Here is a 72,089-nt window from a genome sequence, read left to right on the forward strand (position 1 = left end):
CCTATAAGGGACCTTTTGGCTAAGGTTGGTTCTGGCTAGGCTAGGGTACTTAAGTCGATGGAAACGTCACACTCCTATCTAGGAACTTACCTGGAAAGGTGAATTAAATAGATTTTTTTTACATGCATGCAAATTTGATGAAAGTCTATTAAAGAGTTTAATAAGACTTAAATCAAAGTTGTTTAATCATCAAAAGCAAGTGTTGTTTTTTAAAAAATTAAACAAATCACTTAGATAAAATCAGTAATCGGATTTTCTAAGTTAATGAACCCTAGGTAGAACATTCATTAGGAGGAAAATGGGGTATATGATACTTCACTTTTACCTCCACACATTTCTCCCTAAAAGTTCACACCGTGAGATCTATCCTCGGCCTCAAGGCACCATGGATGTCCCCCAACGGGTGACATTTAGGTAGGTCAATATCAAGGTGAATGGAGAGAATGTTTATAGTAAGTGGGAGCGAGATGTGTGACAACATATCCCTCGGTCTCTCACATCAGGTTGAATAAAGTTTTATGTATCGCCTCATGGCATCGTGGGTGTCCCCTTAAAGGATGGCAATTTTGCATAACTCTTTATTCGATCTTCGAAAATGGATAGGGTTGCTTTAGTCTCTTGTCTTAATCGGCTTTTTTCTAAAGTTGGCTCATTAGGATGAGACTCTAGGACCTAAAATGAGAGGTTACACTTACACAAAATTGTTAAGGATGTTAACAAATTTTGGACCAGACAATGATGACCATTAGATTCATTTACAATGAGTTGTTTCTATTTAATGGTTGAGAATGTCTCGTTTCAATGAAGGGGCACTTGATCACCCTATGGTGACTTTTGTCTTGCCTCACTGAAGCATCATTGCAAAATAGATGTCACTTATGGTACACTAGACTATTTTGCTAAAACTTGATTGGTTTTCTAAAACTGGTTTAATGCAAGTAGACTTAATTAAGTTTGTTCATTTTTCAACAATTTAAATATGGCTACCGCAACATTAAGCTTGCTTGCTGCTGATAAACTAACTAGCGAAAATTACACTAGTTGGAAAAACACCATTAATACGATTTTGATCATTGATGATCTTCAGTTCGTTCTTACGGGGGAGTTTCCTCTTATTCCACCTCTTACTGCTGCTCGAAATATTCGAGAAGCATATGAGCGATGGACACGAACGAACGAAAAGGCCCGAGTATACATCTTGGCCAGCCTTGACGAAGTTTTGGCTAAGAAGCATGAACCTATGGTCACTACACGACTACACGCGAGATCATGGAGTCCCTATGGAGAATGTTCGGACAACCGTCTACACAGCTCAGGCACAACACTCTTAAGTACATCTTCAACTCATGGATGAAAGAGGGGTCATCTCTTCGGGAACATGTTCTCAATATGATGATCCACTTCAACGTGGTTGAGATGAATGGGTCGAGCATCGATGAGGCTAGCTAGGTTAGCATTATTCTGAAATCCTTACCAGATAGCTTCCTTCACTTTTTTAGCAATGTTGTTCTAAACAAGAATGACTACAACCTTACAACTATACTCAATGAGTTGGAAACTTTCCAGTCTTTGTTGAAAAGCAAGGAGAATAAGGGTGAAGCAAATGTTGCTTCATCATCTAAAAAGTTCCACAAAGATTCTACCTCTGGAACTAAGTTTGCACCTTCTTCTTCCAGCACCAAAAAGTTGAAGAAGAAGAAGAGTGCCAAGGGGAAGGCGCTTGCTAACCCACAACCTACTGCTCCAAGGGGTAGACAACTAATGAGGGTTGACAAGGGAAAATGTTTCCATTGCAACCAGGACAGGCACTGGAAGAGGAACTATCCCAGATATTTGGCAGAAAAGAATAAGGCTAAACAAGGTAAATATGATTTGATTGTTTTCGGAACTTGTTTAGTAGAGAATGATGATTCTGCCTGGATTATTGACTATGGGACCACTAACTATGTTTGTTCTTCATTTTAGGGAATTAGTTCCTAGCGGCAGCTTGGTGTTGGTGAGATGATGATGTCAGTTGGAACCAATCACGTCATCTCAGCTGTGGCAATGGTAGGTCTTTAGTTAACTTTATAGAACAAATTTCTCATTTTGAATGATGTATTTGTAGTTTCCAATTTAAGGAGGAACTTAGTTTCTGTAAAGTGTTTGCTAGAATGTAAATATCAACTACATTTTTCTTTTAATAAAGTGTTTATTACTAAGAATGGTGTTGATATATGTTCTGCTCAATTGGAAAGTAATTTGTATGTGCTAAGGCCGTTAGCAACAAATGCCCTCCATAACATAGAGATGTTTAAAACTATCATAACTCAAAATAAACGACTTAGAATTTCTCCTAAAGAACATGCCCAACTTTGGTACCTAAGATTAGGGCACATTAATCTCAATAGAATTGAGAGGTTGGTGAAGAATAGACATCTAAGCGAGCTAGAAGAAAATTCTTTACGTGTGTGTGTGTCATGCCTTGAAGGCAAAATGACTAAAAGGCCTTTTACTGGAAAAGGTCATATGGCCAAAGAGCCTCTAAAGCTAGTGCATTCAGACCTTTGTGGTCCGATGAATGTAAGAGCTAGGGGAGGTTATGAAGATTTCATCACTTTCACTAATGGTTATTCTAGATATGGGTACATTTATTTAATGTAAAAAAAAGTTTGAGTCTTTTGAAAAGTTCAAAGAATTCAAGGCTGAAGTTGAAAATGCATTAAATAGAACGATTAAAACACTTCGATCTGATCGAGGTGGAGATTTTTTGGATTCATCTTTTCATAACTATTTGACATGGAATAGTTTCCCAACTCTCAGCACCTGGTACACCTCAATAGAATGGTGTATCAGATAGGAGAAATTTAACCCTGTTGGATATAGTTCAATCTATGATGAGTTACACTTCCTTACTTGACTCGTTTTGCGGTTATGCATTAGAGACTACAGCTTATATCCTGAACTGTGTTCTTTCCAAGAGTGTTGCCAGAACACCTTTGGAGTTATGGAATGGTCGTAAAGCTTGTTTACATCATTTCAGAATCTGAGGTTGCCCAACACATGTGCTTGAGGCTAATCCTAAGAAACTGAAACCACGTTCAAGGTTATGCCTATTTGTAGGCTACCCCAAGGGAACGAGAGGTGGTTATTTCTATGATCCTAAAGAAAACAAAATGTTTATATCGAAAAATTCTACTTTTCTTGAGGAGGATCATATAAGGGAGCATGGACCTAGAAGTAAAATCGTGTTGAATGAACTTTCCGAAGAAACTACTGAATCTTCAACAAGAATTGTTGAAAAGCCTAGTACCTCAATAAGAGTTGTTGACGTAAGTTCATCTAGTAAGTCAAATCCACCTCAAGTGTTGAGGGAACCTCGACGTAGTAGGAGGGTTGCGAACCCACCTATTAACTGAAATCCTAGATATGATAGCTGAAGGCAAAATTGAGCATCCATTGTCTTACAAGAAGGCAATGGGGATATTGACAGAGATAAATGGATCAAAGTCATGGATCTTGAAATGGAGTCTACGTATTTTAATTCAGTTTGGGATCTTGTAGATCAACCTAATGGGGTTAAATCAATAGGTTGTAAATGGATCTACAAGAGGAAATGGGGTGCTGATGGAAAGGTGCAAACCTTCAAGGCTAGACTGGTGGCAAAGGGTTATACCCAGGTAGAGAGAGTCGACTATGAGGAGACTTTCTCGCCTATTGCCATGCTGAAGTCTATCCAGATCCTCTTATCTATTGCTTCATATTATGACTATGAGATATGGCAAATGGATGTCAAGACTGCTTTTCTGAATGGAAATCTTGAGGAGACCATTTATATGGTGTAACCCGAGGGATTCATAGTCCACGATCAAGAGCAAAAGGTTTGTAAGTTTAATCGGTCCATTTATGGAATGAAACAAAACTGTACACATTATTATGAATAAAATAAGAGTTATTTTATTTTGTATTTACTCATATCTAATAAAAAAAAACTCCATGGTTATTGTATGTAAACTTAAGCATGTGATAACCTAAAAAGGTCTATGGTATAAGGATTAAAGAGGGATACTTGATCTTAGTGACACTACGGATACGGCCCGCTTTGTAGAGGTTTACAAGTGTTGTGAACTGCTATAAATGGTTGATCCTGACCATTCATGTGGAGACATGCGAGTGTAGGTGTCCTATACAAAGAGTTTGTATAAGACCGGACCACGAGATAATTCGTCTCTTTATATAACACCATTGATACTTGAGACTTACATCTCACCTAAACGACCATAAATGACATGACCTTAATCCTGAGTGTTTTGGGAACTCCTGCCTTTGAGGCCAGTCTTTTGATTAGTATGGGTAAGAGTTGCCTGATTTCCAACTCAACAAGCCTACCTTTTTGGGGATTTGTCTGATTTAGGAGCCGGAAACTCAGATACACAAAATGGAATTCACTTCTTCCCTGAAGCAGGTGTAAGTAGATAGATTGCTCCTTTAAGGGCTAATTCCGGGTCTTAAACATAGTGGCCACAACTTCTCTTTGGAAGAGATGACTTAGTCATAGTAGAACTATGACTTATGTTCATTAGAGGGATCAGTGGTTCTTAAGAAGTTAGATGTAACTACAGGGGAAAAATGGTTAATTGGCCCAGTTGTACTTACGAGCGATCTGTGAAGTGTTATCACACTATTGATTGGTTGATATGAACATAAAATACATCTATAGTAAGGAGAGTGTAGCTGTCGGTCTTTAGTGGAGTGTCTGGTAGTTAACGGATGGTGGATCTCGTGGCTAAAGAGTTTAGTCAGCTATTCACATATCGTTGGAGCTCCAAGTTACAAGTCCATAAGGTCCCCTTGGTAGCTCAATGGATTCAAGTTGAGAATCAGTTCCTAGAGTTGATTTGAAATGTTCAAATTGACAAGAGGAAATTCGATTATATATGATATAATCGATGTAATGTATGAAATACATCAAGTGGGGATTTAATGTAAATATGATTTACATTAAGTACCATGAAATAGAAAAAGAGTTATGGTTTATATGTTCATGAGATGAAATATTAAAACTATAGGTTATAAATATAATATGATAAGTTGGTTATCATATATATTTATAATAATATTAATTAATTATTAGATAATTATCTCTTTTCTCTAATAACCAGTTGAGTGGGAGGTTATTGGTGGTTTTATGGTAATCGTGAGATAAAAGAAAATATATTTTTCTAAATTTAGAAGAGTTGCTTGATTCGGAAAGAAACTCACGGATTGCTATCAACTGGAATCGTTTCACTAAACGATAGCTCATAGAGAGACTAAACGATCGTGGAGTGTTACTATATGATAGTTCACTCAGCTGGTCGTAGCTAAACGATCACAGGGCAATATCTATAAGATAGGATGTTTTCTTTTACACGATTGAGCACTTGTCTATATGATAGACTCTTCTCATCTCCCACTTGCTCAATTGTCTACACGATTGTTGTTCTTTCGGTCTCTTCCTCTAACCAAGTCCATACAGAACCCACACTTCTGGATTCTCACACCGAGAATACCAAGGTAACCATTGTGGTAGTGTCCTCACTCAACTCGATTGAGTTCGAGGTTTTAGAGGTCGTTTGTTGTATGTTCGTGTTGCTCGTGTGGTGTTCACTGTTGATCGTGTTGTGTTGCGGTTGTTGTGTTCGAGCGTTCATGTATTGCTGTCTTAGATGCTTGGAGTTCGTGATTGAGGGAATTTGAAGAATGAGTCTTCAAAGGTATGTATACTTTATCACATGATCTCATTGTAAAGCATGCTGTAAGTTCGTATTGTGCATGACCTGTTAGTTTTTGTTTTGTGACTATAATTGTTTATGTTCAATTTTGAATGAAATTTGGAACGATCATTCCGCTACTCATGAAAATCCTCATGCCAGATTTCCTTCACCTTTTGTCTACAAGAAGATCATCAACAGTTCAGTAATTTTCCTAGTGTTGTATGTAGATGATATTCTACTCATTGGAAATGATGTAGGCTTACTGATTACATTTAAGAACTGACTAGCGACCCAGTTCCAAATGAAAGATTTGGGAGAGGCTCAGTTCGCTCTTGGTATTCAAATCTTTCGAGATCGAATGAACAACATGCTAGCACTGTCTCAGGCATCGTATATTGACAAGATGTTGATCAAATATTCGATGCAGAACTCCAAAAGGAGCTTATTGCCTATAAGAAACGGAGTTACTTTGTCTAAGAAACGGTGTCCTAAGACACCTCAAGAGGTTGAGGAAATGAGACGGGGCCTCTATGCATCTGCCGTGGGCATTTGATGTATGCGATGTTATGTACTAGACCTGACATCTGTTATCCAATGGGGATAGTCAGTAGATATTTTAATCCAGGATATGATCACTGGATAACCGTTAAGAACATCCTCAAGTATCTGCGGAGAACGAGGGACTGCATGCTCGTGTATGGTTCTAAGGATTTGATCTGTAACACCCCGAATTTTGTTCTTAATGTAATTTCAATATTTTCTAGCATTAGAGGGAATTTTTTTGAATTTTGAAAATTCAAAATGTAATTATTGTGATTTAATTGCTAAGAAAGGGGTGTTTCAATTTAATGGTTTATTCGGAGGGAAGTTATGGAAATTAGACTTTTAATGTCACACAAATTAAATTTGAAATTAATGTCAAGAATTAGTTTCATTTTAGAAGGAAGGGGTTTTTCAATTTAATGGTTTAATCGGAGGGGAGTCATGGAAATTGGACTTTTAATGTCACACAAATTTAATTTGAAATTAATGTTAAGAATTAATTTCATTTTGGAAGGGGGTTATGTCACAAAAATTTAATTTAAAATTAATGTCAAGAATTAATTTCATTTTAAAAGGGGGTTATGTCACACAAATTTAATTTAAAATTAATGTCAAGAATTAATTTCATTGTGGAAGGGAGTTAGTAAAATTCTTTGTGAATTGAAAATTTTAAGTGAGAAAGGGACTAAAAGTTGGAAGTAGGGTCTGATTGAAGGAAGATTTTGGAGATTGGAATCTTGAGGATGGTTGTTGCTCAGGCTTCATTGGGGAATTGAATTCAAAGATTGATTATTGAAGACTGTCGCTTAGATCGATATCTGGATCTAGTATCGAGGTAAGTAATCTTACTACTGGAACTGCCCACGTGGCAGGCAATGTAGTTATGATTTACTAAGGATTTCATGATGGTTTAATGTTTATATATGCCTTATTGATATGAGGGTTTAAAAGACTAGATGCGTATAGAGATATTCGAATGCTAGCATGATTTGAGTATATTATTATTCTATGAGTTTCTATTTGATCTAAGGATGATGAGATGTATATGCATATTATGGTACTAGGATGACGAGATGTAAATGTATGTTATAGAACCATGATGATGAGATGTATATGTATGTTATAGAACCATGTTGTGATACTTGTGATGTTGAGATTGTGATAGTGTCCTCACTAATTAGTTAGATGCTCACTAGAGGTGATGGTTTCCTTCAGGATCCACCAGAGGTGTGTTTCCTTTAGGATTCACTAGAGGTGGCGTTATCCTTCGAGATTCACCAGAGGTTGTGTTTCCTTCGGGATTCACCAGAGGTTGTGTTTCCTTTGGGATTCACTATAGATGGAGGTTTCCTTCGGGATCCACCAAAGGTTATGTTTCTTTCGGGATTCACTAGAGGTGGTGTTTTCCTTTGGTATTCACCAGAGGTTGTGGGTCCTACAGGGCTTACTAGAGGTATTGGGTATACTTAACTATAGTTGGATAAAAATCAGTTTTTTATGTATGTATGTGTCCCATGAGGACTAGAGAAGTTTATATGTTTCCACCAAAGGTAGGCATCTAGAGGACATAGATGTCTAGCCTGACCCCAGTAGTAGGGTTACTTACTGAGTATTTTATACTCATCCTTTCTCATGTTGTTGTTTCAAGTACAGGTAGAGATGCGCCAGTGATTGATAAGCGGAATCCGTGATCGAGCCACTGTGACTAGTTTTATGCTTCTACTCATGATATTTAGATTTCTTTTCATATTTTTCAACTTTCAATTTTGATGTTTGAAACTTACTATTGAGATTTTTTTTTCAGACCTATTTATTATCATTTATGATTTATGGGTACCCTATCGTCTGTTTTTAATATTTGAATTTAATGAAGGTCTTTTGAATTTACCTTATTTATTCAACATTTATTTCACTATAAAAGGGTGTTGTTTTAAGTTCCATGCATGCATGTGTTTAGTAACGGCCTAGCTTTAGTCCTAGGAAGTCGGGTCATTACATGATCCTTACAGGATACGCGGACTCTGATTTTCAGACTGATATAGATTCTCAGAAATCCACTTTAGGATCAGTGTTCACTCTTAACGGATGGGCTGTAGTGTGGCGAAGCACCAAGCAAGGGTGCATTGTGGACTCCATCATGGAGGCTAAGTATGTAACGGTTTGTGAAGTTGCTAAGGAGGCCATTTGGCTCAGGAAATTCCTGACCCAGACATGTCATAGACCATCACACTTTATTATGATAATAATGGTGTTGTGGCTAATTCTCGTGAGCCTAGAAGTCATAAGTGTGGCAAGCACATAGAGCGGAAGTATCATCTCATCCGAGAGATTGTGAATCGAGGGGACGTGATTGTCACGAAGATAGCTTATAAGCACAACGTTGTTGATGTTTATGAAGGCCCTCAGGACTATAGTATTTTAGGGTCACTTGCAAAATATAGGTCTATGGGACAAATCACGGCTGGACTAGGACAAGTGGGAGATCTTGTATTGGGCATATTATGCCCTAGTTTATTGATTTTCTTATCTTGTACCCACTAGCTTTAAAACAAGTGGAAGATTGTTGGGGTTGATGCCCTAAATCTTGTAAGGTCCTATAGTTTGTAAACCTTGTATGGACAAACTTGTATGTGATTAATAATATTTGATATTTTATTCACTTTGTCTATGAAATATATGATATTTTAGTTGTATTAACCACAAACCAATAAACTAATATCCAAGGTTATCGTTATAACTTAAACATGTATGTGGAGACATATAAGTGGATCATGTTTAAATGATAACCTAAATAGTTTATAGTATATGGATAAGGTTGGAGGGCGATTCTTTGATTTGTATGGGTGAAAGTGGCTAGATCGCTGACTCAACAAGCCTACCATTTTGGGGATTCGTCTGATTGAGAAGCTGGAAACTCAGCTACACAAGATGGAATTCACTCCTTCCCCAAAGCAGTGGTACGTAGATAAATTGCTCCCTTAAGGACTGACTCCGGATCTTGAACAATGTGGCACCACATCCTCTCCTGGCTCGAGAGGGGTTTAGTCATAGTGGGATTATGATCTATTTTTCATTAGAGGAATCAGTGGTACTTAAGGAGTTAGATGTAACTACAGGGCAAAACGATGATTTGGTCTAGCTGTACTTACGAGCAATTTGTGAAGGTTCATCGTACTATTGATTGGTTATATCCAATGGATACAAAAATATATCTATGGTGTGAAGAGTGCAGCTGTCGGTCTTTAGTAGAGTGTCTGATAGTTAACGAATGATGGATAATGTAATTAAAGAGTTTAATTAATTATTCACGTACTGTTGGAGCTTCAAGCTACAGGTCCATAAAGTCCCCTTGGTAGCTCAAAAAGATTTAGTTGAGAATTAGTTTTTAGGTTAATTTGAATTGTTCAAATTAATAAGAGGGAATTTGATTATATATGACATAATTAAATTAGTTCAATTATATATGATATATTTTTATAATGTATTTGATACATTATAGTTTATTTGGAGGAATAATTATTTGAATATGATTCAAATATATTTTCTATGAATAAGATTCATAGTTGTTAAATTTAATATAAATATGATTTATATTAAATGCCATAAAGTAGAGAAAAAAAAAACTATAATTTATATTGTATATGATGCAATATTAAAACTATAGGTTATAAATATGATATAATAAGTTGGTTATCATATTTATTTATAATATTAATTATTTGGATAATTAATCCTTTTTTCTCTCTAACCACCTTAGTGGGAGGTTAGTTGGCTTTTTATGGCAAAATGGAACAAATAAAATAAGATTTTATTTTTCTATTACAAGATTACACGTTTTCAACAGAGCCTATACGATAGACTTTGAGATCTACACGATTGAAGCAATTCCTATACGATAATGTGTTCTTCTTCAATCGTCTTCCTCCTCCAAACTCTAAAACTCCCTCCTAACCAAAATAGTCACAGCCCACCACTCCTGGGTTCTCACCCTGAGAATACTAAGGATACCGAGTGGTAGTGTCTTCATCACTTTTGGTTCGAATTCTATTTTCGTTTGTTCGAGGAGTTCGTGACTGTATGAAGAGTTTATGACAGTTCGAGGGATTTACGTGAAGAGGTGTTCTTCAAAGGTATAATCACTTGAACCCTATTTGCTATTTAAAAGCATGCTGTAATTTTTATTAAGATGCATAATCTGTATGTTTTACTATAAATGTTTGTTTTCAATCAAAATGGAATTTGGACGATCCATTTCCACTCAAGAATCTCTGTAAATCGAGTTCCTTCAGGTTGATGTTAGGGTTTGAGTTATAGACCAGGGATCGAGGGTTGAGTTCTGGTTCAGGAGTTGGGGATCGAAGATCGAGTTTTAGACCAGGGATCGAGGATTGAGTTCTGGACCGGGGATTAGGGGTTGAGTTCTAGACCAAGAATCGAGGATCGCGTTCTGGACCGGGGATCAGGGGGTAGAGTTCTGCACAGTGGGGATCGAGGATCGAGTTTTTCACAGTGGCTACAGGATCAAGGATTGAGTTTTTCACAGTGGGAATCGAGGGTCAAGTTTTTCACAATAGTTTCGGATAGGGGATCTGGGTGGTTCTTCTTCACACCGGACAAGGGTTCGTGGTCAGCACTAGTACGATGACCGAACGGCAGTGATGACAAAGAACAAGAGGAAGAAGAAACCAGCTAGCAAGACTTTGATACCATGACGAAGATGTATTTATCGAGTGTATTCTACAAGGAACTATATAGGGTTATAAATACTATATTAACACCCTAAGAATAGAGCATAACCATATCCTAAAGACTTTCTAAATAAGACTCTCCAAAGGAGACCTAGTATACATTCACACTACTAATCATAATTCCAAAAATTGATGGTCAAATTCTCATGGTTAAACTAAAAATAGAAAGGGAAAAAAAAGGAAAAAGGAAAAAAAAAAAAAAAGTCTATTTTGATCCTTGGTACTTCTAAATGTCTAGACTTTTAGCTTTTGATTATTTTGATATACTTTGGTTTTTAAAACGTCACTTAAATATTGTCATTTCTGTTTATTTTCTATTTTTCTTAATCTCAATTCCTTTTAAATATCATTTTGATTGTTATAGCTTGAAGTTGGTTTAGTTTTTAGTCTTTGTATTTTTAGTTGTCCAATTTTCGTGTTTGTATTTTTAATAAATTTTAAATTTAGTACTTCAAAAGTTAATTTTTATTGAAATTGGTTAAATAATAATAATAGTTTTCATGTAACAAAATACAACATGTGATAGTTAAGATGTTGATAGAGAACAATTTTTTTACAAAAAGAAATCAACAATAAATTAGTTGTAATGACAAAATTTAAAATTTATTGAAAATATTGAGATGAAAATTAAATAATTAAAAATAGAATGACTAAGATTGGACTTCAAAGTAAACAAAATGATGATTTTTTTTAAAGTAAGAAGACTAATAATACAAATGTTTTTAAAAGTATAATGACAAAATTAGACAAATGACAAAAGAGCAACTTAGAGGAAGTTTAATAGATTTATGAGTTTTTGTTAATTTTGCTGATTGTATGAAGAAAAAAACAACTTAGAGGAAGCATCAAATATAAATCTCATTTTAAAATTTGATTTTATTTAGTTTATTATTAACTTTCTGAGAATGCAGTTGCCGATGCGGGCATCATCTCTAAGTCTAATTATCCACTTCTTTCTTCTCTATATCATGTCACTCATTAAATTAGTCCATTAACCAAGTTTAATTCAATTAATCCATTTCATTGGCGATTAAAAAATAAAATAAAATCATAATTTAAAGTTCAAAAATATAATTGACGTTTAAAAATCAATGTCAAGATGATGAGTCTAGCTCAATGGTAATTAACATTCGATCTTCCATTCTTACAATTCATTAATTTTTCACAAATTTTCGTATAGTTTCGAACGGATCCAACACTAATTCAGAGTATTAATAGTTTCTTCCTATTCAAATTATAGATCAATTTAAAGAAACTTAAAAACTATAGTTGAAATTAAATCTATGTTTTAATCTCCATAGTTGTTATTTCAATTTAGTTATATTGTTTATAAGGTTCAATTTAACAGAATAAGCTAAAGTCTCATAACTCAACAATAATTAACACGTATTCTTTTTCTAAATGTTGAAGGTTTGAATTCACATACTCCACTTATCGTATTAAAAAAAATTCAAAAAAATTTAAAAGAGAAATCATACCACCAAAATAGAAAGTTGTTCAATTACTCATCAAAACTTTTAACTTCGAATCTTTTATCTCTAGTGCCCAAATTAGTTTCTAAATTTCTATCAACTTGCTATATATATAAAATTTCACCTGTCTGAGAAAAAAAAATAAATATAAGAGACTACATAAAAATTTAAGAACTAAATCGAGAAAACAAGAGAAATTATTTTAAATGATAAAATTATTGAAAATATTTACAATTTATAGCAAAATATCTTAGTTTATCTATGATAGAGTGCAATAGAGCGTGATAGACTCTATCTGTGTCTATCATGACATAGATAGACACATATAATAGTCTATTGCGTTCTATTGTACTCTATCATAGATAAACTAAGATATTTTACTATTAATTATAAATATTTTGTTTTATTTTTTTATATTTGAAAACAACCCAAAAAAAAAAAAGATTCAAACACTATCATTCGAACAAATATTTAGCTAGGCAAGGTTAAATAACGAAAAAAAAAAAAAGAGCTAAATATTTTAACGTAATTGGAATATGTGACACCTAAATCTAGATCATTTATGCCAATTCCATTCAAAGTAAAAATAGTAAAGTTTGACAATTAGGGTAAGATTCTTTTTCCAAGGAAAAAAATAAAAGACTTGGCTAGTCTTGATAAAACAAAAATTATCGAATATGGAAGCTAAAACGTGTAATAAAAACGAAAACATGGTCATTCATTTATTTGATAAATAAAATAGTAAGTATAGTTTAACGATAAAATGTTTAAAAGATTTTTTTAAAAAAATCCCCTTATTCACGTTTTTATACTAAAAAAACAGTTCGTCCTTCTAAAAAGACATATTAGTTCGATTAATGGCAAGAATTAAGACAGCTCTTTTGAAGATTTGATTGCATTTTTCAAATATGATAAGATGAAGTTTCTTGATTTATTAAAAAAGAAAAAAAAAAAGAAAGATAATGAAAAATTTAAAATAAAAAAAATAATAAAAAGGATAGATGAACTCCTTTCATTTGAAATTTGAATATGTGAAAAATGGAATTATTCAAGGACAGAGTTGAATATTAATAATTAGAAGTAGAAAAAAGAAATAAAAAGAAAATTATTGCTTTAAGACTTATTTTTGTCCTCTCTTTCAATTATTTGTTACTTTTGTAGTATTTTGACCATCTATTGTCCATAAAGTCGAGCAAGTTAAGATTCCTTAAACATTAACTGATTTTTTATTTTTATTTTGGGTTGTTTTTAGATATTGGAAAATAAATTAAAATATTTATAAATATAGTAAAATTTTATTGTTTATCCGCGATAGGCTACAATAGATTACTATGTGTCATAATTTAATAATTCGATTTTAGATTCAAACTTCAAAATTAAAGGGGATAAAAATTTAAAACCACAATTTTTTCTAAATAAATAAATTCAGTTTTTCTTTAAATTGAATTAAAATTTTAATTTTTTACCAATATCTTTTAAATTAATTATTTTATCCCCAAATTCACTTTTTTTTAGTCTTCAATTAACGAAATAACGCCCAAATATTTTAAGATAAATTTAATAAAAATTATCGAAAAATTTGGGATGTTAAAATTGAGATTAGAGAATGCTTTGCCTAAGGGTAGAAAGTTTTTGTTCATCTAGCTCCTATAATCATCCCAATGCTTTTGTAATTAATTGTATTTATTTATACTTTATGATAGGCATTGAGTAGTCCTTTTTTTGGTCTTCATTTCAAATCAACTTTGAGTAACTTCTTTAGTGAAAATACACTTTTAACATAAGAAGTGAACTATAGAGTAAGGTGAGAGCATGATTAGCTTTAGATTTTTTTCCTTTTCTTTTTTTTTTTTTTTTTTGGTGCCTACTCTATTAGTGATGTGTGTATGTGAGAATTTAAAAGTAGAGTAGAAATCATGCTTTACATAATTGTCACCTTTGTTAGGAGTAGGCTCTATTTATTTATTTTAAACTAAGGTGTAGATATAAAAGCTTTAGAGGCGATTTGGGGTTTATAACTTTTTTTTAGTACAACAACTATAGGGTGTGGGATTGAGCCTCCAACCTCTAAGGATAGAAGTCATGTCAATACCATTAAGCCATGCATAGTCTCTCATGTTCTCAAAAGCATTTTTATAAACAAGTTTGTTTGGCTTGCTATACACTCAAAGTGCTAGATCGTTTCTAGAGGGGGAAATTTTTTTTTAAAAAAAAATGTTCAATAATAACAATCTTAAAAGTGGCCTAGAAAAAGGAAAAAAAATTTACACATATAGTCTGGATAAATAGGTCTAATTACACAATTGTCTAAATTTTTTTATTTTTACATGAATAGTCTAATAAGTTGTTATTTTAGACAAAAGTCTCACTCGATTTACTTTTTTAGTCCTCCTTACCATTTACATTTTTTAATTATATATATATATACATACATATAAAAGGAGTGTTGCGTCGTGAAGGATCTTCAGGAATAATATTAATACGAAAAGAAGCATATAAAGGAAGTTTTTTTGCTGTTATAAACTTTCCAAAACATTTTTTTCTCAAAAGCTACACAAGTAAGGAAAGTTTCTCCAAAAATCTGAAAAGTGTTGCTCTCATAAATGAAAGCAAGAATGAACAAGAAGCATCAAAGAAAAAAAACAAGGTATATTTGATATATACAACGCTATATATTTGAATTTTCTAGAAATAAACTAGGGTATCTTTGATAAGTGCATGAACAAGACAATTTATACAATATTTTGTCTTATATACCAAATAATATATCCAATATGTATTTACATTTTTAGTATATTACTAGTATATTTGACATATACATGAGATTTGTCGATTTTCCACTCTATATAGAAGAAAATAAGCAAAATTTCTTAAAATGAAGGAGATAATGATTTTGAAATATCGTACCTTAAATGAATATCAATCGAAAATTAATAAATAACAAAAACAAAGTTCAAAATTCGAAATGATGTTAATAGGTAAAGAATTATGCATTTCAAAAATTTACTAATAAACGATAACGTAATTTTTGATATTTCAAAAAATAAAATCCTTATATAATTAATAATAAGTCCATAAATGATATTTTTTTATTTTAAAATATTTTAAAATTAAAAGATGAAAGAGAACATCAAATAATTTTTTTCTTAAAATATTACTAAAATTTAGTTGTGGAATATACTGAATTTTGGGACATTTATAAATATTATTTATATAGTAGCCTTATTTTCTAAATATTTCAAAAAAAAAAAAAAAATCCTTAGGTATTTGTGAGAAATCATGACTTTGGCCCAAATTCTCGACCAAGTATACACAAAAGGTACGTACAAAGAGCTTAGACTCGAATATCAAAGTAATTGCTTTATCAATAACTTATATTGGATTGGTTAAAATATCTTTATTTATTTTCTAATTTTCCTAGCAAAGTATCTATGATTAACTACTTTTTTACGACTTTCTTTATACTGTAAAATTATTGATATAATTTTTTTGACATAATGTAAAGTGAGAAAATCGAGTCTCTAATCTTAAATTTGATAGTATAAATTTTATGTCGGTTGAGTTATACTCATTATTCTTTTTTTCTAACTTACAATTTTTTTTTAACATTTCTTTAGATGGTATCCAAATTAAAGAACTCATTTTGTGCAATGCACATAGTTTTTGACTTATTTAAATTCTCTACCTCCTCAGCCATCTGCTAAACTTGTAGTTCACTTTTTTCACTCTTACCAAGGGTGGAATTATCTTCTTTTGATTGAGGAAGAGGTAGAGGTAGTGTCACAATCTTTGAAAGTATATACTTTATAAATAAAATTGTGTTATATTATATACTTGGGTGAAGCATATCTAGATATGGTATACCTTAGACACTTCTAGGTTAAAACATGTTTGTGAGAATCAAAGTGTGATCTAAAAAGGTAAATAATGTGAAGATGGAGAATCAATTGTCAGCAAGAATAATATTTTCCAAAGATTTATAATTACCACATCTTTTATATTACAGTAATGTGAAGATGGAGAACAGAATCTTCAACCATTATTATGCCAATAATTACCTGTTTGTATCATAAGTTTTGAGACTAGTTTTTCATGGACGGTATTCACTTTTTAAAATCTACATAATAATATGATATCTCATAAACTATAAATATTTTATTATTATTATTATTGGACATGGGATTTTCTTTTTTCTTTGGAAATGACTTGGAGAGTGATTGGATAGAGAAACCACCCGTCAATTACTTGTTTTTTTAGTACAAGATTTAATGTGTAAATTAACTCTACTTGCTTTTATTCCTTACTAGTTAATTAATTAATTGTCTAATAAAATATTTTTAAATTATATCTAATAATTTAAAGAGTAATTGCTTTAGATGAAAAAACTATTAGAGATATTTGCAAATATAACCAATGTAATAAAATGTCACTGAATATCATTAATAGATAATAACATTTTACTATAATTTTACTATATTTATAAATCAATTGGTTCATTTACCTATATAAATATTTTAACTCCTAAATAATAATTATCCCACATAAATCCATGCACGGACTTTTATTAATATATTTAAATTTCAAACATATTAAATATGAATATTTAATATTTATACCCAAATATCGAAGAATATGAAACAAGTAACTTTGGTAAATCTCATTCCTTTAGTGGAAATACAGTGATGGCTCAACTTATGATTGAGAAACCTTAAAGATTTAATATCTTCATGTAATAATTAATATATGCCTAAAAGATCTGAAAATTATCCCCACATTCAATACTTGTAAATCACTTGTATTTAAAGACAAGGAAATGGTAAAATCTACAATAGTTCAATTAATATGTATAGAGAAGGCTTAAGGTTCAATCAATTATACACTAATGTTTATTTCTTACATAATGAGGAAGAAAGCACAAGAAGATGGTTAGATCAACAAAAGAATGAAGGGGGTGGTAAAACTTGTTGATGAATCAACAAATAAGAAGAAATACTATACAAAGAATGATACAAACTCTCAGATGCTAAAACTACTCTTCTTTGCTCCTCATTTCTGAGGTAAGGGGATGAACATATACAGAAGGGTGGTTACATAAATAATACATCACCCATGATCAAGCAAATCTATTATTGGGGGGGGGGGGGGGGGGGGGGCGGGGCGGGGGAAGCTTAGATGAAAATTAATACATTGATACTCACATTAGATTAGGACTTGTATTGGAAGTTAATGACTTAGTAGAACATAAAGATGCATCTGAAGAATCTACAGCTCTTTCGAGACCGACCAATGGTTTAAGTCTTCTCTCAACCTCCTTGCTTTGCAGATTAATCTCCTCTAAAACCATAGATAAAGCAGATTTGCAAGTATCGTCGTCCTGGAATGCTAGTATCCATCTCCCATCCACAAAAGGTTTGGCCTTTAACTTTAATGGGGTACCGTGTTTAGCAGGATCTAGAAAAGGTAAAGTTGATGGACGAATCCTCAAGTGCAGCCATCTTGAATGCTTTTCATCAACTCTAGGCTGGTAAAAACAAAAAGGAAAAAAAGAAAAGTGTTATAACCTGAGAGTTCAAATTCATCCAAGCAAGGATAAATTGAAGATTGACCATGGATCAGTTTTCCGAAACTGAAAGTTCTTTCCATACATCTCTGACGACTATTGTATAGTTTCAATTTTGACCGTATACACCAAGAATATTTAGATTACTGTTTGCCGTTAAATGGTTTCATATGAAAGTAATCTTACATTTGATCCAGCAAGAGGTGCAGCAACTCGAATAATTCCACAATTCAGTTTTGATGGCAGTTCTTCAGCAAGAATTATCCATCCGGAAGTTCCAATAGCAGCTCCAAGAAAGTAGAAATGGCGCTCTTTCCCCCTCTCAAATGCAATCCTACAAGGCACAGCACCATCTACATAGCAACAACTATGGAGGGTTATTCACAAACTCACTGCAGCCTACGAGAACAAATTAAACAGAAACTTTAATGGTAGAACCTAAAGTAAGCAACTCAAAGTTTAAGACTTACCAAGTCTCAACTCAGCACCCGGTTTAGGTCCTGAAGCATCTAGTCCAGCAACCTTTGCACGAGAGCATTCAGAAATTTCTGAGGGACCGTCAATACAGGGTTGTTCTGACAAAGCCTTGCCAAGGGAAAATGACTGAAGTTGGTGTAGAAGAACAAATACCTTGAATGGGAGGGGAAGATATTGTTAAAGAAGCTGCATACGAAATAGTAAATTGCAGAGGAAAAAAGAAAAGAAAGAGAATTCAAAAAAGGCAGCGATCATATCCCAAATCTTTTCACTCTCTTAACTTGAATCACTCCGTTCAAAGGAAAATAACAATTTAAGGAGGTGATATATTTTTATTAATTTAAGAAACAATTCAGATGTATTAACTGAAGCTCTATAAATTAAAGGTAGGTAATTTTTCTTGTCTTTTTCCTTATGTAATTTGTTAACTTCTAGTGAATTTTTTTTCATATTTTGCTGGCGAGAGGGAAAGGGGGAAGAGAGACACCTTTACCAACTCTGACATTTTTTGACCAGCAGCGAATGATGATTCAGGTGGAACAGCATCTGTATGGATAAGAAGTAGTTGCATTAAATTCTTAGGGCAGTAGCATCAATGTCACCATACGTTACATTAACCACACTTCTGAAAAAATATTAACTAAAATGATGAGAGCTAAGGAAATCAACCACAACTATGAATCTTATAGCTATTCATTATCCTTACCAACGAAAGAAGCCTTTGCAGAGTGCAAGAGCATGGACTTCGGTTCTTTCCTTGGTGATGGGGCTTCAATTGCTACAAAAAGTTTAGTGGTTCAAACCCAGAAAATTCTTAATACGCTTATCTACGAAGCACCAACAATTTAGTTCGGCTAGAGTGTCCATGTCCAACATGCATTGGATGACACTCTTGACACTTGTTAGACACATATCTAAAACTCGTAAACACAACAAATGTGTTGGAAACTAGCGGTACAAAATCAATATAGGCCCAATTCAACATTTGTTAAATACACCAAACAAACACAAACTAATATAGAACCAAAGTAATAATTTAGAGAATGAGATACATCAAACTCATTTTTAAACATATAAACGCACAAATTTATATGCTAAAAAGTTATATATTTTAAAACAGTCTATTAATCTATATATGCACGAAATTTCATTAATCTAATAACATTTCTCACGATAGGGACTAAACCATTACAATTTATAAAATGCATGGACTAGATCGATACTCATTAAGGTTCAAGGACTAAAATGTTACAATTTTGAAAGTAAATGAATTAAATCTTTACAAATTAATGTTCGGGGACTGAATTGTTACTTTCATTTCAGGAACCAAATGTGTTTTAATCAAAAAAATAATGTCATCATGTTCATGTTGTTTACATTAATGTCTTGTATTCGTATTTGTGCTTCTTAGCTTAATATTCATTAGATTATACTAAATACCTCTTTTGCACTTTTTCCACTCGTCAGAAAGAAGTATTATGAGGAAATCAGACCAAATCCCTCTAGCTTCCTGTAAGAGCTCAGTAGCCCAGTACTTATATGAATCCTATTAAATATAAAAGAGAGAAAGATCAGAAGAAATAAGGTTAAACCTTTTCTTGTACAGATACAAGTAATATACTAATAATCATGATGCATTTCCTTCAAGCAATCAACAACGGAATGTGCTTTCTCAGTACTCTTCCACATATAAAACTTACTTTCAGCAATTTTAGATGATAACTGTTAAACTCTGCCTCACTATAAGGTAACAGCTGCCGCAGAAGCCACCCACCATCCCACAAAATCTCTGCAGATATATTTGAACGACAAAAGAGACTGACCAATGCATCTAGTACCTAAAAAATGGCCAATAAAGCTGGATTAAACCACTCATATTCATGAACAAGAAAGATTTCTCATTGTTACATGAGTAAAATGATAACAATTCAGAAGGAACAATAACCATCTTGATTCATGTACCAATGGAATCATTTATTATTAATTGTAGCTTCAGTAGTCTGTTCTTTTTGGTTGGTTTTTGATTCAGCTTATGTGAAGCTTTTACAATCAGACCTTTGTAATACTAAAACATAAATATGCCGAACAATGTTTCTGATCCAAATGAAATTAATATCCATTAGATAAAGAGAAGTACCTCAAACCTATGGGCACGAGGGCTTGCACCTGCTTTAAGAAAATATGAAATCCCATAATCCTGATAGTTAGAGAGCAAGTCAGAAATCAGTCAGCTAGTGATAAAATGAGAATCAAGCAGCATGTTACATTAAAAAGAGGCATCAAATGGTGGTAATATACTGGGATAAGATTATATCCTTTTGTCCTCAATGTAAGATATCATGATAGCCAGAGTTTAATTTCAGAAAAGCAACTAAGATATTATCCGAGCAGGCCCTTGAAAGCAGTAATACAATTCTTTTATGTAACATATGTCTGAAGCCAAAGAAGATGAATTCCTTTCTTAAGATTAGCATCCTTCTTTTCCTTTTCTCCCCCTTTCTTTAGGAGGTGGAATAGCTAGGAGAAGGTTAACGGAAGCATGAGAAGACAAAAGTACCTTAAGCTTCTGTAGGTAACCATCAAGTTCAATATCGATGCCACCCTTCACTGAGGTATTATCTGAAGAAAAGAGTTGCTCTTCGCCAGAATCTTCACCGACTAAGGCTTCCTGTTAAATATAATTCACAATTTGAGATCTGTCCTGAATGGGTTTGTCAAAAAGCGAGCGCAAAGAAGGAAAAAAAACATTATCTTAGATTCTTAACAGGTAGTAAGTACTAAAGTCTGAAAACATGATCAAATGTGGCAGTAGACTGCATCAGGTAAAAACAGTTACAAATGCATCAGAAAGGAATAATACCCAGTACAAATTTACAGATCCAAAATTTTGAAACTTCATTCATACAAGTATTTACCACATATGGAGAAATTTTTATATGCAGCGTTATGGAAAGCAAAGAGTCCCAGGAAGATAAATATCCTTATATGGATTATTATGTTCAATGGAAGCCTTAATACGTCAGAGATCTTGCAAAAGGAGTTCCCCAAGTAGACCCTTTTGCTATTGGTTTGACCTTTATGTTTGAATGATGGATAATGACTTGATCATGTTTTCTTCCTATGCCCTTATGTTCAATGGTGCTAGTTTAATCCATTTCATTCATTCAGCTTCAAGTGGGTCTTTACAATCGGTTTAGATGTATTTCAGATTCAGAAGAGGGGGTGTTATTTAAGATTGAATTTGAAAAAACTTATAACGATGTGGATTGGGATTTTCTGGACAAGATGTTGGAGAAGAAGGGTTTTGATTATAAATGGAGAATGTGCATGTGAGGTTGTATGAGGAATGTGAGTTACTCTTTCCTCATAAATGGTAGTCCAAGGGGTAGAGTAGTGGCTACAAAGAGGCATTAGGCAAAGAGACCCCCTATCCCCCTTCATGTTTGTTCTTGTCATGGATGTTACGGGCAAAATTGTTAGGAAGTGTGTGGAAGGAAATATTTTTGTTCCCTTTGAAGTGCGGAGGACAAGGTGGCTCTTTCTCAACTTCAATTTGCTAATGACACGTTCTTTTGCTCTGAAAATGAGGACGCATTTCTTACTCTGAATCATATTCTTGTAGTTTTTTAAGAAGTTTCTGGTTTAAGGACAGAGGGAAGTGTAGTGTTATGGGTATTAATTGTGACGAAGAGAAGCTAAAAGATGGTCGGAGACGGTGGGTTGCGAGGTTGGGAGGCTTCCTTCTTCCTATCTTGATCTCCCTCTTGGAAGCAATTCTAAGGCGGTTGCCCTCTAGGACCCGGTGGTGGATAAAGTAAGGAGAAGGTTAGCTTCATGGAAAAAAAGGTTCTTTTCTGAGGCAAGAAGACTTGCTTTGATAAGATCCGTTTTGACGAGGATCTCAATATATTTATTGTCCCTTTTTAGAGGTTTGTGCAAGGTTTGTAAGAGCATGGAGAAATTGATGGGTGATTTCTTAGGAACGGGTCGATGAAGGGAAAGGCGAGGGTTCTCATTTGGTTAGGTGGGAGATCATTGAGAATCCTATTGATAAAGGGGTCTGGAGATCAGGAATCTTAGGTTACACAACGAGGCTTTATTAGCCAAATGGTTGTAGCGCTTCTCATTCAAGCCCAATTTCCTTTGGCGTAGGACTATGTTAGCAAATATGAGCCTCATCCTTTCGAGTGGTTGGCTAAGGGTTCTAAAGGCACCTATTGGAATTTGTGGAGGGATATTTCGAAAGAGCTCCGATCTTTCGTTGACTTAGTTCATTGAGTGGTGGGAGAGGGGGGGAGATACTTTTGGGAGGACCACTGGATGGGGGAGGGACCTCTTTGTACTTTACATCCTAGACTCTTTCATTTGTCATCTCTTAAAAATCATGTTGTTGCTGATTTCCTGATGTGGTCAAGGAGCTCCTTTTCCTTCTTGTTTGGGTCTCATCACCCCTTTCCAATAGGGAGGCGACTGACGTGGCTTCTCTTCTTGCTTTGCTTGAGGGTCACTCTTTTAGACATGGAAGAAGGGAAGTGAGGGTCTCGATGCCCAATCCCCTTTGGAGGGGTTCTCATGTAAATCCTTTCTTCATTGTCTCGTGGATCCCTCTCCCTTAGGAGAGATGGTCTTTTCGATTCTTTAGGGGATTAAGGTTCCTAGGCAGGTGAGATTCTTTACCTAGCAAGTTTTACATAGTCGTGGAAATACGATGGATCATCTTACTAGGAAGCTCCCCTCTCTTGTTGGGTCGTTCTGTTGTATCCATCGTCGAAAAGCGGAGAAAGATCTAGATCATATGCTTTGGCAGTGCAAATTTGCAAGCTCTGTTTGGGAGCGTTTTCTCCAAATATTTCGTTTTTCGTTTATTCGTCAAAGAGACGCTAGTGCTATGATCGAGGAGTTCCTCTTCAGTTTTCCTCGTAGGGAGAAAAGGCACTTTTTTGTGGTTAGCCGGGGCAAGCACGAACTTGCGGGTTTCTTAGGGTGGGTGGAATGGTAGAATTTTTAGAGGGGTGGATAAGGACCCCAGTGAAGCTGTCCCTTGTCCACTTTCAAGTTTCTTTGTTAATTTCAGTTGTAGAGACCTTTTGTAACTATTCTATAGGTGTTATTTTACATAGTTTGAGCCCATGATATATACCAAATGAGAGTTCTATTCAAATGATTAAAATCTAATCCAGACAAGAGAGAGGGGTTCTCTATTTATAAAATAGAGAATTAAGTATAGGATAGGATAACTAATTCTAAATTTACTAAATTACCCAAATCCTAATACATCATATTCTATCCCTAAAAAAAAAAACTCTTCATTGAGTTTTAAAACGAAAATGAAGTTAAAAATAAAAAAAAAGTAAGTCAATCGAACCGAAATATTTCAGAACATCCAACATCAATAATATCCAAATTTCATGATTCAAGCCAATGAACCCAAGAACTAATTTTTTCAAAAAATCCTTTGATTTGTCACAAAAAAAAAAAGTGCAGAATTCTCAGAAGATGAGGGAAAACGCATTTTGTAAGTGTGAAGAAAATCCAATTCGGGATGGGTTTTTTGCACTTCATTAAATTTGTGTATGGGCTGGCCAGTAAACTTCAATAAAGCGGAATGGCGTCCAAATTGGAAGGTAGGGGGTTGTTTTTAGGCTAGAATGTACGGGTTATTGGTTGAAAGGCCCAAATATTCAAAAGAAGGGTCCTCTGCCTTTTGGGTTGGGTCTGAAAGAAGATTCCACGTGCAAAGATAGGGCAAACATCTTTCTCTCAGAGTTATTTCTTCTTCTTCTTCTTGGATTTCATGTGAAATTGCAGATGGGTTGTGCCTCTTGCCGACGGCTGCAAGTGGGTTGCAAACAGGCTTCCTTTCTTTTTCTTTGTCAGCCACGAGGTCTCCTTCTTCCTCCTTCACCAGTTGTGCATCTTTCTCCTTCATCCGCTCTCTCAATTCAACCTCTTCTGCGTTGCCGTCGATTCCAACCAGAAACCCAATTTTTTCTGATTCATACGTTGCTTTGCAATCGACTACAGCTTAATTTTTAAACTCTTTCGAATCGGATTGCCAATGGGTTACATTTTCTTTTACCTCTGTTGCACCACCGTTCTCAATATCTCCACCATCGATTTCATAAATTGATTGTTCCTCTTTGTCTGATTCATGTTGTGCAATCTCTAAGTTAATCGCATTGATTTTTTCCTCTTCCAACGAAGTTCTTCCTTGCATGTTTTATCTTCTTTATTCAACTTATCGTCAACTGATTTTTCTTCCATGTCTTCTTTCCTTAGCTTGTCTTCCTCGCTGGAAACGTCACTGTATTGAAGATCTCATTGCTGGTGATCATGAAATTTTGGTTGTTCTCAAATTAATAAAGGTATCTTGGATGTTTCTTGGTGGAATTTGCTATTGCATATTCAAACTGTCTTTCTTGAGGATAATTGGTGATTCTTGGTTGATTTTCTCAGATTTGTGGCAGTGAACCAAGATTGTTATCTAATTGATAAAGTGTCAATAACATGTGTTCAAGTAAACAAAAGATACCATCGATAGAGCTTTCGACTGACTGCAAGCGTCGGGTCGATTTCTTCGGTGATAGCGGTGGTTTGTTCCTTCTCTTTGAGGGTTGTCACAGGGTCACTGTCGGTAGGCCTTCTTCCCACCATCAGGTCCCAAGTTTCTTGGAGCTCTGATACCACTCGGTGTATACCAAATGAGAGTTTTATTCAAATGATTAAAATCTAATCCATATAAGAGAGATTCTCTATTTATAGAGAATTAAGTGTGGGATAGGGTAACTAATTTTAAATTCACTAAATTACCCAAATCCTAACACATCAGCCCCTTTTTGTAGGGAAGTGGTGTTTTGTGGGCTGGATTTTTTTTGTATGCCCGTGTATTCTTTCATTTTTTTTCTCCATGAAAGATGTCGATTTTATCAATATATATATATATATATATATGAGCTTGAAAGATTATTTATTATGGATTGACGTAGTTAAGGGCCTCTTACATGAATTATAGAACGAAAGAAATCAATGTATTTTTCACAATTCCTCACATTCTTGTTTGGAGTGTTTTGCTGTTTTGGAGTGTTCTTTATCTGAAAGTTTCCAGAGTTATTCCATCCAAGATTTCAATAGCGACTGGGAGAGTTTTATTGTTTCAGTTTAGTTGATTCTATTGTTTTTTACTTGTCATGACTTGTATTTCAAAGCATTAGTCTCTTTTCATTTTCTTAATGAAAAGTTCAGTATCTTTTCAAAATATATGTATATATAAATTAAAAATGTTTAAAATATGAATAATTTTTTTAGAAAAAAATATCTTCTTGGTCCCTAAGTTTTGGGTCTAGTTTTTATTTAGTCCGTAGGTTTCAAAAATACACATTTAGTCCTTAAGTTTTGAGTTTGGTTTCAATTTAGTCCCTAAGTTTCAAAATGCTAGAATTCTACCCTTGATATTTGAGTTTTGGTTCAGTTTGGTTTTTAAGATTTATACTTTTAACAGTGATTTTTCACTAAATATTCAATTTCCGTCTTTAAAGTTAATTTATGTTAATTGATTAAAAATCGTTAGAAGAATTATAATTAATTAATTTCACTATTTTTATCACTTTTAAAACTAAGTTTAAAATTTCACTTAATAATTATTTTTAATTAATTAATCGAAATTGATGTCAATTATTGAAAATGAGTATTCAATGAAAAATCGAGGTTAAAAATGTAAAATCTTGAAACTCAGGGACCAAATTGAAACAAAATTCAAATCTCAAAGGATAAAATTGTAACATTTCAAAACTTAGAGACTAAATTGAAAACAAAACTCAAAACTTAAGGACTAAATGTGTAACATTTTAAAATTTTAAGGACCAAATAGAAACTAGAGCCAAAACCTAGGAACCAAAAAGATATTATTCCCATTTTTTTAACAACAGAGTCCATTGAATATGACCAAAATGTTAACATCGTGTTAGGGGATTTTATCCCTAGACTGGCTTAAAGTTTACTTCATTGAAGTTGACCAAAATGCCGTAATCAACTGAAATGGATTACAAACTGATATAATCTTCAAACGATAATACTTGCGATTACAAGAAAATAAATCATAAGTTCAGAAGCAAATGATTTCCAATTAAATTTAGAACAATGTCAATAATCAAGTTCAGTGTGATAAGATGTGGCACTCAAAAACCAATAAATTGCTATATAAATCTAAGTATCCAGAGATCAATTTAAATGTGGAATGCCAAGCAGACATACATTTTCTTTTACCATATTGTCAATTATGTTCGTTGATATGAGTCAAGTCAAGAAAACAAAATTAAGCCCGATAAGAAAGGACCAACACATGCTATCTATTGAAACAGAGGCCAAAATTGCAATATAGGGTATCATGGAAGAGTACCAATAACAATTTCTTATGTTGCTTTCTTTGAGGAAGAATTCCAAGCGCATCCAGCATTGACTCATCCAGCTCTACAGAAAAGTTGGGAAGCATGATAAGAACAATAAAATGGACTAAAGGAAGTTGAAAAGCTGTACTGATCTGACCTTTAGTTTGCAGAAGTGTAGCCAGAACACTTAATGCACCTAAGACTTGTACATCATCCCCAGTTGTAATATGAGAAAGCAAAGCTCCCCTGCCAAAGCATACATAATGGGATATTTAGGAACACACTACTGACACAACTAAGTATTATTTGGACCAATATTCATTTAAGATGAGTCTATATATTACAGAGTCAAACTGCCCCCCAATGAAGGGAAAGGAGAAAAGCAAATATATTGAATCAGATCAATAGCTGGATTAGGAGTTTCTAACATTTGCAAGAGCAACTTTAGGAAACTGAAGTTTCAGATTGGAACCTATCTGGTATGCACAAAAGAAAGAGAAAATATATAAAATCAGAAAATCTAATCAAGGGTCAAAAGCTGCTATTTATAAATAGCTCCTAAGAAAATTATTATGAAACCAAGTTACCGTGTAAGCCTTCAAGTATAATAAGCATAGTAGCCACTTAAAGTCTAACATACTGGCCATTCCATCTCGAATAAAACATTAATAAAAGACAAATAATATAGCAAATAAAATTGATCTCAGATATTTCCAACCAAATTCTTTCAACAAGTAAGATAAAACATTGTGATCTCGGATATCATATGTTGCAGAATTCATGAAGCCAATGCCATAATTTCTCATAACTAATCATTTAAAGTAATAAGTTCAGTCATCGAAAGCTCTTCTCCTGTTAAAAATTGAAATAGGTGTTTGAATATGACTAAAATGACAGAACTTAAGCAAGCTCAAATTGGCATACAACGTTACCTCAGTTCCACGCGGGAGCCTGGACAATCATTCTTCACAGTCACATCTTCTAACTCAGTTTTAGGAGCAGATGAATCCGATACTTCTTTTCTTACAGATTCAGCATCCAACGGCTGCCTTACAATGCTATCACTTCCTGATGACTTGCTTCTAGTTTCACAACATAACTGAGTCATATTTCCATCAAGTCTTCCTTCAGGGTGTGGGGAGAAAGCGTCCAGTGGACAGAAAAAGGCCGCAGAGATGGTGTTTGCGAGATCTTTTATTTTAACTATGCGCAAAATGCAACAAAGTAAATACAGAGAAGTGACAGCTCCAATTTGAAATCCCTGGATGTTCAAGCTACAATTGGTCAAATAAAAAAATGCTATGAAGTAGAAAAGATCTGTTTACTCATAAATAATACAGATACGTGACTGAACTTAGAACTATTACAATATATATAAAAAAAAGAACAATCCACTTATAAGGGCAGCAATATATAAAAAATGCTAGACCAACAAAGGTACCTTGAACGCCTAACCAGTAAGAATTTTGAGATATATATATTATATATCATACCTATGTTAATTTCTCTCTTTTAAAACAAATAAAACAAAATTTTTCATTCGTAAAATGAAAAGAGACTAATGCTCAAAGAATACAAACTCCACAAGGGAGTGAATAAAGAAAGCAATAAATAACAAAACAAGATTACAACAAAAAGCTAAAGGCATTCTAGATAAGGCATATATCTTGTAAAGGAAAACCTAAAAAGGATTTGGAAGAGAGTACAAGGATGAAGCCTTAAGACCAACTGAATCAAAACCGAACTCTTCATTAGAAAAACTGATGCACATCAATCCATTGTAGGACTGAAACAACCGATTCAAGGTTTGGAATTAAATGCCTCAAGATTAAAAAGTTGTGTGACCAACATAGTTAACCAGCAAAGGAAGAATTGCAAACAATTCCCAACGACTCAAGACTTTGCAAAAGCTAAAAAATCAAGACAACCACCATGCTAAGGAGAAGCCTTCACAAACAAAACTAGCAGGACAAAACCAAGCTACAAACCCCTCTGAATCTCTGCAAACAGCATCAACAACACCACAAATGCCAAAGCCAAACATGGTGACATTGACAAAAGAAGTCAAAGCAGATCTCCAAAATCGCCCATGACAAAATAAAACTCAATCCACAGAACTTGTTCTTTTGAATCACACCAATCTTCTTGTATGCTAGGACATTTACATTGGAATACTTAGAAATAATAATAATAAAAACAATTAAGCTTTCTGCCAACCCCATCAGGAACAAAGGTGGGAATCTCTTTAAATTTTAGACCATATGCCTTGATTAAAGAGGAAAACTTCTTCAATATCAAAACTTCACTACTTGATAATTGAATTTTATCTGAAACTGTAAAATTGGGGAAGTCAAACTTGACAGATGCCTAGAAAAGAGTTTTCATGTAACCTAAAACTGAATCTTAAGTTATATCTTCTTCTGCACAAAGCCTGATATGATGCTGAAAGTCAAGTTCCAAACTACTTACACTAACACAAGTTTGTTTAAAACCACCATTGAACCCAATATTCCAACGTTCCCTAATTAGGCTTAGTGATGAATCCTTTGGAAGAACTACTTTCGTTGGGTTGATTGTATGAACCAATAAATTTGTCATCTCATTAAGTACGGAAGCGTTTGGATTTTAGAGAATATAGAGGGGCATGGTCTTTTTCTCGGGTGTAAGAGAAGAGTTCATTATTGTTGTAATTTTAAAATCAAATTCAGGAAAATTTTGTATTTATTAAATTAGGTTTTTTCCGTTTCTTTTTTCCTTTATTTAAGTCTATTTTTACGTTTGTGTAGTTAGGGTAAATATTTTTTCCCTTCTCAGAATTCTCTTTATGTATTTATTCTGTAGTTGGCTTTAGTGTAGAATATGAAATAAAATATCAGAAAACCTCAGCAAAAACAAAACCCTATTTTGTTAAACCCAAGCCGTCGCCCTCATGGTATAAGAAACATTGATGGTACAAAGTGATAAAACCAATTGACAATTGGAATGTCTTCAAAAAAAAAGAGCAAGACAATGGTTTTTGTGGATTTTTGGAAGAATCAAAAAGGAGGTTCCTGATTTCAATCCAGCCACCATAAGAATGAACCATCTGGTTTTTAATAAATTTCCCACTCTCCATGGCTTGAAAGAGAGCCGAAAGTATTCAGCTATGCACCAATCCTTTTAATAACAAAAAACTGGGATTGATCCTAATCATTTTTTATATCAAGAGAGCCTTATTGGATGCAAAAGGGTTCAAGGAGAAGGGACATTAGTGAGTTCCCAAAGCTTAGAGTATTTTTTACCAACCATCATGGGAAGGATCTTTTTTTATCAGAAAACAGACGGCCCATTGCTTGGGGACCAATCAAACTCCTGAATGGTTGGCCAGTTGAACCAACAGGATCCCTTTCTTATAAGTCTCTTCGTCACTTCTTGGCTACAAAGAATCACTCCCTTCTCCACAGTTTTGTTAAGTCATTTGGAAAGATGACTTCAACAAGAAAAGATCTTTCTTTCGGAGGTGATCATGAGCAAGATAAACACTATTGGATTATATGCACACAAAAAAGGAAAAGAAAAAAAAAAAAAAAAAAAAAAAAGCAGCCCTCCTACTTTGGCGAGATGGGGATCTTCATTCCTGGGCTCCCGGTGTGATGGAGAGGTTTTCTTGCAAGTCTACATTCATTTTCTTGAGTGATCCCTCTGTTCTCCTTGGAAGGTGAAATTTCCAAGGTCCATTTTTTGTGTGGCAGATTTTACTTGGGAAGATTAACACAATGGACCCTATTCATAGGCACTCGTCTTTTTTGGAGGGACCGCACTAGTGCATCCTCTGTAGGCACATGACCAAGGATCTTGATCATATCCTTCGGAGATGCAGCAGTTTGCATCTTTGTATTGGGATCATGCTTTGAAGCAATTTGGGGTTTCTCTCGCTTGCAATAGCAATTATGTTTCCTTCATTCATTACATCCTTAAGTTTCTGCCGTTTTCAGATGAGGGGCAGTTCCTGGGGAAGGCTACCTATTTTCCAGTCCTGAGGGACATTTGGATTGAGCAAAATAACAGGATATTTAGGGATGGAGAGATCTAGTATATTTTACGCCCCAAGTGGTAAAGACATATTCTAGAGGGGCAAAAAGGGAAATACAAATGTTGGCAGTTGGCAGGAACTTTGTACGGAGGTAGAGTGTGTTGTTATAAGCGTAAAGAGACATGGTAATGAGGATTTTTCTGCAAAATGTTGGCAGGACGCTCAGGAGGAGGAGAGCAAGCTCTCTCCAGGCATATGAGTCTTATTTCTTGTTGTTAACGTTTTCCTTGTGCTCTTGTTTCTCTGTTGGCTAAGGCCTGTGTCATCAAAACTATCATATTTCACTAGCAAATCAAATATCATATTGTTGCCATGCTTGTGTTTGGATTAGATATTGTGTTTGTTCTACGTTGCATGTTATTGTTAGGAAGAGGAATCCTAACAGCTTAGTGTGTCTTTCTGAGTTTTGCTTGTCAGAGAGTTTTGTAAGTTACAACGATACGCTATCTCTTATTCCTTTTTATTGGAGCCCTTTCCTGTATAGCTAGTCTTTGTGACTCTCTTTCTTGGGCTGGTTTTTTTATATGCCCTTTTTGTTTTTATGTTTTCTTTAATGATTTCCAAAAAGCGGTATTTCTTGAAAAAGAATACATATACACACATAACAGTTCATAATGTTGATAATAGCACGATTTAGAAAGAAATTCATTAAAGGATAAGGAGATGGTAAGAAAATGTCATACATTAACAACCTCTATCCTCAAAGATGGAAGAAGCAAAGGAAAAATCAAGTGCCGCAAAATGTTGTCAGTTATCAACCTTCCCACGTCAGGAATCCCGGCAGAAATAACATCACTAATATAGTATAGGTTGTCTTCAATTTCATCTACAGCAGCAAGAATTGTAGAGGTTGAGGTCTCAGCGCTTCTGTCAAAGAAACCAAACAGACGTTTAAAGCAATAGTAATCTTCTATGCAACATGACAATAATAAATTATTTTTTTTTTTAAAGGTGATATTCTAGCTTTTTACCTCATTGTCTCAAAGACCAGCTCATTCAAGTTAATGCACTGCTTCCTGAAAAAGGTCACTAAATTTGAGAAATATTCTGCATGAGGAGGGCTGGTGATGAATCTATTGACATAATCATCTCCAACTGAAATCGAAATTAGCAAATTAGAAGCCTATGACATTGCCATGATATTCTTAATCAGAGAAATATATAAGAAAACAGCAGAAACGACAAACTAACCATGGTATACATTAAGCGTCAAAGCACGAACTGCTGTGCGGATCATATTTTCTTCATGAAAAGCAAATTGAATAGCCTCTACATACATTGGAAAAGATACTACTTTATCCTACATGGAAAGTTCGTGTTGTAAGAACAAAATCAGAAATACACATTTACCAACAATTTGTGAAAAAGAACTACATACTACAATTAATCTGTGCTTAATAGACCAATCCTAAATAAAATTGTAACTGGTAAAAATTAGGCAAATCCTCTCCTTCTAATTGTAAATGATTTTGTCAAATAAATGTGTTACTTAATCGTATCTTGCATGTGTAACTGCATAAATTCAAGATACAAGTTAGTGGTCCTGCTAGCTGCTAAAGACCTTTCCTTTTTAAGTTATAATACCACTATTCCTACAAAATTAAGAAAAGAGAAGTACGAAATCTCCGTAATGTTTCGCTTACAATGGAAACATTACCCTATACTTCACTCCAGAACAACTCCTTCCATTTAGTGACCCAAAGTCATTATATCAACCCTCAGAAAACAAATACATACTCGTTTGGTATCACTATTCAAGTAGTTTGGCTATTGTGAAAAGCATAATCAAATTGCACTAAAGACAGTAATGCATTGAGTAAGAGGTCCAATCTCCTTACAATCCTACATGCTCAGATAAATTTTTCTTTATTGAATTAGAGAATGATATGAAAATGGCAAAGATTGATATATGGCTTTTACGTTCATTAAATGAAGACAAAGATCCTTTTTTTTTTCTAAATGTAAACAGTAAACCTATTCCTTAGGGGCAACCAAAATGTACAAAAAGAAGGGATACCTTCAAATTAAGGAAGTGAGTGATAAGAAATATAAATGGAAGGAGAAATAGTAGAAAATGCTAGGGATAAGAAAGAAAAACTGAAGGTTCTACTCAATTCCCAATATGGCCAACTCCTTTTCGTTCTTCTTTTCTTTTTTCTTTTTTTTTTCTATTTTTTTCTTTTAACAAGATGCAAACTTTTCATTGATTAAAGGAAGGGAACAAAAATGTTAATGATACAAACTCTCATGAATGAAGCAGTGAAAAATAAAGCAGTAAAAAAACAGGAAGTCCCGAGACTGAGAGGGATTAATAAACACATCCCATTTAATCAAATGTCACTAAGAGAATAATGTTCATATGTCCGTTGGTTCCGCTTGAACCATAGTTCTGACAGGATAGGTTTGATAGCATTGACCTATAATAGCAGAGGTTGAGAAGATAAAACTGGAACGTATAGAAGCTGAAGCACATTACTGCTTGAATTTTTCCAGAAAATCCATTGGAGATTGAAGAGATGAAATAAGTAATACCAAATATCCAATGCATATGAACATTAGAAAAATATATATGCTGCTGATTTACATTATTGGAAGAACACAAAACACACTTAGAGGTCCCAGGGATACAAAACTGTTCCAGGAAGGTTCTTTTGGAGAGTTTCTACCGTGTTTAGACTCCCATAAAGCAAAATCCATATTGAATCACTGACTTCCCTTGGACTCTGGATTTCAAAACTGCTGAGGGCATTTGTTTAGGAAAGGAAGAGGAAGATGTTTGTAACTCGTTAATTATAACCATGCAACTATAACAACCTTGGTAGTTAATCACTGATATCCCTAATAATATAGGCTTTAAAGTCTAAACGACTACATAATTACAGCCTTGCATTGTGTCTTTTTGGTCTATAAAGTCTACACACTTTTGTACTTACAAGCTTACATGTTCGCTCAACAACTGGACGACATTTTTGTTACTTTACAATCCGCTATACATTCACTCTTTTAGTGAAATCTAGATTCTTATCCATATATATTTACGTCCTTAATAATATCTATATAATCACCTTTTTAGAAGCTTTCCTCCAATAGATATAGATCAAACTGTTTCCAAGATTATTCCCCAGAAGTTTGGTAGTTGTTTGATGAAGTTTCATTTATTAATCCAATTTGTCAGCGTTGTCATGATTGTTCCTAGAATATCCAATGATATCACTAACATGTTTCTCCTTCTGATGACCCGTGCACTTTTGGTCAATATACAAACACATCCATAACTAGGCTTACAGCAGTTTTAACATCTCCCTGAAATCATATGCAATTGCAAACCATTTTTTTCCTAGGATTCGGATCATCATATACATATTAAAAATGAGAAGAATAATACTTTTAAGAAAAGATTGAACACACAAATTTATAACAAGTAGGACTTACATTTTGAGTTTTCACAAGAAGAGAGATTGTGTTCTTGTTCAGCTTTCCACTAATTGCTCTTATAAAGACCATGAGAACATATTCATAGTTGTCAGATGATAGAAATATTATAGCAGATAATACCCCAAAAAAAATGTATATAAAGAAATTACTTCGTTGAAAGGAAAAGCAAAACAATTCAAAACAAACCTTAAGAAAGATATATAGTAAGACAATAACTCATCATTCCGGAAATCAAATGCATATGTTATTAGCTTGTTCATATGTTCAGTACTGAATAGGTAATCTGCAACAGACCCAAAATGGTCAATTCAATATACAGCAGTAGCAAGATTGAATTCATTTATGAAGTATATTCAGGAAATTACATATAGCATGTTCACTTTTAAGGTTCTGAATAATGATGCTCATTGTCTGCAACAACTGAAGTGAAACAGTTGCAGTCCTGCTAATCTTCAAAATACGTACAAATTCTCCCATGATTTGCTTCTCCATGAAAAACCTGAAAACAGCCAGAAGTACGTTAAAGTTCTGGAACATTATAAATTTACCAAGGAGAAAAGAAGAAGAATAAGAAGACTCACTCGAAGAAGGAAGCATCGTGCTGGTCACCATAAGTTATCAACTCTGATATTGATCGCAGCGCCTCAATAACAAAATCCTTCATCCAAGGTTATAATTAATTAGTGCCATTACATATCCATGAAAATTGTAATTTAACACAATACCACTGGAAGGAAAAAATCATGAAGCACCTTTTACCTTGTTAACCTCATTGACTATTTGAATCTTTTGCAGCTGATCTGTTAAATACCTGTATCCCAGTAAATTTTTTAAAAAAAATTATGAAACAGAATCAAGAAATAAGGATGCAAGTCTATCACGCCCTAAATAACAATGTTTAATGTAAAATATTTTTAACATAACATAAATATCGTTCCATGTGAAAGGGATTATCGTAGTTATGTTTTACAATACACATGAAGAATTTAAGACAATTTGAAAATGTATAAATAGGAGCTTTGGAATATTTTGTCCCTACTGGAGTAAAAATTTTGAATCTAAACATTACAATATATCTGAATGTTCACTAGAACCTCAAGTTTTCTTTTCTTTTAATTTTCTTCCAACTTTCTGGCTGTATAAGTTGGCTATCTGAGAAATACAAAATGTCAAAATAGACACTCCAGAATTGTATTTTAGATTTCTTAGAAGCTTGTAACTAAGATTTTGGATACATTTGCCTTTCATTGAGAAAACTCTAATTCATTTTTGCATTTCCTTTCTTCAATCTAGAAATTTTTATTTTAAGTTCATGAGTGGAGAAACTTAATTATGAAAATCTCAAACTATACCCAGTTCAGCATCACAACACTCTATCCCCTCTATCTCTTTCATTTCCATAGCCGTATCAAAGAATAATCTTGTTCCTCGAGGCCCAAAGAAAAACTGAGAATCTAACAAGGTCCCAAACAACCCTACAAAAACTCTCTCCCCTTGAAGAATCTATTATTTCTTTCACACCACAAACCCCACAAGAAAGCACACACCCCTAAGAATAGCCCCTTTCTCTTGGAAGGGTGGATGGAGAAGGAACTCCTCAAATGTTTTCCTCTAGCCCCGAGGACAGGCAAAGCTAAAGCCAAAGTCCTTAAAGAGACCATACCAAGCTCCTAAGCAAATTCAGAACTCAAAAAAATATGGTTGAGGACCGCAGTTGCCCTCCTGCAAAGGATACAACAATGCAGCCCAACCAAAGAAGACTCTCTGGCCGATAGCCTATAATAAGATGTAAAGCCTTCCAAGCAAAACCTACCACATAAAGAACTTAACCTTTTTGAAAAGGTTTACTCTCCACTCAGAAGCAAAAACATAATCATTTGCCGGCTAAGAAACACGAACACTTTTGTTTGGTTAGTGTGTCCGTGTCCAACATATATCTAATATTTGGACACTCTCACTTGTTGGACAAGTATCGGACACTTATTAGTGCAACAAATGTGTTAGACACGCATAAAACACTCGTTAAGTAGACTAAAAGGCAAACATGACAATAATAATAAATTTTGGGGGTGAAATACATCAAATTAATTTTTTAAGCATATAAATGCATCAACCCATTTACTTTGGATTTTCTTCTAGTATAAAAATGATATATAATTTTAAAAATGTATATTTTAATAAACGTGTCCTTGTCATGTCTATGTCCTAGATTTTTAAAACATGGTGTGTCACCATCTCCATGTCATGTTGTATCTATGTCTCATATCCATATTGTACTTCTTAGCTCGCCCAAAAAGACAAGACAAGTAATGGAAGAAAAAGCTACAAGAAAAGCCTTTCGACAGAGAAGGGCGCCAAAGATGAGTATCCCTCATATTGGGCTCAAAACAAAAATCACCAACCACGCTAACAACACCAAGGCATCTGTTATTTCACTATTGGTCAATGGATGATGGAAACCCAAAGAGGGAGACAGTCGAGACTCCAACAAGGAAAGGATAGACACAACCGAACAGTGCCTAAGAAAGGAAAACTAAAATAAATGGGGAAACACATACCTAAGGGGTCTATCACTCAATAACTTATCTTCCAAAAAATAAGTCTCTCTCTCATCCCCCACCACCGAGTGAACAAACTGGGAAAACAAAGGAAACTCAAACGAGATATCTTTCCACAGATTCTAGGAGGTGCCTTTGACTGACCATCGGTCCATTCCCAGGGTGAGGCCCATACTACCAATAACCTTTTGCCATAAGGTGTTGCCTTCATGATAGAATCACTAGAGCCATTTCACCAACAAGGTCTTATTTCTCACCTCCCACATTTCTAATGCCTAAACACCCCAGTCCAATGCCCTGGAAACCATCTCCTAGCCCACCAAATGTGATCCTTTCCCCTCCTCAACTACTCCCATAAAAAATTCCTCTATCTATTCAACAATGGTCGTTATAATTCAAATGATAGGAAAAATCATGGCTGAAGTTGGCTGTTTGGATGAAGGATGATTATTTTAAAGATGGTTTGATTTCTCTATTCAACAAGGTTGAAGATTGTCTGAAAGAAAATTCTTCTTGCTTGTCAAATCTTGATGAAATTCTATGCAAGAGTTATCCAATCATCCTCAAAGATCTCTAGTCCCTTTTATCTTGAAACATGCAACTAATAACATTATTTTGATCACATTAGCATTTCTTTTGTTCCTATCAAGCACAAAGACAAATCTAAACCTTCTAATTCCTAAAGGGCAAGAAGTGTTTAAATAGTGACTATAGAATAATTACTAAAGTTATTCGAAATTGAAGTCCAAAGGAAAACACGAAATCTAACAATGAATCAAACATCACTACGATCCCTCTCCAACTCTAAACACTTGGTTATCCCACTCACCCCAAAGATCCCACAATATAGCGCACACCCCAAGTTCCCAATAAGCCATAAAACAAGACTCTTCTCACGAAAGGGGGAATGGAGGAGGAACTTCCCGATCATATTACGAGTATCCATGTGTTGACCTAGCAAGAAGCCAAACGTCAAAAAGTAATGGGTCCACATGGGTATCACAAACTCACATCTCCAAAGAATGTGATCCAAGTCTTCCTCTGCCTTTCGACGGAGAATGCAATAAAACGGACAAAATAACAAGGAAACTTTCCTCACAATCCAATTCATAGTGATAGCTCTTCCATGTAGATCTTATCCAGGATAAAGAACTTAACTTTCCTTGAAATCGGAATCCTCCAACTAGCAGAAAAAACAAACTCAAGCAAGGGAAGTTCAGAGAATACACCAAGAAAGTTTGAAGAAAAGATTAATATTCTGTATTTAATCCATATGATTGCCATTGCAGTCATACAATAGAACAAACGCTCTAAGCAGTTTCAAAGTCCGAGTCATATCATTTGAAGCTAAATTTGTTCAATGAATAAAACATGTTAGATATTATAATTAAATTTATCTTCACCCATCAGCTTAAGTGTTTGGGTCAATCAATGATTTAAGATGGTATCAGAGCGGGTGGTCTAGGGAGGTCCTCATTGTTATTTCGTCCCTAATTAATATTCACTTCCACTTGTTGGATTTTCTTCATATATTTCAAAGCCCACAAGTGAAGGTGGGCGGGTGTTGGATATTATAATTACCTTCACCCATTCGCTTAAGCTTTTGGTCAAATCGAATAATTTACAACAAGTAGTCGAGATATAATCATGTTCAGTAGGTCTAATTTGAAGGCAAAAATACATCATAAGAGACAAAAACATGGTTGAAATTACGCAACATGGAGACCAATTTTTGCCACTTGAAACTTGAAGCAAGTACAGCGGAAACAGAGCAAAAATAAAACAAAATTACAAACTCTCCACCCTTATAACCCAGCAAGGTTGAAGAAATAGCATTGAGTAAGAAAATTTTCCAGTTGGGCAATTGTTGCAATGCCGAGTTGCTAACAGTCATACCGATGGTGCCCTAGTATAACACAAATAGTAAGAACAAATAGAAGTATCTGAAATTCAGTTCCAAACCTGAGTTCTTCTAACGAGAATCGATCCCTGGATCTCCAGAAGGAAAACCACATGGCTGAACAATCAGAGCCCCGAATTCAGAAACCCAGTAATCATTCTGTACCCTAAACCCAATCCATCTTAGAATTGAAGGTTTCAATATATTTTAGCGAAGTTGTTCTTCACCACAGTGAGTGGCTGGCCTGGAGAGGGCAATTGAAGAACAATTTTCAATCTGATCGAGAGTTGGTTCAATGGAGGAAGAACGAGGGAGATCTTGATCAGGCAAATACGGGTTCTTTGTTTCGAAGATAGTGCAAAGAAAACTGAAATTGCAAGTGTTGTGTTGAAGAAGAGAACGGAGAATTATTGAAATTCCGATAGCAAAACGGAAGATTTGACAGACAGAGGAACAAACGCTTGGAGCTGGCAAACCAGATTCTTCTCCGTCGGACTCAGTATTGTATTGATGGAGTCGGATTTAGTCGGTGGATTGGGCCTTAAATATCTAATTGGGTCATCCCTTGACTTTTATCGGCTCAACATCACGGCCCATTTAGGATGAAAATTGGGAAATTTTGACAAATATAGGCCCATTCTTTTTTAAATAATGTTATTTTATTAATTATTAACAAAAGTAGGGTCGGGTTGAAAGTATTAATAAAAATAAGGTTTATGTAATCATGGACCTAGTACATGATTATTCCTAAATTGTGGACCCGGTCCACGACTTCCATCTATGCACGTGAATCAGTAGTGACCTGGCACACGCAAAATGCCACTTTGTACCGGGCATGCAGCGTTGACCACAGGTAATCATGGACGGGGACCATGACTACCCTAAATCGTGTACATGGTCCATCGTCACTATCACCATCTGTCATCGTTTGTCGTTTACCGTCGACAATCGTCCGCCATCCATCGCCCATTGATCGTCACTGCTCTCTTTGCCGCCACCGATCGTAGGTAACATTTTGTCTCTTTTTCCCCAATATATGATATTATACTCCTATATCTATAATTTTATTTAAATGTATGCATAAAAAACTAGAGTTTTGATTTAGTTTAGTTGATCTATTGTGTAGGATTTGAATTTTTTTTATATATATAATTTTTCTTTTTTGTAGTTTAATATTATAAGTTTGACTGATCATTTACGTTGTAGTTGATCTTTTTATTTTAATATTATAAGTTTGGACTGTTTGGACTCAAAAAGTAATATTTGGACGGTTTGTAGTTGATCCATTGGGATTGTGTGGTTTGTTTATAATAATGTTTGGACTATTTAAAAAAAAACATTTTTTTTGGATTTGGCTGTTAGTATTAACGTATTTTTTATCAACTATAACAGTTGTAAGAATTTAAGTAAATATGTCGATGTGTCCTGAAAATTTAGTCATTCTTGAACCTAAAAATGATGGAGACAGTGATATTGACATAGAACTTGATGAATTATTTGGAAACAATAAAAGTACAAAACATGATCTTTAGTTGGTACCATCAAAGATGTTCATCCAAATAGATTGGTACTAATTCAACCTATGAACGAGGGTCAACATTGGAGGACGGGAGTAAATGTGCATATAATTATAGTTTAATACAAAAAGGAATGTGTAGATAATTGTATTTTTTTATAAAAAAAAAATAAAATAGATGGAGTGGTGTATTAGCTGCCTCTGAATAGTCAGCATGTTGTTAGTATACCGATAAATATTTGATCGACTAATGCACAATAAGGTAACAAATAAATATACAAATGAATCTTACAAACTTTTTGGGTGTCTAGTTATTTTTTTTTTAAAAAAAAAGCTTAACTAGACGTCATACACGCAAGACATTTGGTTATTACTCCCTGATTACTGTCCTGATGGTCAAGACATTTGATTGACCATTAGCCCTCTTATATACTTCCATATAGTAGAGTGACATCAACCAGATCGTGCGTTGAGACAGCTAGGTCAACGACAAACGATACCTTCGTTATGTTATAAATTCTCAACACTACACCAAATTGATTTAAGGGGTAAGCATGACCAAGACTAGTGTTGGATTCACACAGAATATATATCGTACTAGCGTGTACGTCATGATCGTTGTACACAGGGAGAAATAACAAATGGACCAGGTGTAATAGATGACTACTTTTCCTGGTACGATTTAATCACGAGATGATTTATCAAACCTGGCGGCGCTTACTATTACTGCATGGTAAAAGTTGGATCATCTTACATTTCCTAATTATATGATATGAATCTTATTTAGTATATTTTTTTCATTGTATAGAATAATGTTTTCCAAGATGTACAGCAGTATTCAGTTCAACACAATTTACCAAAGTTGGGTTCAATGTCTGACCAAACCTTGGTAAATGTAGAAAATATTATTCAACAGACAAGACAACTCAATGTTGCTGATACTGATTAAAGAGTATTCATCGTAGACGACAATGACAATAAGGTGAAGCTAATCTAGAGGCATACGAAGACGACCCCTGTGGAAAACTGAGCGACTTATAATTCAAACTTTTAACTTTAAACTTGTATTTTGAAATTAGAGATCTAACGAAATTACATTTTATCATGAGACAATATTTTTTATACTAAAAGCTAAATTGTTAATTAGAAATTAAAAAAAATCAAAATTGGAAAAAAAATAATAATAATAATCAAATCGTGGACCTCATCCACGAGTTTGGTTCTTTGACCAAGTCCACGTCATTAACATGGACGCTAATTGGAAAGGAAGGTAATCATATGCTAGGTATACAATTTTTCTTTTCCAACAACAACTACCATATTTTTGTCAATATTTTTGCCTTCAACATCACTTTTGAAATTTATTTCTTATGTACCTCATTTTTGTCATTACTTTTAAAAATAACATTATTCTTGAATTTAACATCCCATATTACACAGATATTTTTTACATCCCATTTTTAACACAAATGGGCTTCATTTTTCCACAAAATGTTAGTGACCTTTTACTATTTTAGCCTTGTCCACATTTAAAATAAATCATCATTTCTCTGTCATCATTAAATAATTATTTCTCTCTCATCATCAAAAAAACTATTTCACTTCTATCATTAAATATTCATTTATCTCCCGATATTGAAAAAAAATAAAAATATCATTCCTCTTCCATCATTAAATAACCTTAAAAATACCAAGACACATTGAAAAAAAATTAAAATCTCCAAAATTAATCACTTTTCGTTAACTACCAAGACACACTACTATAACTCAATAATTGCATTCTTCTCATTGTATATATATTTCTGTCCACTTAATTTAACCATAATCAGTAACTCGATCCTTCACAAGTAATTCGTATTTACAACTAGGTCAAAAATTACCATGTTACTCCTATAATACATCTGCTCTTTAAGTCTCCACTAATTCTCATTAAACAATTGGTTTATAGTACAATCAATAAACTGAGTCCCTCTCTACCACGAGAGGACGAGACCTCTTTGTTCAAGACTAGGAGTCAGTACTTAAGGGAACAACTTATCTGCTGACCCTAAGACGAGTAGGAGTGAATTCTATCTTGCAAGACTATGTTCCCAACTATCTATCCGGTCTTACCCCTAAAATGGGAGGCTTATTGAGCGATTATGTTGAACCACTCTCACCTATGTAAATTAAAGGATAATCTTGAATAAACGGGAGTTCATAGTTAGTTCAGGATTAAGATTGAGTTACCTTAGGTCATTGAATCGAATTGAAATAGTTAGTTTTAACATTAAACAGTCATTATAAAGAAAAAGGACTATTTCGTGGTCCGATCTTATGCAAACATCTTTTGCATAGGATGCCCATACTCGCATGTCTCCATATGAACGACTTTGGGATTACATCGTTTGTATCAATATACAAAGTGGGTTGCATCTATAGTGTCCCTAGGATAAAGTCTTCAACCTTTATCCATATACTTATAGACCTTTTTGGCTATATACTAAGACTTGATCCTTTATTTATGTCTCTACATAAAGTTTAAGTATTCATATTATAGTCATAAGTCAATTTATTGGATTTATGAATGAATGGAATTCAATAACAACTTTATTGAAAGAAGTCTCAATCATACCTTTATTGTGAATAAAATATATTTAATATTTACAAACTGCAAGTTTTAGGATATTCCCAACAATTGGTAGGACCATAAACCAATTGTTCATTAGTAGATCGGTGGAGACTTAAGATGGGGGTAAAATGGTAATTTAGATCCAGCTGTAAATACGAACAACCTGTGAATGATTGACTTACTGATCATGGTTAAATCAAGTGGACAGAAATATATCTACAGCTAGAAGAGTGCAACTACTGGAATTTAGTGAAGTAACCTGGTAGTTAACGAATATTAATTAATTCGGTTAAAGAAGTTTAGCTAATTAATCTCAAATCATTGGAGCTCATGATCTGAAGGTCCATTAAGTCCCTCTACTAGCTCGTAAATGGATAAAACTTTAGAATAGTGTGTTGAGAGAATTTGAAATATTCAAATTTGGATTAGGGTTTCGATATTATATATGATATAATTAAGGTTTAATTATTGAACTAACCAAATTTGGAGAGTTAAAAATATTTAAATTTGAGAAATATGAATATGGATTCATATTTGAATTAGGTATTTTATTAATGTAATACATGATATTAAATTAATTAAATTTGTTTATCTAATTAATTCTTTATTTATTAAAAAATTAATTAAATAAATTTTTGGAAACTTAATTTTAATTATTATTTAAATTAAATTGTTTTTATTTAGTTTAATTTAAATTAGAATAAATAAATAAAATAAAATAGAAAGTGGGATTATCCCACTTTTCTATTTTAGTAACACCTAATTTAAGTTTAATTTAATGAAAATTACGTATCAGCTTAAGAATTAACCGATTTGCATGCTTTTCTATGAAACAGAAGTTTTAATACAGATTAAAGCTTAATGCAAAATTATGAAATTGAATGAATTTTTGTGGTTTTGAAATTCTGCATATTTTCCTCTCCAAATCCAAAATTCATCCAAATTCCATATAATTTGAGTTCTACCATCCAATCTAAAGCTAGAGAATAGTAGGGAAGTCTCTTGTGGTAGTCTGCAAGCAATTAAAGAGGAGAAAATCGCTGAATTTGGGCAAATTGAAGTTCTTCAAAAGTAGTGCTCTTGAAATCCTAAGTTTTACTCTTATGAACATGCATACTTAATTACTAAAATTGATGTAATTAGAGTGCTTAAAATCCTAATTGTTTCCGTATGTTGAATGTCAACTCTATCAACATATACATAAAAAACAACAAAATGAAGATTTGGAACCATAATTATGAAATAAATATAGTCCACCGAATTTTGTTCAACAAATGCATTAAAATGGAAAATGTATATTTACACCTTTTTTAAGAAACGAATACATGCACAGTGGAAGAAAAACAAATCTAAAGTATTTTAATTAGATTAATTACAAAGATAAGCATGCATGCAATAAAACAAGTAAAATGGGGAAAATAACACAACTTTTGTAGTCTTTGAATCTTCTCCCAATTAGCTTCAATCTCCTCATGAACGTTTTGTAGACCACAACGAGAGTGTTCCCGACTATTCTTCGGCCTTAAAACGGGATGGTGGAATCCGGTGAGTGACTACTTTGGAGAGGAAAAATGCTAAAGCTTTGAGAGAAAATATGGATGAGATTATCACATAATCTCATCAAAACCTACTATGGCCAAGAGTTCTTCAAAAACTATAAACACTCCCTTTTAAAGACCATTACATGCAAACAAACATGCAACTTTGAGTTTGATGAGAATTTGATACTAAAAAATTCACTAACTCAAAGTGGGATTTAGTGGGACAAGTGTCTTCAAATGAAAACAACACTAACCATGCAAAAGTTGACATTTCCCACTCACAAATGTTGGATCTTTTCATTAACTTGGTCAAAGTTTGACTCTCAAAGTCAATAGTCAACAAATTTAACTTTTTGACTTTCAAAAGTCAAAAGTCAACAATTTGACTTCCATTGCATTTTTTACCTAGTCAACAATTTGACTTTTAATACAATTTTGACCAATTCCATTTAATTTCAAAATCAATTCTAATAATCAATTTTAAAATTAAACTAATATTAAATAAATAAATAATTAATTAATTAAATATTAAATCTAACATTTATCCCAATTTATATGAATCACTATTCATAATCTTCATATTTAAATCTTATTTAAATATCTCATATTTTCTCTCTCTCTATGTTTAATTCACAATTAAACATTAGGTTAAGTATATCGTATATATTTAACGTTTTGCTCCTAAAACTGAATTTGAACACTTCAAATTCGTTCGTCACACTGTTCTAAGGTTTAGTCCGATATGAGCTAGTAGGGGGACCTCATAGACCTACAAATCTTGGGTTGCAACGATCTGCAATTAATTGGCTAAACTCTTTAACCTAATTAACCACCATTCGTTAACTACCAGATCACTCCACTAAAACCTAGTAGTTGTACTCCTCTCACTAAAGATATATTATGTCCACTTGATATAACCATGATTAGTAAGTTAACCCTTCACAAGTTGTTCGTAATAACGGCGGGATTAAAGGATGTTTTACCCCCGAGATTATATCTTACTCCTTAAGTCCCACTGATCCTCTAATGAACAATTGATTTGTGATCCAATCGCTAAACCGAGTCCCTCTCGAGCCAATGAGAGGTTGAGGCCCCTTGTTCAAGACCTGGAGTCAGCACTTAAGGGAACAATCTCTCTACTATCCCTAAAAGCGGGTAGGAGTGAATTCTGTCTTGCACCCTATGTCCCAGCTATCTACTTGGTCTTACCCCTGAAATGGGAGACTTATTGAGCCAGCACTGTTGAGCCAACCTTTACCTATGCAAATCTAAGGATAATCCCGAATAAACAGAAGTTCATAGTTAGCTTAGGATTAGGATCAAGTTACTGAAGTCATCGCTAGTCTGTCTTAAACAATAAACAACTTTATAAAGTAAGAGTGACCTAATTCTTGGTTCGATCTTATGCAAACTCATTGCATAGGACGTCCCCACTCCTCATGTCAATACATGAACAAATCATGATCACTTCATTTGTAGTATTTTACAACAAATTGTAACAACTACAGAGTGGGTCACATCCGATAGTGTTACCATAATAAGGTACCTAGCCTTATTCATATGCTATAGACCATTTTGGCTATTTACTGAACTTGATTCACTCTTATGTCTCCACATAAGTTCATGTATTCATACAATAGCCATGGATCTTTCGTTTATTGGATTTAGACTTTACAAATGCAATTCACATCTTCAATAACAGTTTTAATAAATAAACGTCAATAACATCTTTATTGATAATATACATTTAACATTATAAACTGCGAGTTTTAGGACATACAACCCAACATTTTTATGATGGGATTATGCAATAAATGTAGTAAAACAAATTTAATAAATGTTATTTTGGAAAAGAATATCTCATTAATCACATATAAAATAAAATAAAATAAAAATGTATATCTACACAACAAAAAAATATTTAAAAAAAAATGAAAACAAAAAAATCGGATAGATTAAATTAATTGAAAATGTTATAATTGTCCAAAATTATGTCTAAAAGCTTTCAATGAAATATTCAAAATTTAGGACATTTGTGAATTATATATCTATAATGAAGGCCTTTTAAGTAGAAATCCTAAAATTTGATGTGTATATGAAATTGACTTACTTTACCAGTAATATTTCGCAAATGACCTAAACTTTAATTATATTCCAAAACTAGATTTCTGCATAATTCTATGACAATTTTAACCTTTTGGTACACTCTCATATTTAATTTTTATATTACTTTATAAGACAAATATCAATTTATATTCTTAAACTTTGGAGCTTGTACCAATTTAAATCCTAAACTAATAATTGTATCAATTTAAATTCTAAACTTTGGAGTTATATCAATTTAAACCCCAAACTAATAATTGTATCAATCTAAACACTGAATTTTTATAAGCGTATCAATTTAAACCTTGAACGTTCATAATTGTATCAATTTAAACAATTTATTATGTTTTATTTGGATACACTTATGAAAATTTAGGGTTTAAATTGATATATTTATGAAGGTTTATGGTTTAAATTAAATTAATATACTTATGAAAGTTCAGGGTTTAAATTGATACAACTTATAAAGTTCAGAGTTTAAATTGATATAACTCTCAAAGTTCAGGGTTTAATTGATACAACCCCCAAAGTTTAGGGTTTAAATTATTCTTTTTTGGTCTGGTTCATGAGTCTTCCAGCCGATTTAGCCTATTCCTTCACATTAGTGGTCCAATTCGAGGGTTTTGGAGTTGGTTTGGGCCGGTTCAAGGCTCAAGTTGAATTGTTATTGTAATAATTTAGGTTGTTTGCTCGCTTAAGATGCCAAAACTAATCCATATCACTGTGTGTTTAATTATTTATGCATTATTGAATGTATGTTATAATTAAATTAAATCTTGTATGTGAATAATGTATCCCATGTAGATTTAAAATCCCACCATAGGAAGCATGTAGCATGCATTGAAAGTATGTTATAATTGGTTATAATATATAGTATGCATGTGTTAAGGTTTCATGTGTTTAATACAAATAGTTATATTAAATTATGAAATGTTTGATGAATGTTATAGATTGGATGCATGTTTTTTTTTTAATAAATTGTTATAAAATGAATTAGATATTAAAATCTATAACAAAGATAAAATGCATGCTCACCTAGGGTTAACAAATAACAACTTGCTTTAATTAGTTAAAATGGGTCATTATCTTATAAAACATTGGTTACAAACTCACTCCAGCTAAATCCTGTCTAAGGTTGGAGGTACTTATGTTGACGATTTATGGAACACCTACTACCTAGGGATTTTAGCCAGTTCTTGAGTGTCGTTAATCTGGTTTTATGAGCATACGTGAGCGTTGTTAGGTAATAAATTAGTTTATCACTTAGATATCGTAGGTTATATCCAAATATAAACGTTATACTTGAATAAACACCTAGACTTAGGTTGTATTTATCGGTCAAAATATACCTAAATAAAGATTTACCCAAAACAATTAGAACACTTTATTTGGAGATTAATAATATATATGATATATTGTTTATAGCTCTCATGTCCCTAAGAGTTCACACCATGAGATCCATGCTCGGCTTCATGTCACTTTTACCGTGACTACTCCATTCGAAAAGTGTTTGCATGGGTCGATAACAAGGTGAATAGGGGAAGTAGTTCATAGTAAATAGGTGAAGGAAATGTATCAACATATCCTGTGGTCTCTTCCATTAGGTTGCACCGTGAGATTCTCATGTTTTGTCTATGTGTAGTTTTTAGGTGACCACCCATTTGGAGGGCTGTTTCATGGGGATTGGAACATTGCAAACTTCAGAAATGAATAAGGCTTTATAGTTCTATCTTTAACATTTTCTTCCAATTTGGGAGCTTATTGATATCGTTCTACAAAATGTGAAAATTAAGGGTCATACTTATGTCGGGTTGTATGTCCTAAAACTCGCAGTTTGTAATGTTAAACACATTTTATTATCAATAAAGATGTTATTGACGTTTATTTAGTAAAATTGTTGTTGAATATGTGAATTGCACTTGTATGTCTAAATCCAATAAACTAAAGATCCATGGCTATTATTTGAATACATGAACTTTATGTGGAGACATAAAAGTGGATCAAGTTCAATAAATAGCCAAAATGGTCTATAGTATATGAATAAGGCTGAATACCTTATTCTGGTAACACTATCGAATGAGGCCCATTCTGTAGTTGTTACAATTTGTTGTAAAGTGCTACAAATAAAGTAATCCTGATTCGTTCATGTATTGACATGAGGAGCGAGGGCGTCCTATGCTATGAGTTTGCATAAGATCAAACCAAGAATTAAGTCACTCTGACTTTATAATGATGTTTACTATTTAAGACTGACTATTTCAAAGCGATGACCTAAGTAACTTGATCTTAATCCTGAGCTAACTATGAACTTCTGTTTATTTGGGATTATCCTTAGATTTGCATGGGTGAAGGTTGGCTTAATAGCCAACTCAATAAGCCCCCCATTTCAGGGGTAAGACTAGGTAGATAGTTGGGGACATTTCAGGTGAAAGACGAAATTCACTCCTACTTGCTTTTAGGGATAGTAGAGAGGTTGTTCCCTTAATTGCTGACTCCGGGGCTTGAATAAGGGGCCCCACCCGCTCATTGACCCAAGAGGAACTTGGCTTAGTGATTGGATCATAAACCAATTATTCATTAGAGGACCAGTGGGACTTAAGGAGTAAGATGTAATCTTGGGGGTAAAACAGCTTTTGACCTAACCATTATTATGAACAACCTGTGAAGAGTTAACTTACTAATAATGGTTATATCAAGTGGACATAATATATCTATAGTGATTGGAATGTAATTATTGGGCTTTAATGGAGTGACTCGATAGTTAAAGAATGATGGTTAATTAGGTTAAAGAGTTTAGCTAGTTAATCGCGGATCGTTGGAGCCCATAATTTGTAGTTCCATGAGGTTTCCCTACTAGCTCATATCGAACTAAACCATAGAACAGTGTGACAAACGAACTTGAAATGTTCAAATTTGGTTTTTGGAGCAAAACGGTAAATATATACGATATATTTAACCTAATGTTTAGTTATGAATTAAACATAAACAGAGAGAAAATAGGAGATATTTAAATAATATTTAAATATCGGGATTATGAATAAAAATTCATATTCATGGGGATTATTGTTGGATTTAATATTAAATTAAATTAAATTAATTAAATTGTTTAGTTAATTATTTAATATTTTATTTTTAAAATTGACTATTAGAATTAATTTTGAAATTAAATGGAATTGGTCAAAATTACATTAAAAGTCAAATTGTTGACTAGGTTAAAAATGCAATGAAAGTCAAATTGTTGACTTTTGACTTTTGAAAGTAAAAAAGTCAAATTTCTTGATTTTGGACTTAGAGAGTCAAACTTTGGCCAAGTTAGTGGAAAGATCCAACATTTATGAGTGGAAAATGCTAACTTTTGCATGGCTAAGTGTTGTCTTCATTTGAAGACACTTGTCCCACTAAATCCCACTTTGAGTTGGTGGATTTTTTAGTGTCAAATTCTCATCAAACTTAAAGTTGCATGTTTTGTATGTAATGATCTTTAAAAGAAAGAGTTTCTAGAATCTTAAAAACTCTTGGCCATAGTGGAATTTGATGAGATTATGTGATAATCTCATTACAATTTTCTCTGAAAGACTTAACTTTTTCCTCTCCAAATTAGTCACTCATCAGATCCCACCATTCCGTTTTAAGGTCGGAGAATAGTCGGGAAGACTCTTATGGTGGTCTACGAATCGTTCGTGAGGAGATTTGAGCTAATTTGGAGAAGATTCAAAGTCTACAAAGGTTGTATTTTTTCCATTTTATTTATTTCAATTGCATGCTTATCTTTGTAATTAACCTAATTAGAGTACTTTAGATCCATTTTTCTTCCGTTGCGCATGTGTTCGTTCCATCAATTAGTATCAGAGCATGCTTAAAGTTCTCAATTTTTGGTTAATTTTTGCATATGGTGGGTATTGATTCATTTGATGAATCATTGGTTGGATTAAAATGGATAATTTCGATTTTGGCATCTGTTTTTCCTCTTGGATTGTAATATTTATTGTAATTATCCGATGTTTTGGACTTTAATATATCGTGAAGGGTCTGTAAATTTGCTAGAATCATTAGAGTCAAAGTTAAGCTATAATTGCTCGATTTTGGCAAAGAGGACAACTCCAATTTAGTGAAATTTGTTCACAAATTCGGATCGACTCTACGACCCGGTTCACAACCCGCGACCCGACCCAGATGGATGATTCAACCTGGGGACTGAAGCCTAACGCATGTAGCAACCCAGACCCACTCCAACCCGACTCACTACAGCACCTGTCAGTTCGCTCTGATTGACGCCCTAGCACACGTGACCCAAGAACGTTTGTTCGACCTAGCCCACTTTGCTTCGACTCGCACCTAGTGATGACAAAAATTTAGCTACCAAGCCATCAAGGACTTGATGACTAGAATTTAGGTGAACTCAATATGCGATGCATATCTTAAAGTATACGTTGATTATCATGCGTCGATGGTCATGCGTTGGAATAAACTATGCGCTAACGAATGTATGCGATGACCATGCGTTCCTGTCACAAGTTTTCTTGCGCTCACGCCATGTATAACGCGAACGCAAGTTTCTTGGGTGATCCGAGGTCGAACTCAGGGACTTGTAGCTAGACATATGCGGTAATGTGTATGCGGCGGTTGAATAAAATAATGATGGAGGGGTATAAGCTACCACTACTCCTACTCCTAACTAATAGACGACGCAATGAGAAGTATGAATGAGGGGTAGAGACACGACAACTGTTGACGTGAAATAAATGGATGGAAAAATAGATAAAAATGTGAGGATGTCTTCATCGCAACCCTTAAGAGTGACTGCAAGGGCAACCTCAGCCAACGCAAGCTATGAAATCATGCTACACACACTAGAGCCTAATTCAGGACGCATGCGATGTGTATGCAAAAGGGTCGAGATGACTACATACAACCACCATATTCTACTTCTTGGATGCATGCAATATCCTCTCCATAGAGTGCATATGTTGTGTGATCGCAAATAGAGCTTATTCCTAAGTTCCCTATTCTTACTTATGCGTTCCAATCCGCTCTCTCGAGTCTTAGATTTGGATTTTAGACTACTCTTCCAAGTATGCCTAAATGATGAATGATGCGCTCATAAGACAAGGTAACCGCATGAACTTAGCTGACGTAAGATTATTCCTATCTTTAGTGAATACATGCTTACATTGCTTAATGCGACCAACCACTTACCCTCCCGAGCAGTTGGTTGTTGCCGACTTTACTCATAGACAAGCATTGCGTCTGCCTATAGACAGGCGTTGCTATAGCTTCACACTAAGCAAATAAGGTTTTCTCACACACTCACGCAATGCACACCTCCCGGTGGTTTGCTACATGTTTCATATCTCTAATCCACATGACTAAGTATGTGATACTCTAGCAATCTCACTAAGTGATGCAATGAAAGTTAAGGATGCTAAGTAAAGAAAGATGGAGGTGGAATCAAAGGATACATAGAAATGCATTGAACACATAGTATATTAATTCCTTAATCCAAAATGTAATATAATACAATATAAGAAAAGAAGAGAAAATGAAAAGACCAGCTAGAAGCAATGTCTTGCTTCCAGCGAATGTGTGTCAAGGCAGCCGGTGGTGCCATGGATGGGTGGTGGAACTGACTCTTTTGAGATCTAGCTCCGGCGAAGACTCCGATCGTCACTCGAAATGGATGAAGGAGATGAGGAACTCTCAAGCTTTCTTCTAATGCATTCGTCTAGATCACAATGATCTTCCCAAGGCCGAAACTTGGACGATTTAAAATTATGCTCGTCTATTTATAGAGCTTGATCGCTGTCAGCATTAATGGACCTGCTCTGATTTTGACATTAGCGGCGCATTGGTTCTTTTCTGAGTCTCTTCTTCTAACAGCGTGGTAGGTGAAATGTCAACATCATCTTTTGATTTTCCCGAGATATGCGTTGATGCGTTCATTCCACCAACCTTGCGTTGATCCCTCTATTATGCGTTATCGTGTAGCCGCAATCGTGCAGTGACCGCATTCGCTTAATACTGCAACTTCTACACGATGACCGCAATCGCTTGATGATCGAAACTCCTATGCAATGGATGCATGCAGTTGATCACCGCAAGACCCATGCGTTGATCATATGCGTTTGCTTTTGCGATGGAAAGTTTCTCCGCATGCAGTCGTCTATGCGGTAGCCCGACTTCCGCGTTTACGTCCACTTCCTGCGTTAGCTACAAAAATAGACAATTGAATGCATAATAATGCATAATAATGGGTTAGCTGAGATTCTCAATGCTGAATGCCGCAAACTCATTTTCTCATGAATTCCTAACATAATTGCCACATATTCTGCTTAACAGTCTTCATAATTCTAAATAAAAGGCCTAAGATGACATGCATTTCTACATGTCATCACCCAGCCGACCTGGTGACCTGTGCCCTCGCCCAACTCATCGACCGACGCCTACTCCATTTGCTCCAACCATTGATCCGCGCGTCTGGTTTGGTGGCTCAGTCGGTCTAGATGGTCTGGACTGTCCAGTTCGACTGGTTTGACCAGTTTTGATCGGGTTTAGGCGGTTTTTGTTGTCTTTTGGGTTTTCGATGCCGATTCAAGCATTTTTCAAGTGGTTTGGGCTAGTTCAAAGTGTCGAGGCAATTTGGGGCTAGTTTCTGCTTATTATTGTAATAAGTGTAGCTTTTAGCTAGCTTAGGATGCCAAAATCGGTCCATTTTAGTGTGTTTATTTAATCATGCATTGTGAATGTATGAGTCAAATAATTTATCTATTGTGGGCATATTGTATGCCATGTCGATTTAAAACTCCACCATAGGATAAACATGTAGCATGCATTACAAGTATATTATAAGTGTTATAATGTATAGCATGCATGTGTAGGATTCCATGTTTTTCATATAAGTTGTTATATTAATGCATGGAATGAATGTTTATATGATTGTTATATAAAAGCTTGTTATGGATGCAAAGTATGTCTATTATTTTATAAGTTGTTATAAAATTAGATTAGACATTCAAATCCATAACAAAGATAAAAGCATGCTCACGTAGGTTAACCATCTATTTTAATAGTTAAAATAGGTCGACATCTTGTAAAATACGGTTACAAACTCAATCGGTATATAATTTTATCTAGGCTGGGGGTACTTAAGTTGACGGTCTATGAAACACCTCATACTTGGGGATTATGGCCGAATAATTGAGTGTTGTTAATAGGTTTCATGAGCACATGTGAGCGGTGTGAGGTGTTAAAATTGGTTTTTCACCTAGACATCATAGGTTAAATCCAAGTATATATTTGGATAAACCACATAGACTTCGGTTGTTTAATTAGCCGAAACATTTCTAAGTAAAGATTTACCCAAAAACAAATAGAATAGTTTAGGGGGAGATTAATAACATATGGGATATGATGTTCTTCGCTCTCACGTTAAGAGTTCACACCGTGAGATTCGTGCAATGCTTCGTATCACCTTGGAAGTGACCTCCATTTGGAAAGTGTTTGCATAGGTCAATAGTAAGGTGAATAAGGGAAGTAGTTCATAGTAAGTGGGTGAAGGATGTGTGTCAACGTGTCCTGCAGTCTCTTCCGTTAGTTTGAACTGTGAGATTCCTATGTTGCACCTGCTTGTTGTCTTTAAGTCGACATTAGCTAGTTGTTAACCACACGACTATCCCCTCGAAAGGTTGTAACATAGGATTTAGAACAACTCAAACTCCAAAAATGGATAAGATTTCTTAGGTCGTTTCCCAACTTTGACTCTCCAATTCGATAGCATCGATGGGGCCGCTAATGTCTGAGATCTGAAAATGGAGGGTTACACATATAGAATTACTAAGTGTTAGTAAGTTCTTGATAAAAAAACAGTAGCTAAATGACTATCGAAATATGAGTTATTCTAGAGATAGTATTTAGTTAAGAATGTCTTGCTTTAGTGAAGGAGTATTCGGCTGCCACTTGATAGGTTGTGGGTTAGCAGGTGCCTTACTCTTACGACTCTTCTTCTTCTTCTTCCACTTGCTGGTGCCGGAAGAAGAAGGTGCAAACTTAGTTCCTGAGGTCGAACCTGTATGGAACCTTTTGGGAGATGAAGCAACATTTGCCTTACCAACCTTCTTCTCTTTGCTTTTCAGCAAAGAATGGAAAGTCTGCAACTCATTGAGTAGAGTTATAAGGTTGTAATCAACCCTTTTCAGAACAACATTGCTTATGAAATGAAGGAAGTTTTTTGGTAACGACTCTAGAATAATGCTAGTCAGGCTGGCCTCATCGATGCTCGACTTGTTCATCGCTGCCACATTGAAGTGGACCATCATATTGAGAACATGTTCTCGAATAGATGTTCCCTCCTTCATGCATGAGTTGAAGATGTACTTAAGAGCGTCGTGCCTAAGTTGCGTAGACGATTGTCTGAACATTCCTCTTAAGGACTCAATGATCTCACATGTAGTGATAATGGCTCATGCTTCTTAGCCAAAAAGTTGTTAAGGCTGGCCAAGATATACGCTCGGGCCTTTTTGTTCGCTCGTGTTCAGTGCTTATACGCGTCTTAAACATTTCGAGCAGCATTAAGAGGTGGAATAGGAGGACACTTCTCCATTAGGATGAACCTTAACTCATCAATGATTAAAATCGTGTTAATCGTATTCTTCCAACTAGCGTAATTCTCGCCAATCAGTTTATCAGCGGCAAGTAATGATAAAGTAGCGGTAGCCATAATTTAAAAATGCTGAAAAATTGAACAAACTTAATGAGTTTACTTGCATTAAACCACTTTTAACACCAATTAAGTTTTAGCAAAAATAGTTCTATTGTACCCTAAGTGACATCTATTTTGCATTGATGCTTCAGTGAGGTAGGACAAAAGTCATCATAGGGTGATCAAGTGCCCCTTCACTGGAATGAGATAATCTCAACCATTAGAGAGAAACAACTCATTGTAACTGAATCTAACAGTCACCATTGTTCGATCCAAAATTTGTTAACATTCTTAATAATTATGTGTAAGTGTAACCCCTTATTTTAGGCCCTAGAATCCTGCCCTAATGAGCCAACCTTAGGAAAAAATTGATCAAGACAAGAGACTAAAGCAACCCTATCCATTGCTAGAGATCAAATAAAGAGTTGTGCAAAACAACCATCCTTTAGGGGGACACTCCCAGGGCGCCACGAGGCGATGCACTAAAACTTTATCTAACCTAATGAAAGAGACCGAGGGATATATTGTCACACGTCCCACTCCCACTTACTATGAACATTCTCTCCATTCACCATGGTATTGACCTACTCAAATGCCATCCGTAGGGGGACACTCCCAGGGTGCCTTGAGGCCGATGATAGATCTCACGGTGTGAACTTTTTAGGGAGAAACGTGTAGAGGTAAAGTGAAGTATCATATACCCTGATTACCTCCAACTGAATGTTCTACCTAGGGATCCATTAACTTAGAAAATCTGGCTACTGATTTTAACTAAGTGGTTTGTTTAATTTGCTAAAAAATGACACTTGCTTTTGATGATTAAATAAGTTTGATTCAAGTCTTATTGAACACTTCAACAGACTGTCATCAAATTTGCATGCATGTACCAAATCTATCTAATTCACCTTTCCAGGTAGGTTCCCAGGCAGGGGTGCGACGTTTCCATCGACTTAAGTACCCCAGCCTAGCCAGAACCAACCTTAGCCAAAAGGTCCCTCATAGATACATTTGTTATATATTTAATCTTTTATTAGTCAATTTAATCCTATTAAACCGAATTAAAAGATTAAACTTAAATTTCTAATCTTATTAGAAACGTGATCTTATGTCTATCTCAATCAAAATTTAAAACACTTTTAAAACATGATTAAAGCCTAAGGTGTGCATGCAACTCTTTATTATTGATTTTAATTCTAATTTCATTAATTATAACTCTTATAAAGAATGAACATTCATGGTATTTATAACTTTTATAAATAAACCTAAGTGTCATGCTTCATGCAATGTTTATTCATTATTAATATATATAACTTTTATATAACAAAGTAATAAACTAAGCATACATTCCATGCTAACATACAACCTTATATTATAACATTTATAATATAGATGATGTATGGATATGCTTTAATGTATGCATATATTATAACTCTTATATTATATGATGCATGAGCATGCTTTAAGGTAATTTAATCATGAAAACTTATGTATTATGACATTTATAATATAAAAATGATGTATGAAAAAAATGCATAACCTATGGTAGGTTTTAAAACTATATGACATACATCATGGTATATAATATAAATATACATCACATGCACATTTAATGAAAGTTGATGGACTGGGATAATTTATCTAAAAAACAGAAAATAAAAGCTAAACTATTACAAAAGATTTGAGTCAACCGGTTCAAACAGGTGAACTGGGTCTTGAACCACCCGTTTTGAAGCATCGTCACTTGATTGTGTAGCAAATCCATTTGATCATCGAGTAACGCATGTCGAATGTAAACGATTGTGTAGCAATGATTGCATGGCTAAGGACTATGCGATAAGCATGAAAGTCCACGTGATCGTGCAGCGTGTTTCGATTAACGCATGCCATGCGATCGTGTAGCTAACGACTATGCGATGAGCATGATAGTCTACACGATCGAGTAGCAAGCGCCGAGTATCGTATACCATGCGATCGTGTAGCTACTGACTATGTGATGAGCATGATAGCCTACAAGATCGTTTAACGCGCATGTCTTGTGTCGAGTATCAAATACTATGCGATTGTTTACCCCCAAGTTTCTACAGGATCATGTTGCTATGCTACATGATCGAGTAAACTTTTTACACGATCACGTAGCATTAGCTATGCAATTGTTTAGCAAATGCTACACGATCGAGTAGAACAGTTCTACATGAATTCATAGCCAAATCTAAACAATCGTCTAGCTTGAGCTACACGATGCGATCGTCATTTCATCTTCTCCATCGAAGCGAATAACAACTCTTTGCTTTTGAAGCTTCTTCACGAACGACTCAAAAACAAAAATGAATACAGACTCGATCGCAAGAAATTATGCCCAAAAACACAGAGGCCCTTACAAATTAACTTTTGTAAAAGTAAATGAAAGCATAAACAGAGACAATTATCCCGAAACATCCATCAACAACATCCACAAACATTTAACACTTAAACGCATTGCAGAAAGTTAAAACCCACCAAAACTGTAAACAAAATTCAATACAGCAATGGTATTTAGAAACCAGAACACAACCTGGCTCTGATATCAATTGAAGGAACTCTTATTATAGAGGACCTTTGAGCAGAATTGGATCGTCCAAATCCCATTGTGAATGAACTCATACAATTACAATCATACAGAACATATTATGCACAAAAACTTAAATAACAACATGCTTCTGAAATAAAAACAAAGGATAAGAGATTATACCTTTGAAGAACCCTTCTTCAAGTAAATCCCTCGATCAAAATTGTTCATGAATGTAGTGAACAACTCGAGCTCCCTCAATCAACAACTCGATCCTCGAACTAACCGAACACTTCCACTAGGTTAGCTTGGTATTCTCGGTGTGAGAATCCAGGAGTGGTGGACTCTGGCTTATTTTGGTTTGAAGGAAGGTTTAGAGTGGAGGAGGATGACGATCGAGTAAATGAAAACACAGTCGTGTAGAAGACGAAATCTATCACATAGACGATGCACTCGATCGTGTAATCTCTCAAGTGATCATATAGTAAGACTTTCTTACTCGATTACTTATCACGTCTATCTTGTTCACTTGTCTCGTGGAATAATAAAAATAATTTCATTTATCCCACTTTTTCCATAAAACTTAATAACTACCCACTAAGGGTGGTTATTGAGAAAAAGAATTTAATTATCAAATAATTAATAAATATAAATAAATATGATAACTAACTTATCATATTATATTTATAACCTATAGTTTTAATATTGCATCATATACAATATATAAACCATATTTCTTTTTCTTTATTTTATGGCATTTAATATAAATCATATTTATATTAAATTTAATAACTATGTATCTTATTCATAGAAAATATATTTGAATCATATTCAAATATTAGTTCATCCAATCATAAAAATAATGTATCAAATACATAATATCAATTGTATCATATATAATTGAATTAATTGAATTATATCATATATAATCAAATTCCCTCTTATTAATTTGAACATTTCAAATTAACCCAAAAAATAATTCTCAACTTAAATTCATTGAGCTACCAAGGGGACCTTATGGACTTGTAGCTTGAAGCTCCAACGGTACGTCAATAACTGATTAAACTCTTTAATCACATTATCCACCTTCCGTTAAAGGTTGGGCACTCCACTAAAGACCGACAGCTACACTATTCGCACTACAGATATATTTCTATGTCCATTGGATATAAACAATCAATAGTACGGTGACCCTTCACAAATTGCTCGTAAGTACAATTAGACCAATTTACCATTTTTCCCCTGTAGTTATATCTAACTTCTTAAGTACCACTGATTCCTCTAATGAACAATAGATCATAGTCCCACTATGAATGAACCCCTCTCGAGCCAAAGGAGGGTGTGGCACCACATTGTTCAAGACCCAAAATCAGCCCTTAAGGGAGAAATTTATCTACTTACCCCTGCTTCAGGGAAGGAGTGAATTCCATCTTTGTATAGAATATCCTCGCTCGTATGTCTAATACATGAATGATCAGGATCATATCATTTGTAGCACTTTACAACATTTGTAACACATACAAAGTGGACCATACTCATAGTATTACCAGGATAAGGTATCCAGCCCCATCCATATACTACTGACCATTTAGGTTATCACTTAAAACACGATCCACTTGTATGTCTCCACATACATGTTTAAGTTACAACGATAACCATGGATCTTAGTTTATTGGTTTGTGGTTAATGCAAATAAAATATCAAATATTTCATAGACAATGTGAATAAAATATTATATATTATAAATCACAAAATGTTTGTTCATACAAGTGTTTACAAACTACAGAACCATACGAGATTTAGGGCATCAACCCCATTAATCTCCCATTTGTCCTAAAGTTAGAAGGTGTACAACATAGTCAAATTACAAGTACTTAAAATAATAAACTAGGGCACAAACGCCCAATACAAGATCTCCCACTTGCCCTAGTCCAACCGTGGTCTGTCCCATAGATTCATACTCTGTAGGTGACCCTTAAACACTGTAGCCGTGAGGGCTTTCGTAAACGGATCAATAACGTTGTGCTTCGAAGCCATCTTCGTGACAATCACGTCCCCTTGATGCACAATCTCTCGGATGAGATGGTATTTTCGCTCAATGTGGTTGTCGTGTTTTTGATTTCGAGGCTTATGGGAATTCACCTTAACACCACTATTATCACAATAAAGGGTGATAGGTCTAGACATGTTTGGAACAACTTCCAGATCAGTCAGGAATTTCCTAAGCCAAACGACCTCCTTAGTAGCTTCACAAGCCGCTACATACTTGGTCTTCATGGTGGAGTCCGCGATGCACCCTTGCTTGGTGCTTCGCCAAAGTACAGCTCCTTCGTTAAGAGTGAAAATTGATCATGAAGTGGATTTTTTAGAATTCTTATCAGTCTGAAAAATAAGAGTCCATGTTTCCCGTAAGGATTAAATCCTTAGAACCATACACAAGCATGTAGTCCCTCGTTCTCCGAAGATACTTGAGGATGTTCTTGATGACTGTCTAGTGACTATATCCTAGATTAGACTGATATCTACTGACTATCCCTATGGCGTAGCAGATGTTAGGTCTAGTACATAATATCACATACATCAAACTACCTACGGAAAATGCATAGGGGACCTATCTCATTTCCTCAACCTCTTGAGGTGTCTTAGAACACTGTTCCTTAGACAATATAACTTCGTGCTTGAAAGGCAAAAGGCTCCTCTTAGAGCTTTGCATCGAGTACTTGATCAACATCTTGTTAATGTACAATGCCTAGACAGTGCTAATATTTTGTTCTTTTAATCCCAAAAGATCTAAATCTCAAGAACAAACTGAGCCTCTCCCAAATCTTTCATTTGGAATTGGGTCGCTATCCAGTTCTTAATTGAAGTCAATACGCCTATGCCATTCTCAATGAGTAGCATATCATGTACATAAAACACTTGGAAAAATACTGAACTGTTGATGATTTTTTTGTAGACACAAGGCTCATGAACGTTTTGGTCAAAGCCATAAGATTTGATCGCATTATCAAACCTTATGTTCCAAGATCGAGATGCCTGTTTTAGTCCATAAATGGATCGATTCAGCTTGCAAATATTTTTCTCTTGACCTTGGACTATGAATCCTTCGGGCTGCACCATATAAATGGTCTCTTCAAGATTGCCATTCAGAAAAGTAATCCTAACATCCATTTTCCATATCTCATAATTATAATATGAGGCAATGGAGAGGAGGATGTGGATAGACTTCGACATGGCAACAGGCGATAAAGTCTCCTCATAGTTGACTCCCTCTACCGTGGTATAACCCTTTGCCACCAGTCTAGCCTTGAAGGTTTGCACCTTTCCATCAACATCCAGTTTCCTCTTGTAGATCTATTTACAACCTATTGGTTTAATCCTATCAGGTGGATCTACAAGATCCATGACTTTGATCCATTCATCTTTGTCAACATCCTCCATTGCCTTCTTTAAGACAATGGATCCTCAACCTCGCCATCAACTACCATAGCTAGGATTTCAGTTAAACCCGTATAGCGAATAGGTGGGTTCGCAACCCTTCCACTACGTTGAGGTGGATTTGACCTACTAGATGAACCTACATCAACAACTCTTATTGAGGTAGTAGGCTCTTCAACAACTATTGTTGAAGATTTAGCAATTTCTTTGGAAAGCTCATTCAACATGATTTTGGTTCGTGCTATGTTGAGTTATGCTCAATTGCCAAGTTCTTTTTGGGATCATGCAGTAGAGACTGCAGTGTATATATTCAACATGGTTCCCTCGAAAAGTGTTTCAGAAACACCTTACGTGTTATGGAAATGAGGTAAAGGTAGTTTAAGTCACTTTAAGATTTGGGGATGCCCAACACGGGTTGGTGCAGAATCTAAAGAAATTGCAATGTCGTTCAAAGGTATGCCTATTTGCAGGCTATCCCAAAAAGACAAAATGTGGTTTCTTTTATGATCCCAGGAAGATAAAGTATTTGTGTCAACAAATGCAACATTTCTAGAGGAAGACTACATTAAAAATCATCAACCTCACAATAAGGTAGTATTAAATGAGATAACCAAAGAAACTACAGATAGATTAATAAAAGTTGTTGATCGAGCAGGTCTTTCAATAAGAGTTGTTGAGGGAATTAGTACTTCACATCCTTCTCAAGAGTTGAGAATACCTCGGCGTAGTGGGAGGGTTATGCAACAGCCTGGCCGGTATATGGGTTTAACCGAAACTTAGGTCGTCATACCTGATGATGGCTTAGAGGATTCGTTGACTTTTAAAAAAGGAATAGGTGATGTGGATAAGGACCAGTGGATAAAACCATGAACTTCGAAATGGAGTCAATGTACTTCAATTCAGTCTGAGATCTTGTAGATTAAACAAAAGTGGTAAAACCTATTGGTTGCAAATGGATCTACAAGAGAAAACGAGTCAAGCTGGTGAGGTACAGACCTATAAAGCTAGACTCGTGGATATTGGGAATGGTGTCCTAAATCTCCTTGTAATCTTGTAGTTTGTAAACTCTGTATAAACATATTGTTATTAATAAAATAAGTGTTATTTTATAACATTTACTCAATCCAATAAACTAAGATCCGAGGTTATTTTATGTAAATTAGTCAAGTATGTAGAGACATACATGTGGATCTTGTTTAAATAATAACCTCAATGGTCTGTAGTAGATGCATAAAGTGGGATACCTTATGCTGGTGACACTATGGATACGACCCGCTTTGTACGAGTTATAAGTGTTATAAAGTGCTACAAATGATCTAATCCTGATCATTCATATGGATACATGCGAGCAGAGGTATCCTATACAAAGAGTTTGTATAAGACCGGACCACGAAATAATTAGTCTCTTTATATAACACCATTGATAATATAGACTTACATTTCACTAGGTTGACCATGGGTGACATGACCTGAATCCTGAGTGAGTTGTGAACTCCTGCTCGTGAAGGCGGTCCTTTGATTTGTATGGGTGAGAGTGGCCAGATTGCCAACTCAACAAGCATACCATTTTGGGAATTCGTTTGATTGGAGAGCTGGGAACTCAGCTTCACAAGATGGAATTCACTCCTTCCCCGATGTAGGGGTAAGTAGATAAATTGCTCCCTTAAGGGCTGATTTCGGGTCTTGAACATAGTGTCCACACCCTCTCTTGGGAAGAGAGGACTCAGTCATAGTGGGACTATGGCTTATTGTTCATTAAATGAATCAGTGGTACTTAAGGAGTTAGATGTAACTACAGGGGTGATGCGTTGTTAATTGTGATGCGATTATGGTGTGAGTTTGTAGTGACGTGTTATGCGGTGAGCATGCAAGTTTTCCTAATAAGACCCAAGTATAAGCCTTATTTGGTTTCCCGGTAAGTCCAGGGTTGAACACAGGGACTATTGAGTAAATATGCGACAGTTACTTCGATTCTCTTGCGGTGGTGAAAATGAATAAGTTGGATGGTGTTTTGATTAAGAATATTTCCTATGTGACGGAGTTCGAACGAAGAGTTGATGAAATCAAGAGTTACAATGAGTATGCGATGAACGGGTTGAGAAAGGGTTTAGCTAACACTTCCTAAGATTACATGCAAGTTATGCAATCATGCTACACACAAACAACAACACGTCATATCTCAATGCAAATGCCATAATTCCTATTTCTAGGACGCATGCGATGTATACGAAAAAGTCGATAGGACTTATGTCTAAGCCTCTATTCTTGCCTATGCGATGATGAATGTTGTACACATAAAACAAGGTGATCGCATACAATCATATCCTATTTCTAGGGTGCATGCGATGTGTAAGTAACGATAGAACTTATGTCTAAGTTTCTATTTCTTGCTTATACGGTTCTAACCTGACTCTCTCAAGTCTAGATTCTATCTTTAGACTACTCTCTCAAGTATCTCTAAAGGGTGAATGACACATACATAAGATAAGATGATTGCATAAAGTGTAAATCTTAGGTCATGCTAGCTAAGTACTTCTCAACCCATTCAGAAATTTATCTACTCATGCGAAGTGTGGAGAGATTGAACATAGATTGAAATGAGATTTCCATTTTCTATAAATAAAGTGCTGAACACAAAATAACAAATGGATTTTAGAGATAAGAAGCCCGATAAGCAATGTCTTGCTTCCCATGGCCTTTTACACTATCTTTTTCACTCCAACTCTGTCTAGAAGAATATTCTTGCTTTCGCAAGTGTTGGCCCTCTCTCCTTTGTAGTGCTTTCCAGCAGTCTCTCGATCTTTCCGGGAATGATCTCTCGGCTTCTTCATCTCCTTGCTCGTTTCTGTCCTCTAAATCTAAGTATAAGTATGTACGTGAATAGACTAACGGCTCTCTTACTTTTGTATTCTCGATTCCTTCTCTGTTATTACGGTGGCCTTCGATATTTATAGAACTCAAGGTGAAACAGCCTTTCTCTCCAATGATTGCAATGATGGGTGGTCATTAAATCTCTTGCTTTGATGCGCCGATTAATGGACACCGAAAGTTGAGTGTACTTACTACAGTGTAGCTTTAACGGCTTGTCAACTAAATTCTAATTCGACCGTCATCAGCTTTCCATCCCATCATGATTTATTATGCTGTCACCTTGATGCGCAGTTTTTATGCGGCCATCTTTTTAAGAAGCTCTTCACAATCGCATACGATCGCATGACTTTCCGATCACATTCTTCAATCGCGCTGACGCCTAATTCCTTTGGATCGCATTTTCCCTTGCACCAACGCATTTTTCCTGCACAAAATAAGTAAATTAACTGCTTTTATGCGATGGGCACATGCAATTACAATTTCTTTAGTTTAGCGCTTTTGGACATGATATTGCTTATTTTTACCGTCGCATTTTCTCATTGTTTTACTTATTTGAGTTGTAATAACGTGTATTTCTACTCGTTATCAAGGGGCAAAATGGTAATTTGGCCCAACTATACTTACGAGTAGTTTGTGAAGGGTCATCACACTGGTTATTGATTATATGGATACATAAATATATTTGTAATGCGAAGAGTGCAACTGTCGGTCTTTAATGGAGTGCCCGACAGTTACGGATGGTGGATATCGTGATTAAAAAGTTTAATCAGTTATCACGTACCGTTGGAGCTTCAAGCTACAGGTTTGTAAGGTCCCCTTGGTAGCTCAATGGATTCAAGTTGAGAATAAGTTTTTGGGTTAGTTTGAAATGTTCAAATTAACAAGTGGGAATTTGATTATATATGATATAATTAAATTAATTAAATTATATATGATATAGTTGATATAATGTATTTGATACATTATTAGATTGGAGGAATTAATATAAATATGATTTATATTAAATTCCATAAAATAGGAAAAGAACTATGGTTTATATGTTGCATATGATGCAATATTAAAACTATAGGTTATAAATATAATATGATAAGTTAGTTATTGTATTTATTTATAATTTATTATTATATGATCATTAATATTTCTTTTTCTAAAAAACTGACCTTAGTGAGTTGTTATATACGGTTTATGGTAACTGTGAGATAAAAGAAAAATAGTTTTTTTTTCAAACAATTCAGTAGAAATATCTCACAGAATTAACTATCGAGTAAAAGGAGTTTTACTATACGATGGCTTAGCATAGTCTATATGATCGAGTATGAAGTCTATGCGATAGACTTCTTCCTCTATACGATCGAGTATCAAGTCTATACGATAGACTTCTTCCTCTATATGATTGTTCATCGCATACTTAATCGTTTACTTCCTCCATCCCTCTATCCAAAATCATACAGAGTCAACAACTCCTGGATTCTTACACCGAGAATACCAAGGTAATCTTGTGGTTGTGTCTTGTTCTGTTTGAGGATCGAGGATCAAGTTTTACTCGTTGGTGATCGAGGATCTTCTAGTTGATCGTTGTGTTCATGCTATTTGGACGCATTGGTGGCTAATCAAGGGAAATACGTGAAGAAAGAGTTCTTCAAAGGTATTATCACTCAATCCTTTGTATTTAATTTAAGAAGCATGCTGTGATTTAGTCTTTAATGCATAATCGTTTCTGTTTGATTGTAAATGTTTATGTTCTTTCACAATGGAGTTTGGAACAATCCGTTTTCGCTCACTGGTCCTCTAGTTCTAAAGTTTCTTCAATTGGTATAAGAGCCAAGTTGTTATGATATTCCAAATTTTATTGCTGTATTGAATTTCATTTACAGTCTTGGTGGGTTTTATGAATTCTGTAATGCATTTAAGTGTTATGTATAGTTGTGGATGTTTTCGATGGATAATTTCAAGATAATTGCCTCTGTTTAAGGCTTTCATTTACATTTACAAAAGTTAATTTGTAAGGGCCCCAACATTTTTGGGCATACTTAACTTGCTATCAAGTCTATATTCAAGTTTTTGTTTTTTTTTGAGTCATTCGTGATGAATCTTCAGATACATGGAGTGCTGTTCGCTTCGAGGGAGAAGACGAATCATGGTCGCATTATGTGGCTTAAGCTAAACGATCGTTTAGATTTGGCTATGTGATCGTGTAGAAAGTTTCTAATCAATTGTGTAGTATTTGCTAAAAGATTGTATAGCTAATGCTACGTGATCGAGTAAAGCGTTTACTCGATTGTGTTGCGTTGGCTACTTGATCGTGTAAACGCTTGAGGTAAACGATCGCAGAGTATATGATATTCAACGCATGGCACGTGTGCTAAACTATCAAGTATGCTAGCATGCTCATTGCATATTCACTAGCTACTAGATCACTCGGTATACGATACTCGACGCTTGCTCCTCGATCGTTTAAACAACCATGCTCATCGCATAGTCGTTGTTTGCACGATCACATAACATGCGTTATTGGATGTGCACTGCATGATCTCGTGGCCTTCATGCTCATCACATAGTCCAAAGGCACGTGATCCACGCTACACGATCGTTTATACTCGATAAGCGTTTCTAAAAAAATTTGAAGAAGATGCTACACGATCAAGTGACAAGGCTTCGCCCGGGCGGTTAAATACCTGGTTCGCCTGTTTGAACCGGTTGACTCAATTTCTTTTGTAATAGTTAGCTTTTCTTTCCAATTTTGAGGCTAATTATCCCAGTCCATCAATTTTATAATGTACATGAGATGTATGTTTATTTATATGCCATAATGTATGACATATAGATCTAAAACCCACCATAGGCTATGCATTTTATGCATGCATCATCTTTATATTATAAGTGTTATAATATAATCGTTTACATGATTAAATTACATTAAAACATGCTCATGCATCATATAATATAAGAGTTATAATATATATGTATCAAAGCATATTCATGCATAATCTTTATATTATAAGTGTTATAGTATAAGGGTGTACGTTAGCATGTATGCTTAGTTTATTACTTGTTGTATATAAAAGTTATATAGTAGTAATGAATGAACAATGCATGAAGCATGACACTTAGGTTTATTTATAAATGTTATAAATACCTTGTAGATGTCTAGCTTAGCAATGTGGTTGGTTTTAATTGTTTCATTCTTTATAAGAGTTATAATTAATGAAATTAGAATTAAAATCAATAAGAAAGAGTTACATGCAAACTTAGACTTTATTTTAAAAAAGTTTTAAAATTTGATTGAGATAGACCTAAGCTCACAAATTTCTAATGAGATTAGAAATTAGATTAATCTTTTAAATCAATTTAATAGGATTAAATTGATTTCAATAAAAGATTAAATTCGTAACAAATCTATCTATAAGGGGCCTTTTGTCTAAGGCAGGTTCTGGCTAGGCTGAGGTATTTAAGCTGACGGAAACGGAACACCCCTACCTGTAAAGGTGCATTAGATAGATTTGCTACAAGCATGCAATTGTTGATTAATGTTTGTTAAAGTGTTTAATGAATGTTAATCAAAATTGTTTAGTTTTCTAAAGTAAGTGTTACTTTTGGGCAAACTTAAACAGTCACTTAGTAAAAATAATTAGCCGTATTTTTCTAAGTAAATTAAACTTAGGTTGTTAAAATACTCAGTGGAAGGAAAAGATATATATAATATGTCATTTCCACTCACGTTTCTCCCTTAATGTTCACACCGTGTTCATGCTTGGTCTCGTGGTGCCCTGGGAGCGTCCCCCTTCAGATGGTGTTTGCATGGGTCAATATCAAGGTAAATGGAGAGAGTATTTATAGGTGGGAGAAGGATGTATGTCAACATGTCCTGCAGTCTCGTTTATTGTTTACACCGTGAGACCTTCTTGCATGGCCTTGAGGCGCCCTGGGAGCGTCCCCCTTCGGATAGTTTGTGTAGTTGGTCAATATTAAGGCGAACTCTAGAAATGGATAGGGTCGTTTTAGTTTTTGCTCCAATCGGTTTTTCCTTTTGGTTGGTTGCTTGGGGTGAAACTTTAGGATCTAAAATGAAGGGTCACATTTATGGAAAATTGTTAAGCAAGTTAATGATTTCTTGACCAAATCAATGATGGCTAATCGTTATAAGAATAAGAGTTATTTTGGTATAATGATTAGTTGAGAGTGTCTCAATTAAGTGAAGGGAGAAATTGACTACCCTTCGGTGGCTTTTGTCCGAAATCACTGAAGTGTCATTGCAAAACTAGATGTAATTGTTGGGATTGGTGTCCTAATAGTCCTAGAGTCTCGTCGTTTTGTAAAGATGCACATTGTTCAATGAATAAAATAAGTGTTATTTAATTTTGGCATTTACTCATATCCAATAAACAAAGCTCCTTGGTTATCTTATGTGAACTTAAGCATGTATATGTGACATACAAGTGGATCATGCCTTAAGTGATAACCTAAATCGGTCTGTAATATAAGGATTAAGGTGGGATACTTGATCATAGTGACACTACGGATACAACCCGCTTTGTAGAGGTTTGCAAGTGTTGTAAACTACTACAGATGGTTAATCCTGACCATTCATGTAGAGACGTGAAATGGGGGTGTCCTATACAAAGAGTTTGTATAAGAACTAGACCACGAGATGACTAGACTCTGTATATATCGCCGTTGATACTAGAGACTTGCATCTCACCTAAACGACTATAGGTGACACGACCTCAATCCTGAGTGTTTTGTGAACTCCTGCCTTTGAAGGCGGTCCTTTGATTAGTATAGGTGAGAGTGGCCAGATTGCCAACTTAACATGCCTACCTTTTTTAGGACTTATCTGATCTGAGAGTTGGGAACTCAATCCACAATATGGAATTCACTCCTTTCCCAAAGTAGGGATAAGTAGAGAGATTACTCCCTTAAGGGCTGATTCTGAGGCTTGAACATAGTGGCCACAGCTTCTCTTTGGAAGAGAAGACTCAGTTATAGTAGGACTATCATTTATGTTCATTAGAGGGATCAGTGGTACTTAAGGAGACAGATGTAACTAGAGGGGCATAACGGTTATTGGCCTAGCTGTACTTACGAGCGATATGTGAAGGGTTGTTGCACTGCTGATTGGTTAAGATGGACACATAATATATCTGTAGTGAGGAGAGTTCAGCTATCGATCTTTAGTGGAGTGCCTGGCAGTTAACGGATGGTGGATTCTGTGACTAAAGAGTTAAGTTAGTTATTCACGTACCGTTGGAGCTTTGGATCTACAGGTCCATGAGGTCCCCTTAGTAGCTTGGATTCATGTTGAAGGATCAAGTTCTTGGTGTTGATTTGAAATGTTCAAATTGACAAGAGGTATTTTGATTATATGTGATATAATCGGTATAATGTATAAGATACATCTAGTGGAGGATTGATATAAATGAGATTTACATTAAGTACCATGGAATAGAAAAAGAACTATGGTTTATATGTTTCATGAGATGAAATATTAAAATTATAGGTTATAAATATAGTCTGATAAGTTGGTTATCATTTATATTTATAATAATATTGATTATTAGATAATTAATACCTTTTCTTTTAAATAACCAAATGTAGTGGGTGGTTATTGGTCATGGTAACCGTGAGGTTTTATAAGGGAATCGGTTTCCTATTTTGAAAGAGAGGTTTTCGCAAAGTTTGAAAAGTTTTGAGTTTTCTCTCCGGCGAAAAGAAACTCACGGATGTCGTCAAGTAAATATGGCTGGACGAGCTAAACGATCGTGCAGGTGCTAGCTAAACGATCGTGCAGTGTTTACTAAACGATCGTATAGCTTTGTTAGTCGATCGCTGGCCCAAGGTAAATGATCATGTAGAATCGACCGAACTAAATGATAGAGCTAAACGATCGCATAGCTTTTGCTAGACGATTGCATAGTTTTATCTAAACGATTGGGCATCGACCTATATGATAGGTCTCCGACTTCTTCCACTTGCCCAGTCGTGTACACGATCGTTGTTTACTCCGTTTATCTGGTTCACACCAAGTCCGAACAGAGCCCACCCTCTGGATTCTCACACCGAGAATACCAAGGTCACCTTGTTGGTGGTGTCAGACTTAACTCGACACCGTCGAGGCCGTTCGTGGTGCTGCAGAGGCCATTCACTATTGCGGAGGAATTCGTGACCGTGGATATCGTTGAGGATGAGCGCGAAGTGTTCGTGCTGTGTTCGTGTGGTGTTATGGTCGTGTAAATCGAGCGCTCGTGATTGCTGTGATCGATCGGAGTGCGCATTGGAGCGTGGAGATGCTTCTACCTTTGTTAGTAAAGTTTGTCCTTTTATACATTTGATGTTCATGCTGTAATTTCTTTGTATATTTGCATAACTATTTGTATTGAAGTTGACTATAAATGTATTGTTGATTCATGATTGTAATTTGGAATAATCTTGCTTCCGCTGCTCACGAAAATCTCGAATGTCGATTTCCTTTAGTAATATAGGGGTTCATTTATATTTTCCTAAACCTGATTGGATTTGTTTTAAAAGAGTTATGCTAAAATCTAACGTAGATCAATATGTTTGTTTTTTCAACAAAATGTAAATGTTTGATTTTCCATTAGTTGCCTTTTCTACTTTGACCGGTTTTAATTTCATGATGTGGAAAGAGTCTATTAAAAAAAATTTCGTGGAAAACGACCTCGAAATTGTCGTGTTTGAAGGTTGTTCTCAAGTGCCAACCCCTGATGCACCACGAATTGTTCGTAATGCATATGAGGTGTGTATGAAGGCTAATTCGAAGGCCCGACTTCACATTTTTGCAAGCATACCTGATGCATTGGCCAAAAGGGTTGAGAACTGAAGGATCTCTTATAAAAGAGAACCTATAAGCGGAAGCACGATCGATCCAAATTCATTGTGACAGAATTACAAGCATTCACAAACATACAAACTAGTTATGCATCTTTTGACATGCTATAGAAAATAAATACAAAAGGAATGAGAGACATACCTTTGAAGAACTCTTCTTCTAAAGACCTCTCGCTCTCGTGAAGACTTGGATCAGCAACCTCTCACTATCTCTACGATCGTCTAGTTAATCGTCTGGTCAATCACGAACAATCTTCTCTATGAACAAGTAACCTCTCGGACACCACCACTCAGTAACCTTGGTATTCTTGGAGTGAGAATCCAGGAGGTGTGGGCTCTGTTGGATTTGCTAGAGGGAAGGAGGAAATAGCGATCAAACTATACGACCAAGCAAGTGGGAGAGGGATACTATCTATATATAGACTTTATGCTTGATCGTTTAGTAAAACTCAACAGGTACACGATCATTTAGAAAAATAGGCGTGATCGTTTACACGATCGTTTAGAGAATCTCGCTTGTATGCAATCGTTTAGTAAAACTTTACACGATTGTTTAGTCAAAGGCGCTTACATGATCGTTTAGGCTTTCGCTTAGAAGGCTATCGTCTAGTCTCTAAATAGCTAAACAATTAGTTATGCGACTTATGAAGCGATCCGTTACAAAATGAAAACATTTTTCATTTTATCTTTCAGTTATGAAAACTGAACATAACCTCCCACTTCACGCATAGTTAAAGGAGAAACTGCATACAATTATCGTATAGTTGTTTTAATTATAAATAAATATAATAGCTAACTTATCATATTATATTTATAACCTATAGTTTTAATATCACAACATATGTAACATTTAAACCATAGTCCTTTTCTCCTTTACTTAATATAAATCATATTTATATCAAAATCCTACAAATAATGTATTTCATACATCATATCAATTATATCACATATAATTGAACCAGTTAATCATATCATATATAATCAAACTCCCTCTTGTCAATTTGAACACTTTAAACTGACACAAAAACTGATTCTCAAC

The 72,089-nt window shown here is 34.7% G+C and overlaps 1 protein-coding gene across 6 annotated transcripts; it reads right to left on the reverse strand.

Moving 5' to 3' along the window:
* Nucleotides 1-17,441: 17,441 nt before the first annotated feature.
* LOC120079680 (CLEC16A-like protein) lies at nucleotides 17,442-39,402 on the reverse strand. Of its 6 annotated transcripts, none has more exons than XM_090314859.1 (21): nucleotides 38,947-39,402; nucleotides 35,186-35,237; nucleotides 35,008-35,084; nucleotides 34,792-34,925; nucleotides 34,613-34,709; nucleotides 34,424-34,481; nucleotides 32,183-32,291; nucleotides 31,963-32,086; nucleotides 31,684-31,858; nucleotides 27,852-28,180; nucleotides 27,077-27,165; nucleotides 26,931-27,001; nucleotides 21,093-21,203; nucleotides 20,673-20,732; nucleotides 20,236-20,373; nucleotides 19,976-20,081; nucleotides 19,242-19,313; nucleotides 19,023-19,081; nucleotides 18,529-18,688; nucleotides 18,245-18,411; nucleotides 17,442-18,019 (listed from the first exon to the last, which is right to left on the reverse strand). In XM_090314859.1, exons 1-21 carry the CDS (start codon nucleotides 38,997-38,999, stop codon nucleotides 17,693-17,695), a joined length of 2,568 nt encoding a protein of 855 aa, XP_090170985.1. In that variant the 5' UTR covers nucleotides 39,000-39,402; the 3' UTR covers nucleotides 17,442-17,692. The 6 variants fall into 6 exon arrangements, 5 of the variants coding, with proteins under 5 accessions (XP_090170985.1, XP_090170984.1, XP_090170986.1 ...); XM_090314858.1 differs by having other exon boundaries at nucleotides 31,675-31,858; XM_090314860.1 differs by having other exon boundaries at nucleotides 31,675-31,858; nucleotides 34,807-34,925; nucleotides 38,947-39,393.
* Nucleotides 39,403-72,089: the final 32,687 nt, after the last annotated feature.

The sequence above is a fragment of the Benincasa hispida genome, chromosome 6 (assembly GCF_027475165.1).
Source record: "Benincasa hispida cultivar pf3 chromosome 6, pf3_genome.v1.1, whole genome shotgun sequence".
In the NCBI taxonomy this organism is placed as follows: domain Eukaryota; kingdom Viridiplantae; phylum Streptophyta; class Magnoliopsida; order Cucurbitales; family Cucurbitaceae; genus Benincasa; species Benincasa hispida.

Excerpts from the sequence above, each read along its gene's own strand:
- LOC120079680 (XM_090314857.1), bottom strand. The coding sequence starts at position 38,999 with ATGTGGTTTTCCTTCTGGAGATCCAGGGATCGATTCTCGTTAGAAGAA. Across the intron at positions 35,238-38,946 it reads TTCTCGTTAGAAGAACTCAG|GTATTTAACAGATCAGCTGC; the intron begins GTTTGGAACTGA and ends ACTGGGATACAG. Across the intron at positions 21,204-26,930 it reads AACATAAGAAATTGTTATTG|GAAGCCTTAGTCGGTGAAGA; the intron begins GTACTCTTCCAT and ends TATATTTAACAG.